The 72,089-nt window shown below is 38.7% G+C and overlaps 3 protein-coding genes across 3 annotated transcripts; 2 read left to right on the top strand and 1 right to left on the bottom strand.

The window, feature by feature from the left end:
- Nucleotides 1-29,716: 29,716 nt before the first annotated feature.
- Nucleotides 29,717-31,114, bottom strand: LOC142165724 (uncharacterized). The gene is made up of 2 exons (XM_075224084.1): nt 30,614-31,114; nt 29,717-30,268 (listed from the first exon to the last, which is right to left on the bottom strand). The coding sequence occupies exons 1-2, from the start codon at nt 31,112-31,114 to the stop codon at nt 29,717-29,719; spliced, it is 1,053 nt and encodes a 350-aa protein (XP_075080185.1).
- Nucleotides 31,115-38,381: 7,267 nt separating this feature from the next.
- On the top strand, nt 38,382-39,727 carry LOC107817887 (uncharacterized). Its single transcript, XM_016643779.2, has 4 exons — nt 38,382-38,588; nt 38,781-38,979; nt 39,024-39,427; nt 39,533-39,727. Exons 1-4 carry the CDS (start codon nt 38,382-38,384, stop codon nt 39,725-39,727), a joined length of 1,005 nt encoding a protein of 334 aa, XP_016499265.2.
- A 21,383-nt stretch (nt 39,728-61,110) lies between these two features.
- LOC142165723 (uncharacterized) lies at nt 61,111-66,634 on the top strand. Its single transcript, XM_075224083.1, has 3 exons — nt 61,111-61,389; nt 61,495-61,620; nt 66,341-66,634. Exons 1-3 carry the CDS (start codon nt 61,111-61,113, stop codon nt 66,632-66,634), a joined length of 699 nt encoding a protein of 232 aa, XP_075080184.1.
- Nucleotides 66,635-72,089: the final 5,455 nt, after the last annotated feature.

The raw sequence follows: 72,089 nt of genomic DNA, 5'->3' as shown, positions 1-72,089 counted from the left end.
CAATTATGTTATCAAGTCTGTTGGAATCATTAGAAACTCAAAGCAATTTCTTTTATATCAATTCATCACTATTCATCTTCTTCTCTGCCCAAAATATCATTTTCAAGACCCTCCCTTAGGGTTCATACAATATCCCATTACAACTTCAAATAAAACACATAAACATTCTACCCATACTCCAATATTACATATATATGAAGCTCAAGTGATGGGATTACCTCTTGGTGGAAAAATCTAACTTTTCCTCTTTTTGGTATTCTTGAAGATTCAACTCATTTCCTATGGATTTGATCCATAATAACGTTAGTGTTATCACTAAATGATGTTATATAATAATATTTGTACCAAAATAACTTACCTTGAAGTGTATCCATGGTGGAAGAGCTCCTTCTTATCTCTAAAAATCCATTCCAAGATGAAGAACTAACACATTCTCTCTCTAAAATGCTCTTACCTCTCTTTAAAACCCTTAGAAAATGTAACGATCAGGCCGGTCATTTTGAGAAATTAAGTCTTGTTCGGCGGCATTAGGTCTTGAGAAGCTTCGTATTGAGTGTATTGTCTTGCATGTGTGGTTGAATTCAGTTACCGGATGATTCAGAGTCAAATCGGAACAATGATTCAAGTGGTGGAAGTTTAAGCGGTAAGAGTTGACCGAAATTTGACTTTTGTATAAACGGCTCTGGAATGGGTTTTGGATGATTTCAATAGCTTCATATGGTTATTTTGGACTTAGGCGTGCATCCGGATTTGGATTTGGAGGTTCGTAGGGTGATTTGAAGCATTTCGGCGAAAGTTGAAACAAGTTGAAGTTTGGAAGGTGGATAGGTTTGACAAATAGTTGACTTTGGTGATATCAGGGTCAAAATATGATTCTGAGAGTTGGAACAGCTTTGTTATGTCATTTGGGACTTGCCTACAAAATTTTACGTTATTCCGGGTTGATTTGATAGGTTTCGGCACGAGTTTTAGAAGTTGGAAGATTTGAAAGTTCATAAGTTCGATTCTTGGTATGATTCATAGTTTTGACATTTTTTAATGTGGTTTGAGACCTCGAGTGAGTCCGTGTTAGGTTATGGGACTTGTTTGTATGTTTAGACGGGGTCCCCGGGGCCTTGGGTGAGTTTCAGATGGGCTACGGGCCATTTCCTTCTATTTTTGAACTGCTGTTTTCTGTCATCTGGTTTCTTTCATCGCGTTCGTGTCCGTGTCCTCGCATTCGCGTAGTGTTATTTTAGAGGATGATATATTTATTCTTCGCGTTCGCATTCACCCTCTCGCGTTCGCGAAGTTCTGCCTTTCCCTTCTTCTCGTTCGCAACTGCCTTCTTGCGTTCGCGTAGTAGAAACCAGGCACTGGTGATCATTTACACTTCGCATGTCCCCTTGCGCGTTCGCGTAGTTTCCTGTCCCTTGTTCTTCGCGTTCGCGTCACTTTGCTCGCGTTCGCTAAGGGTCTTCTGTCAGCCTTCACTTTTCTTCTTCACGAACGCAATCACCCTTCCGCGTTCGCGATGCTTTAAGACCAGGGCAGAATAAATAGTACTCTATTCCGAGTGTTTGCCATTTTCACCATTTTTAGAGTTCTAGAGCTCGGTTTTGAGCGATTCTTTGTGGGGTTTTCAAGCAAATCAATTGGGTAAGTGTTCTTCACCTAGAATTTACTATATTTCATGATTTTATCTTTATTTTTATCATTTAATTGTGTTTTGAGTTGAGGAAAATGGAGGTTTTTGAAGAAAATTTTCAAAATGAAAAATCATGATTTGGGGGACGAATTGGTATCGGAAATTGATAATTTTAGTATGGTTGAGCTCGTATCGGAATGGGTGATCAGGTTTGATGAAATATTTTGGGTTTCGAGATGTGGGCCCGAGGGTCGACTTTTGGGTCGATTTTTAGATTTTGATAAAGATTGAGGCTTTATGATCCGGAATAGTTTCTTATGAGTTTTATGTGTGCTTTAAAGTTATTTTGGTTATATTTGAGCCGTCCGGAGGCCATTTCACCGAGAAGTTCATTTTTGAGTATCGGTCTGTCTTCTTTGAGGTAAGTATCTTGCCCAACTTCGTGTGGAAGAACTACCCCTTAGGATTTGAGTCTCTATGCTAATTATAGTCCGTGTACGCGAGGTGACAAATACGTGCTCGGATTTATTTGTGGAAAGTTGGCCTTTTTGGGTTCTTAGGTTCTTGTATTTACTGATTATGCATTATTTTGTTATGAATACATTTCTTAATTACCGGTTTCACCTCTACTTGCTTTTATTAGAGTTAATTGCTTCATGATCCACTCTTGTTACTTATTTGATTCATCTGTGCCTTAACTAAAATTGTTATCTCTTCTATTGTCATGTTATCTTTCTCCTAACTGCTTATTTTTATTTGAAGTTATAATTATCTCTTTTGTAATTGTTCATCCTTAATTGAGACTATGATTATCTTTCTGTTGCTTATCCTTAATTGAATTTGTTATGTCTCTTTCGTAATTGCCCGACCTTAAAAGAAGTTTAGATATCCTATATCTTAGTTGACTTGTCCTTATTTTGAATCATTCGACTTGTGTTAGCTCACTCGTTGTCGAACTGTATATTGCGGACTGTTGTTACATAGTATTTCCTTTCTTGTTAAGATGTTCTTATTATGACTAACATTCTCTATTGTGGCTACTCCTTGTGAATTAGTTCCTCCGTTTCTTTGAGTTCTGGAATTTCTGAATTGACTTATTTGTCATACCCTTGTATTATTGTCATTGTTGTTGTTGTACTTGTTGTTGTGATGCACGAAGTTTCTGCCATGCGGTTGTTGTTATTGTGATGCACGAGGTTTTGTCGTGCGGTTGTTATTGGGTTGCACGAGGTTTCTACCGTGTTTTTATTAATATTAACATTTGTACATGCGGCGTGACAAGGCGGGCTATATATATGTGGGTTGCGCATGTGGCGAGACAAGGTGGGAACATTATTATGCATGTGTGGCGAGACAAGGCGGGCATTCACTTTACTATTGCACACGTGGCGAGATAAGGTGGGTTGTGTCAGGGATTGATTTGTGATGACTTGTGATAGCCTAGGGCATTCTTGTTGTTGATATTTGTGTAGTGGTGAACTTACCTGTGTGAGTTCTATCTTGTGGAAAATTATGGGAAAACATTCTACATGTTGTCCATTTCTTTTTCTATACTTACTAGCTGACATAAACTTTGTTAGAACACTTGTACAAGCATATACGTAGTTAAGCACTCTTATCGGTTAAAGAGGATTCTTGATATTATTGAGTATAGATGTACATCCTTGTTTAATTGCCTTCTATGTGAGAATGGCTCTATTTGGCACGTGAGTCGTCAGTGCGGTTATAAATTATAATGAGAGCACAAGATGCTAAGTGTTAGGGTTCAGGAATTGGGACCCGTAAGTTGTGAATATTCTGAGGTTCGGTACCTCGTGGAGGTTATTGGCTAAAACCCGGTGAGAAAGAGGTCGTTTTGTTGAGATGTTATTTGCCTTTTATTTATTTGTGATAACCGGATTTAGACCATGTTTCCGTACATCTAGTGTGTCATTATTATGGTATTCCTCTGATAGTTGTTGTTTTCCTTTCTTACTGAAATTAGCGTATTATTTGCCATTTCGCGTAGTATTTATGTAGATATCATACTCTGTTGTTCCTATACTTATACTTATTCGGGTTATTTAGTCCAGTAGGTGTCTTGACGTACCTCGTCACTATTCCACTAAGGTTAGTATTGATACTTGCCGGGTACCGCCGTGGTGTACTCATACTACACTTCTGCAAATTCTTGTGCAGATCCAGGTATTTCGAAGTCAGTTGATCATTAGCTAGTTGTGCGGATTGTTGCTGTGGAGACTCAAGGTAAACCTGCTGCTGCATTCGCAGGCTTTGGAGTCACCTTCTGATTTGCATTCACGCTGTTTACTTTACTTCAAACAGTTATATTTAGAAAATTGTAGCAAACTCTGTAGATCTTATGACTTGTAGTACCGGTTTTGGGAATTATACAATTTATAGCGGTTTCTATTTCATAAATTGCTAGATGTTATTTAATTATTGTTGTTATTTGGCTAATGTTAGGCTTACCTAGTCCCTAAGACTAGGTGCCATCACGACACCCAACGGAGGAAAAATTGGATCGTGACAGAAACATACCCCAAAATAAACCCCAAAGGCTATTTATCAAAATGGGGTCGGGTTATCAAAATAGGTAAATTAACCCTCTGAACTCACGTCTGCGGTCGCATAATGGACCGCACAGTTGGTATGCGGGTCGCACAATGCACCGCAAAACTGATGCCCAAAAATGGGCTTCACTAGACAGGTCTGCGACCATTCTGCGATCGCAGAATTGGCCGCATAATTGCATTCTGCCAGCCTATAGTCATTTGGTCATAACTTCTTGTAGGAGCGTCCAAATGAGGAACGGGTTGAAGCGTTAGAAACTAGACTCGAAGAGATTTAAATTTATAGGTCATACATCACATAACTACTTATATATATGTAGCTATTCTCATCTAAAGCGTGGTCTTATGCGTACCCACTTGAAACTTTAGTCTATCATGAAATTTTCAAATTGACTTAGCCTTAGGGCTCTTCTTAGACCATAAACCATTCTTAATGCACCTCATACATATATTATCATGATCCATTGATATAATTCAAATTATCAATCTTGTTCATATCCGAATTAATATAATTAGCATCCGCCAATCTTCTTAATGGTCTTAAAACTCTTCGAACTTTTCCGGGGTGTTACATTCTCCCCCACTTAAGAACATTCGTCCTCGAATGTTTTGCAAGTCATTATTAGGAACATCATTATCCTCCTTTCACCTTAACCATCATTCTCAATCATTTCTGACTTCATATGGGTCTTAGATATTCTTCCAAAATTTCGACTTCCTTAAGGCCCCAAAATTTGGCTAACTCTCAAAATTCTTAAAACTTTCGGTAGAGTATCCCCTGCAATTGAGACTATCCCAAAACTTCAACCTGTGCAGAACAAGCCCCCACACGGGCACCAATTTTAACATAATTCAACAACCACATATCTTTACATAATATGATGTCTAGGCCCCACACGACCGCACATATATGCTCAATGTATAACAACAAACTATTTAGGACCCGTACGACCACACATACGTCATCAACGTATAACAATAAAATATCTAAGTCTCACATAGTTGTGCATATACCAAAATTGCATCAAATAATTCTTTATTATTTTAAATAGTTCATATCTATACCTCTCTCATTCCAACACCAGTTACCCTATATTGCAATGCATATTACTACCATACATATATGTATTCTCTCTTTATTATGTGTACATCAAGTCACACGTGAAAGTGAATTTCTTGCCTATATAAAAATTCTATTTCTTCCATTCGAATACTTTCTCATAAATATAAAATTACTTCTAAGCATAGTTTGTACTCATAGGGCCCTTGATTCTCTAGTTGCCAACTCCTTCCATAATACTCTTTTATTGCATCCGAATACCAACAAGATATTTGTCTTACTTATATCCATTCACGTGGGTGATTTATGCCTCCACTTACAGTTGTAATTTTTGAGTTTCCTTTAGTTCTCTAATCATTTGATACGGTTGCTAACAATTTCGCTATATGATAAATGCTCAATCCACTTCCTTCCCTTTCATTGCACAAGTTTCCATTCATTCTCGAGCATCAGTGTACATATTTCTATTTTCTTAACCTTAACCAACTCTTAGATACCACCATGTCCTTTGTGATATTTATCCTCCATAGATTCATATTGTATTTGTTATTATGCCTACCATAGGTGTATTACCATGGATTATAGGCTTCCAACTCCCAAGTGACAATGCTATTAGGATAATACTTGCACCATTTAGTCTCTTTTTCTTTTTTGACCCCGTGCTTCTTACTAGAGCACATTATTTTGGTTTGAAAAAGTATTTCGTATTTGGGAATACGCATAATATAACCTTTTCTTGCCTAATTTCATGTCAAACCAATATAACTCAACCACAACTGCACAATCCGTGTACCCAAAAATGGAAAACGTCTCAAAGAAGAGAATCGTATTGTAAGTTCAACAAGCACCACCACAACTGCAATGCTATAAGCTCATCATATACAGTAGAACCAAGACACACGAATCTAACAACGGTAACCAGCTCTTCTAGAGATCACATTAACTTCAACCGCACAGACAACTCACGTGCTATAGTATCAATATCTGTACCCGCATGGACAACTCACGTGCCAATAACATAAATGTCTGGACCCGCACGGATAACTCACATGCTAATAATATCAATCCCCTAACATGGTCACAGGCCTCAAGTCCAAGTATATAATGCAACATCAATCAAATAAGTACACATGTATATGATAAATGAAATAAAATTCACATGCTCCTGGACTGGTATAAATGACACGCCATAGAGTAGGCATGTGCAAAGTGTGCTATCATAGCTGAAATCAGCAATTTAATGCTGAAATAGTAACTACCCAATTTATTCAGGGAATTAGCCTCTTTGTAACCTCAAGTGTAGCCCAGATAGTTCTCGACAAAGGTACGAATACGAGAAACATTATAACTTTACGCTTAACAGTCAACTCTAGGCATATCTTTGCCTAAGCATTCTTTCGAGTATGAATACTTGCCCCGATACCCGCACATGGCTCAAACCTCACATATGTACGCACTCGTAGTGTGCAGCTATCAGAAATAATTAACGCAATTAGTGCCTCCACCAATGAGTATCGCAATACCAATCAACATCTCTAAGTCAAAACACAATGTGCCTTCTGAAATGCGCACCCTTCTCAGGAAATATTGAGCAGTTATAACATTTATCTAAATATCTAAAACTGACCATGTTGTCCAAAATCTGAGACCTTCCCTTCAAGACTGAACTGCCACCTTGTACATGTAATGTTTTTTATCCCGCACAACACACCGCATCTATCATGCAATCATGTGAGAAGCACAAAAATCTCATTATCAACTCTGAGTCACCAGCAAATTACATACCCGGTTAGTTAGAAACCTTACATTTTCTCTCATCCAGGAGGAAATCATAATACCCAACATGTCCCCCACACCAGTAGAAAATATCTGGTGCGAACGATGGTAGAAACCATCAAGAACACTTTAAAATCTATTTGCACATAACCAAGCTATCAGAACTGAATTCCTCAAACTCGACCAAGCCACGCAGGTCACCATCCCAAGAATATTTCCACTAAAACATATGTAAAGCCTCACCACTTCATAGGTACCCAAAGAACCGATCATACCATACTAGTCCAGCCTACTACCTAGTTTTCCTATTTTCTCCGAGTTTCTTCTAAATTACCCTCAAGTTGACACTTCTCCTTGTTAGAACACTATGATCCTTACACATAGCTCACTATATGACATCCTAACATAAAGCGCACAATGCACCGCAAAATTGATGGCCAGAAATAGGCTTCACTAGACAGGTCTGCGGCCAATTTGCGGTCGCATAACTACTTCTGCGGCCCGCAGAATGATTCTGCGGTTGCAGAATTGGCCGCAGAATTGCATTCTGCCAGCCTATAATAGTTTGGTCAGAACTTCTTGTAGGAGTATCTAAATGACGAACGGGTTGAAGCGTTAGAAACTAGACTCAAAGAGATTTAAATTTATATGTCATACATCACATAACTACTTATACATATGTATATATTCTCATCTAAAGTTTGGTCTTGTGTGTACCCACTTGAAACTTTAGTGTATCATGAAATTTTCAACTTGACTTAGCCTTAGGGCTCTTCTTAGACCATAAACCATTCTTAATGCACCTCATACATATATTATTATTATCAATTGATATCATTCAACTTATCAGTATTGTTCATATCTGAATTAATATAATTAGCACCCGCCAATCTTCTTAATGGTCTTAAAACTCTTCAAAACTTTTCGGGGTGTTACAGATTTGCAACTGCTTTTATTTCTGCCAAGGCAATTGCATCTGTAATTAATATCAAACCCGAAATTCATAACAAATGTGTAATATATATGAAGAAATAATTTGAGGAGAATGTTAATAGTGAAATATCAAAATCTCTCGAAGAGTCCTTTAGAGTTGATTACTTTTTATACATACTCCCTCTGGTCCTGTCACGATCCAAAAACCAACCGTCGTGATGGCGCCTATTGTGGAACAAGGCAAGCCACTACTCAACTATCTCAACACAGTAAAAGCTTTAAAATATAGGCATAAGCAATTTAATATTTAAAAAAAACCTTTTTAAATACGAAATAAACCCGCAACATAATACAATTTATCCCAAAACTGGGGTGTCACCAAGTACATGAACATCTATGTCAAAATACAGTCTACTACAATGTCTAAAGAGTAAAGACGAAAGTACAGATAAAGATAATGAAGGAGAGTCAAGGACTGCGAATGCCATGCAGCTACCTCGATAGTCTCTGAGATCCTATCTCCTCAATCAATAGTCGTCGTAACCAGAAGTGCCTGGATCTGCACATAAGGTGCAGGGTGTAGCGTGAGTACAACCAACTCAGTAAGTAACAAACCCAAACTGTGGGCTGAAAGTAGTGACAAATTCAACCGGCACAGTTCAATACAGAAAATAACAGTGCAGAAACGTAGGCATGCTTTCAACTTAAATGGGCAACTCAAAATTTTAAGGTACAGCAGATCTGATCAGTGTAAAGAATATGACTCTACTATCTCTACATGTCAATGCACATGTTGTATGTGATGCTCCATGTTGTCAGTCTCATGTGCTCACACTCTCAAATGCTCAATCACTCGGTACTGTATATGGCCCATACGGCCCAGGGAAGATCCATCCCGAAACATATACATCACGGACTATAAGTCACCCAGTACTGAGGAAAGGCCAATCCAGCCCTATGGAGAAGATCCATCTCCAGGTTCACACTCTCAAATAATCAAGCACTCGGTATTGTATATGGCCCATACGGCCCAGGGATAATCTGTAGCACCCCAAAAAATTTCAAAGTACTTAAGTGTAAGGCCTGGTAAATATTGCAAAGAAAATAATGTTTCATGGTGCCGGACTAGGCTTACCTGTTTGAGGATTATAGAAATTCTTCGCGGCGAGCTTGTGTTTATATACATATCTATGCATTATGCGAGGATTATATACGTGTTTGTGCATTATGTGATTGCATAACAGTTATACGGATCGCATAGTGACCGCATACACAGACAGATTTTGGCCAACTTTGGACACCAATATGCGACCGATATGCAGTTCGCATAACCATTATGCGGTCGCATATGCGACCGCAGAACCTGTTCCGGAGCTTCATTTTTGAGTTTTTAAAACCCAACCCTATTTCATTAAATACACGCTTTGGGTCATTTTTGAGCTATTATCTGACATTTTAGAGTGAGAGAGGGTTCCATAGAGTGAGAAGGTGTTCTCCAATAATTGTTCTTCAATTCTTGCCCAAGTTTTGGAAGATTGAGAAGGGAAACTTACTAGGTCTTCATCCTAGAGGTAAGATTCTACACCCTAACCCTCAATTTCGAACTTTGTGTAGAAATGGATAATAAGCAAGATAATTTCTGGGCAAGAGGGTTGGTTATTTTACATGCATGTGTTATCAAGGGGTGTAGAATGATTGTTGAGCTAAAAATGGTAAATGTTGAGTTGTGGGATGATGGAATCCTCCATAAAAGGATCTTGAAACCTTAATGCATATCTAGTGTTTGATAAAATGCTCAAATGAGCTAGAACCATGATCATCTTCCTAATTTTGGTTTAATTTGTATATTTCTATAATAGATTGAAGTTGCTAAAAATTTCGGAACATTTAAAGTGTAAGGAAGCTCAAGTGAGGTATGTTGGCTAAACTCTCCTTTAAGAGTTGGAATTCTCATTATCCTTGTGAGTCCCAAGATGTTGATTATAAATCGAGTATTCCGATAAGTTTTGTGATGAAGATATATGTTCAATTTGTATTTCAAATGCTCTTATCATATTGCATTATAAATTGAGGATGTGTCCCAAACTATGGGTTACGTATCCACATGTTATAATTTCTAGTCGTAATTTATGTGAAAGGTATTATGCCAAGTTGTGTAGAGATTGTGATTGTGATACACCTCCACCCGCATACATTGGGGTGAGGCGGCATGACCGCTTTGTGTGGGGATTATGGTATAGAGATTGTGATTGTGATACACCTCCACCCGCATATATATTGGGGTGAGGCGGCATGACCACTTTGTGTAGGGATTATGATATTGTGGGACTGCACCTCCACCCGCTTACATTAGGGTGAGGTGGTACGACCGCTTTGTGTATAGTTTTGCTATTGTTGTGGCACCACCACCCGCATACATTGGGGTGAGGCGGCATAACCACTTTGTGTTGGTATTGGTATCATTGATGCATTTCCACCCGCATACATTGGGGTGAGGCGGCAGGGCCGCTTGATTAGAGTTGTGGTATTGTACGTACACCTCCACCTGCATACATCGGGTGAGGCAGCGGGGCCGCTTTGTGTGAAGATGGTTACATAGGATCTCATCTTAAATCCTATAAATGTTGTTGATAGCTTTTAATAAGCTTGCTATGATTGAGACAGTCATCTATATTATTCTAATGCCACACTAGTTCATCATAATTATCTTGTATTTCTAAATTATTAAATTGGTGTTTAGTTTTCATACTAGTACTATTCGACGGTACTAACGTCCCTTTTGCCGGGGGCGCTGCATCTTTAAATGGATGCAGGTGGTTCCACAGCAAGAGACATTGATTAGTGATAGCAGTACACCTTCTTCCCAGCTGACTTGGTGAGCCCCACTTCATCCCGGGGTCATGTATCTTTTGATCTTTATGTATTATGGTTGAGGTATAGCCGGGGCCTTGTTGCCGGCATTATCATTGTATTCTTCTTTATCTATAGAGGCTCCGTAGACATACTGTGGGTTGTGTATTGGTGTTGGAAAAAGACAAACTATGTTATGTTGTGGTTGTATTACTTGTCCATTTGACACTTTAAAAATGATGAAACTATTAGTAAGAAATTGGTAATTGCAGACATGACCATTTTATTGTTTAATTAAGGAAAACATATATTCTCTTTATTCATGAATGAGTTTGGGTAGAAGGAATCTAACAGGCTTGCTCGGCCGGGTTCACTCGGTTGAGCGCCGGTCGCGCTCCCCGATTTTGGGGCGTGACAAACTTGGTATCAGAGCCTAAGGTTTTAAAGTGTCCTAGGATGTCTCGGAGCCGTGTCTAGTAGAGTCCTTATTATCGGTATGGGTTCGACCACATCTATAATTAGGATGCTATATGGGAATTTAGGAATAATACCCTTCTTTCATGTTCTTGATCATGCGATAAAGCTGGTTGTAAGATTGTTCCTCCTTTAACTCTTGCGTTGCTCTAATTTTCAGTACATGGCACCTAAGAAGAAGGTAAGAACTGGCCAAAGAGCCAATGTCACCCCAAGAGTGACAGTTGACCCTATAATTGATGATGCAGGTGAGCACCCGAGGAGTGAGGATATTCCTCCAGTTACTACACTGCCTGACTCTACTACAACTGATCAGACCGCACCTGTCCCTATACCTATTGAAGGTGCAATAGTTCCTCTAACTGATATACTAGCTATACCTCCAGCTCCAGCTTCCGATTCTGGTGTGTCTGATATTGATATTAGGGGAGCCATACAAATGTTGACACAGTTAGTGGCTTCTCAGGCCCAGAGATCGAGTGTTGGGCCTACTTCTTCCAATCATCTAGGAGAATCTGCTAGTTCCAGGGTGAATAAGTTACTTCAGTTAGATCCTCCAGTGTTAACATGTGCTGATCCCGAGGAGAACCCCCAGGACTTCATTGATGAGATGCACAAAACTCTCTAGGTTATGCATGCTACAGAGACGGAGGGAGTAGAATTGGCCTCCTACCACCTGAAAGGGGTGGCCTACTCTTGGTTTGAGTTGTGGGAGGAATCCCGTGAGGAGGGAAGCCCTCCGGCAAGGTGGGGTGAGTTCACAGATGCCTTTATGGATCATTTCTTGCTTGCCGAAACTAAGGCAGCTCGTGCCACTGAGTTTGAAAGCCTGAAAAAGGACAGTATGAAAGTGTGGGAGTACCATATGGAGTTTGCGCGCCTGTCCAAGTATGCTATTCACTTGTTGCCCACTATGGAGGCTAGAGTGCGTCGGTTTGTACAGGGCCTTAGCCCCTTGGTTATCAATGAGGCCTCTACAGCTGTCTTGAATTTCGATATGAACTATGGTAAGATGGTAGCATTTTCTCAAGCCATAGAGACCCACAAATTGAAGAATAGAATGGAGCATCAGAATAGCAGCAAGGCTCAGTCCGTGGGCCACTTTGGTGGTTCTTCTGGTGGTGGTGGTGGTAGGTCGTCATTCAGAGGAGCATCATCAGGGCCTTCCCAATCATTCGCCCATTCTTCGATGGGTCCACAGTCATCTGGACCCAGTCAGGGCAATAGGGGACCCCACCAGCAGGGTCGGCCCGACAGAAGGTTTCAGCAGCGGAGGCTTCCATGCCCTAAGTGTGGGAGGATGCACTTTGGGTCCTGCTTCATGACCTACCAGTATGCTATGGGTGTGGTGTGGGGGGTCACATTCAGAGATATTGTCGCTCATCCTGCCAAAATATGGGCAGAGGTGCGGCACAACCAGCTAATTCTGCAACTACTACATCCACAGCACCTCCAGCTCGAGGTAGCCCAGCGCCCGCGGGGCGTGGTGCAGATAGGAGTGGTACACAGAATTTGGGAGAACCCAGCAGATTTTAGGCTATACGGAGACGTCGGGAATCAGAGGCTTCTCCAGATGTTGTCACAGGTATATTGTCTGTCCAATCTCATGATGTATATGCTCTTATTGATCCCGGTTCCACTTTGTCATATGTCACTCCTTATGTTGCTATGGAATTTGGGATAGAACCAGATCAACTTCATGAGCCGTTCTATGTATCTACTCCGGTTTTTGAGTCTATTTTGGCCGCGCGGGTTCATAGGGATTGTGTTGTCACGTTGCATGGTCGGGGCACCGTGGCCGATCTTATTGAATTGAGAATGGTCGATTTTGATATGATAATGGGGATGGATTGGATTTACTCTTGTTTTGACAAGATTGATTGCCGAACCAGAACTGTTAGGTTCAAATTTCCAAATGAGCCAGTTATTGAGTGGAAAGGTGATGATGTAGTTCCAAAGGGTAGGTTTATTTCTTACCTTAAGGCCACAAAGATGATCAACAAGGGATGTATTTACCATTTGGTCCGGGTTACGGACACTGATGCCGAAGCACTTACACTTGAGTCTGTGCCTGTTGTGAATGAATTTCCGGCAGTCTTTCCGGATGAACTCCTTGGGATCCTACCAGACAGGGAGATTGATTTTGGGATTGATATGATGCCAAACACGTATCTTATATCTATTCCACCCTACAGAATGGCACCAACAGAATTGAAGGAGCTAAAGGAACAATTAAGAGATTTGTTAGAAAATGGTTTTATCCGGCCAAGTGTGTCGCTTTGGGGCGCACCGGTGCTTTTTGTAAGAAAGAAAGATGGGTCACTGAGAATGTGTATTAACTATCGGTAGCTTAATAAGGTCACAATCAAGAATAAGCACCTGCTGCCAAGGATAGATGACTTATTTGATCAATTGCAAGGTGTCAGGTACTTCTCCAAAATTGATTTAAGATCCGGGTATCACCAATTGAAGATCAGGGAGCGGGATATTTCGAAAACAACTTTTAGGACTCGGTATGGGCATTTTGAATTTCTGGTGATGTCTTTTGGGCTAACAAATGCCCCAGCAGCTTTCATGGATCTTATGAATCGAGTTTTTAGGCCATTCCTCAACTCTTTTGTGATAGTGTTTATTGACGATATTCTTGTATATTCACAAAGTCGAGAAGACCATGCCGATCATCTCAGGGTAGTTCTACAAACCCTACATCAGCACCAGTTATATGCAAAGTTTTCAAAGTGTGAATTTTGGCTTGAATCAGTCATATTCTTGGGTCATGTAGTTTTTAGTGAGGGAATTAAGGTTGATCCTCAGAAAATTTCAGTTGTGAAGAATTGGCCGAGGCCTACAACTCCAACAGAGATTCGCAGTTTCTTAGGGTTAGCTGGGTATTACAGAAAGTTTGTGGAGGGGTTTTCTACTCTTGCCTCTCCATTGACTAAATTGACGCAGAAGGAAATTAAGTTCCAATGGTCGGATGCTTGTGAAAGGAGTTTCCAGGAATTGAAAGCAAGATTGACTACGGCGCCGGTGTTGAATCTACCAGAAGGTATAGAGGGATTTGTGGTATATTGTGATGCTTCAAGAATCGGGCTTGGGTGTGTGTTAATGCAACATGGGAAGGTGATAGCTTATGCTTCTAGGCAACTAAAGAATTATGAAAAGAACTATCCAACACATGATTTAGAACTTGTGGTGGTGGTATTTGCATTGAAAATTTGGCATCATTATTTATATGGGGGCCATGTGGATATATTCACGGACAATAAGAGCCTTCAATATATTTTCAAACAGAAGGAATTGAATCTGAGGCAGAGAAGATGGCTTGAATTACTCAAGGATTATGACATTGATATTTTATACCATCCAGGGAAGGCTAACGTTGTGGCGGATGCTCTTAGCCGAAAATCTATGGGTAGCTTAGCACACTTGGAGGCATATCAAATGCCATTGGCCAAAGAAGTTCACCGATTGGCTAGTTTGGTAGTTTCCCCCATGAAGGGTGTAATGCGATTTGGTAAGAAAGGGAAATTGGGTCCGATGTATGTCGGACCGTACAAAATCATTCAGAGGATCGGTGAGGTGGCGTACAAGCTTGAGCTACCACATGCGATGTCATTAGTACACCGGTGTTTCATGTGTCTATGTTAAAGAAAGTAGTTGGAGACCCGACACTCATTGTTCTGGTTGAGACTATTGAGGTAAATGAAGAATTGACTTATGAAGAGATTCCAGTTTCTATTATTGATCGACAAGTCCGAAAGTTGAGAAACAAAGAAATTGCATCCGTGAAAGTGCTATGGCGAAACCAACAGGTTGAAGAGGCTACTTGGGAGGCCGAAGAAGAAATGAAGAAAACGTATCCTTATATATTTGAATAACCATGTAATTATGAGTTGTGCCTTATGAAAATGCTAAGGGATATTCCTATGAAATATGTATGACTTGTACATTTGGTGTTAAGGGTGTTCCTTTTCTGAAAATATATTGCTTATGTGGCCACAATTGATGTTGTTTTGTATTATGTTATGTCTTTGGAATATGTATATGTTGTTCGGATGTGTTTTTGGGGCTCTCTGACATGTGGATAGGCCTAATTACAAAGGAAACTCTGGCGAAATATTTGGAAATTTAGGGAGTTAGTCAAATTTGGGGTTGCTGGTGCGCGGTACGAAAGACTGAGTTACATAAGATGCTAATAATAGAATTGGACCCTCATTCGAGGACGAATGATCCTAAGCGGGGGAGAATGTAGAACCCTGGAAAATTTCAAAGTACTTAAGTGTAAGGCCTGGTAAATTTTACAAAGAAAATAATATTTCATGGTGCCGGACTAGGCTTACGTGTGCGGCTCGGACTTTTTGGGTTGAACAATGCACGAGAATGAAAAGGAAAATTTTTGGCAGAAAAATGTAATTCTGTGGTCCATTATGCGACCGCAGAATCACTCTGCGGGCTGCATAATGGCCGCAGAAGTGAGCAGGAGAAGGGCCAGTCCGGGGAAATTATGCGGTCGATTATGTGACCGCATAACTGTTTTGCGGTCGATTATGCGATCGCATAACAGTTATGCGGACCGCATAGTGACCGCATACACAGACAGATTTTGGCCAACTTTGGACATCAATATGCGACCGATAGGCGGTCTGCATAACCATTATGCGGTCGCATATGCGACTGCAGAACCTGTTCCGGAGCTTCATTTTTGGGTTTTAAAAACACGACCCTATTTCATTAAATACACGCTTTTGGTCATTTTTGAGCTATTATCTGACATTTTAGAGTGAGAGAGGGTTCCCTAGAGTGAGAAGGTGTTCTCCAATAATTGTTTTTCAATTCTTGCCCAAGTTTTGGAAGATTGAGAAGGGAAACTTACTAGGTCTTCATCCTAGAGGTAAGATTCTATACCCTAACCCTCAATTTTGAACTTTGTGTAGAAATGGATAATAAGCAAGATAATTTCTGGGCAAGAGGGTTGGTTATTTTACATGCATGTGTTATCAAGGGGTGTAGAATGATTGTTGAGCTAAAAATGATAAAGGTTGGGTTGTGGGATGATAGAATCCTCCATAAAAGGATCTTGAAACCTTAATGCACATCTAGTGTTTGATAAAATGCTCAAATGATCTAGAACCATGATCATCTTCCTAATTTTGGTTTAACTTATATATTTCTATAATAGATTGAAGTTGTTAAAAATTTCGGAACATTTAAAGTGTAAGGAAGCTCAAGTGAGGTATGTTGGCTAAACTCTCCTTTAAGAGTTGGAATTCTCATTATCCTTGTGAGTCCCGAGATGTTGATTATAAATCGAGTATTCCGATAAGTTTTGTGATGAAGATATATGTTCGATTTGTATTTCAAATGCTCTTATCATATTGCATTATAAATTGAGGATGTGTCCCAAACTATGAATTACGTATCCACATGTTATAATTTCTAGTCGTGATTTATGTGAAAGGTATTATGCCAAGTTGTGTAGAGATTGTGATTGTGATATACCTCCACCCACATACATTGGGGTGAGGCGACATGGCCGCTTTGTGTGGGGATTATGGTATAGAGATTGTGATTGTGATACACCTCCACCCACATATATATTAGGGTGAGGCGGCATGAGCGCTTTGTGTAGGGATTATGATATTGTGGGACTGCACCTCCACCCGCTTACATTGGGGTGAGGCGATACGACCGCTTTGTGTATAGTTTTGGTATTTTTGTGGAACCACCACCCATATAGATTGGGGTGAGGTGGCATAGCCGCTTTGTGTAGGTTCTTGGTACTGTGGTTATACATCCACCCGCATACATTGGGGTGAGGCGGCAGGGCCGCTTGATTAGAGTTGTGGTATTGTACGTACACCTCCACCTGCATACATCGGGTGAGGCGGCGGGGCCGCTTTGTGTGAAGATGGTTACATAGGATCTCATCTTAAATCCTATAAATGTTGTTGATAGCTTTTAATAAGATTGCTATGATTGAGACGGTCATCTATATTATTCTATTGCCGCACTAGTTCATCATAATTATCTTGTATTTCTAAATTCTTAAATTGGTGTTTAGTTTTCATACTAGTACTATTCGACGGTACTAACGTCCCTTTTGCCGGGGGCGCTGCATCTTTAAATGGATGCAGGTGGTTCCACAGCAGGAGACATTGATCAGTAATAGTAGTACACCTTCTTCCCAGCTGACTTGGTGAGCCCCACTCATCCCGGGGTCATGTATCTTTTGATCTTTATGTATTATGGTTGAGATATAGCCGGGGCCTTGTTGCCGGCATTATCATTGTACTCTTTTTTATCTATAGAGGATTCGTAGACGTAGTGTGGGTTGTGTATTAGTGTTGGGGAAAGACAAACTATGTTATGTTGTGGTTGTATTACTTGTCCATTTGAGACTTTAAAAATGATGAAACTATTGGTAAGAAATTGGTAATTGCAGACATGACCATTTTATTATTTAATTAAGGAAAACATATATTCTCTTTATTCATGAATGAGTTTGGGTAGAAGGAATCTAACAGGCTTGCTCGGTCGGGTTCACTCGGTTGAGCGCCGGTCGCGCTCCCCGATTTTGGGGCGTGACATAATCCATCCCGAAACATATACATCATGGACTATAAGTCACCTAGTACCGAGGAAAGGCTAATCCATCCCGGAGGGGCTCCTTCAGCCCAAGCACTATCAAATATCAGTATAACCACTGCGGCGTGCAGCCCGATCCCATAAATATCACTTATATCAGGCACTCGGCAGTCTCTCTCTCACGGGCTAACAATGTCATGATACTAGCCCGAAAACAATAATATGACGTATCAATAAATAACAACAGAGACTGCGATGAGATATAAAATGAATAAATATGACTGAGTATGAAATATCAATGAAATCAGTAGGACAACAACAAAAAACGACCACTATGGGTCCCAACAATACCGACATAAAGCCTAGACATGATATCTAGCATGAGTGACAGTTCAATTACTTTATCACATGATGAAAACACAGATGTCAACAAGATAAAACCACTATACGGTGTCAGGGAGTCAACCAGGTCACAATTCTCACGGTGCACGCCTGCACGCCCGTCACTTGGAATGTGCGTCACCTCAATACCAATCACATAACACATAATTCGGGGTTTCGAACCCTTAGAACCAAGTTTGAAAGTGGTACTTACCTCAATCCAGGCTAAATTCTACTCCAAAATGCCCTTGCCTCTCAAATCCGTCTCCAAACATCCCGGATCTAGCCACAAGTAGTTCAATACAATCAATATAGGCTAAAGGAATTAATTCCACAAGAAAAATATGAAACTATATCCAAAATCCGAAATCGGCCCAAACTCGCCCCCCGGGCCCACATCTCGAAATTCGACAACAGTCACAAAATCTGAAAGCTCATTCACTCACGAGCCCAACCATACTAAATGCATCAAAATCCGACACCAATTGGTCATTCAAATCCTCAAAACCAACTCTCCAAATTCCTAGCCTCAAACCCCCAATTTAGACCTCAAAACACACCATCTAGGTGGGAAATCAGTGTGGAAACATAATTATTGAAGAAAAATGAAGACAAGGAACTTACCTCAAGAATTCCACTTGAAAAGCCCTCTCAAAATCTCTAAATTCCGAGCTTAAAATGATGAAATGAAGTCAAAAATCTCGGACCCCGCTGATATAGGTTCTGCCCAGGCACTTCCGCACCTGCGGAGCCTGGGCTCGCACCTGCATGCCCGCTGGTGCAAAAAATCTGGGCGCACCTGCAAAAATGACTAACCCGACTGCCTCCGCTCCTGCGACCCATGGTTCGCTTCTGCGCTATCGTAGGTGCGGAGAAACCATCGCACCTGCGATCCCTGTTGGTCTTCATCCTTTCCACACCTGCGCTCAACCTGTCGCACCTGTGGCATCACATCTGCGGTCCTCTCTCCACAGGTGCGGTCACACCAGCAGCTCTCAGACTTTAGCAACTTCTCAAATCATATTCCAAGTCCATTAACCACCCGAAATCATCCCGAGGCCCCCCATAACCTCAACCAAACATACCAACAAGTCTTATAACATCATACAAACTTAGCCAAATCTTCAAATCACCTCCAACAACATCGAAAACATGAATTACACACGGATTCAAGCCTAAGAAACTTCGAAATTTCAACATTCTCCGAATGATGCTGAAACCTATCAAATCACGTCCGATTGACCTTAAATTTTGCATACAAGTCATAAATGACCCCACGAACCTACTACAACTTTTAGAATTGGAATCCGGTCCCGATATCACAAAGTCAACCCTCAGTCAAACTTCCCAAAAATTCGACTTTCGCCATTTCAAGCCTAATCCCACTACGGACCTCCAAATAGTTTTTCGGACACGCTCCTAAGACCAAAATCACCATACGGAGCTACTGGAATCATCAGAATTTGAATTCGGGGTCGTTTACATATAGATCAATATTCGATCAACTTTTCCAATTTAAGCTTTCCATTTAAGAGAATAAGTGTCTCATTTCACACTGAATTCACTACGGACCCAAACCAATTAACCCGATAAGTCATATAGCTATCTATAAAGCATAAATGGATCAGTAAATGGGATAATGGGGCTAAAACTCTCAAAACGACCGGCCGGCTCGTTACATCCTCCCCCTCTTAAAGAAGCGTTCGTCCTCGAACAAGTCTAGAAACATACCTGGAGTCTCAAATAGGCGTGGATAATTGCTTCGCATCTCCCGCTCGGTCTCCCAAGTAGCCTCCTCTACAGGCTGACCTCTCCACTGCACCTTCACTGAAGCTATATCCTTTGACCTTAACTTCCGAACCTGTCGATCCAAAATGGCCACCGGCTCCACATCATAAATCAAATCACCATCCAACTGAACCATACTGAAATCCAAAATATGAGACGAATCGCCGATATATTTCCGAAGCATAGAAACATAAAATACTGGATGCATACTCGACAAGCTAGGTGGCAAGGCAAGCTTGTAAGCCACTTCCCCAATCCTCTGAAGCACCTCAAAAGGCCCAATGAACCGAGGGCTCAACTTGCCCTTCTTCCCGAACCTCAAAACACCCTTCATGGGTGAAACCTTTAGTAGAAACTTCTCCCCAACCATATAAGACACATCACTGACTTTCCTATCGGCATAACTCTTATGTCTTGACTCCGTCGTGCGATGCCGCTCTTGAATCAATTTAACATTGTCCAATGCATCCTGAACCAAGTCTGTACCCAAATTTCTAGCATCATCAGGCTCAAACCAACCTACCAAAGATCTACACCGCCTCCCATACAAAGCCTCATACGGGGCCATCTGGATGCTCGACTGATAACTGTTGTTGTAAGCAAACTCCGCGAGTGGCAGAAACTGATCCCAAGAACCCCCAAAATCAATGACACAAGTGCGTAGCATGTCCTCCAAAATTTGAATAGTGCGCTCGGACTGTCCGTCCGTCTGAGGGTGAAATGTTGTGCTCAACTCAACCTGGGTGCCCAACTCTCACTGCACGGCTCTCTAAAACTGTGATGTAAACTGCGTGCCTCTATCTGAAATGATGGAAACTGGTACACCGTAAAGGAGAATAATCTCTCGAATGTAAATCTCAGCCAATCGCTCCGAAGAATAGGTAGCACTAACTGGAATGAAGTGCGCGGACTTAGTTAGCCGATCCACAATCACCCAAATAGCATCGAACTTCCTCGAAGACCGTGGGAGTCCAACTACATAATCCATAGTGATCCGTTCCTATTTCCACTCTGGAATCTCTAACCTCTGAAGCAATCCACCTGGTCTCTGATGATCATACTTCACCTGTTGACAGTTAAGGCACCGAGATACAAACCCTACTACATCCTTCTTCATTCTCCTCCACCAATAGTGTTGCCTCAAGTCCTGATACATCTTCGCGGCACCCGGATGAATGGAATACCGCGAACTGTGGGCCTCCTCAAGAATCAACTCACGTAGCCCATCCACATTGGGCACACATATCCGACCATGCATCCTCAATACTCCATCATCTCCAATAGTCACATCTCTAACATCAACGTGCTGAACCGTGTCTTTAAGGACAAGAAAATGGGGATCATCATACTGGCACTCTCTAATGCGATCATATAAGGAAGACCGAGAAACCACACAAGCTAGAACCTAGATAAGATCCTTAATATCCAATCTTAAGAACTAGTTGGCCAACGCATGAACATCAACTGCAAGAGGTCTCTCCCCAGCGAGAATGAATGCAAGACTACCCATACTTACTACTTTTCTACTCAAGGCATCAGCCACCACATTAACCTTCCCCGGATGTTACAAAATGGTGATATCATAGTCTTTTAGCAGCTCCAACCATCTCTGCTGTCTCAAATTTAGATCCTTTTGTTTGAACAAGTGTTGGAGGCTATGATGATCAGTAAATACCTCACAAGACACACCATAGAGATAATGCCTCCAAATCTTCAACACATGAACAATGGAAGCCGACTCCAAATCATGAACATGGTAGTTCTTCTTATGAGGCTTCAACTTGCGCGAAGCATAAGCAATTACTCTACCCTCCTGCATCAACACACACCCAATGTCGATCTGAGAAGCATCACAATATACTATATAGGAGCTTGAAGCCGACGGCAAAACTAGAATTGGAGTTGTGGTCAAGGCAGTCTTGAGCTTCTGAAATCTCTCCTCACACATCCGACCACCTTAAAGGAGCACCCTTTTGGATCAATTTGGTCAAGGGCGATGCAATAGATGAGAAACCTTCCACAAAGCGACGATAATAACTGGCCAAGCCGAGAAAGCTCTGAATCTCCTTAGCTTAGGACGGTCTGGGCCAACTCTGAACCGCCTCTATCTTCTTCGGATCCACCCGAATACCCTCACTGGACACCATGTGTCCAAAGAATTCCACTAAACTGAGCCAAAATTCACACTTGGAGAACTTGGCATAAAGCTTCTCCTCCCTCAGCCGTTGTAACACAATCCTCAAATGATGGGCATGATCCTCCTGGCTACGAGAGTACACCAGGATGTCATCAATGAATACAATAACAAACGAGTCGAGATATGGCTGAAACACACTGTTCATCAGATGCTTGAATGATGTTGGGGTGTTGGTCAGCCCAAAAGATATCACAAGAAACTCATAATGAACATAACGGATCCTGAATGCTGTCTTTAGAATATCCGAGTCCCGAATCATCAACTGGTGATACCCAGACCTTAAATCAATCTTGGAGAACACCCTCTCTCATTGAAGCTGGTCAAACAGATCATCAATATGCAGCAAAGAATACTTGTTTTTGATTGTAACTTTGTTCAACTGCCTATAATCAATGCACATTTTCATGGTACCGTCCTTCTTTTTCACAAACAACACTGGCGCACCCTAAGGTGACACACTAGGCCTAATAAACATTTTATCAAGGAGTTCCTGAAGCTGTTCCTTCAATTCCTTCAACTCAGCTGGAGCCATGCGATATGGTGGAATAGAAATGGGCTGAGTTCCTGGCACCAAGTCAATACCGAAGTCAATATCCCTGTCACGCGGCATGCCCCGCAAGTCTGCAGGAAACACATTCGGAAATTCTTGCACTATCGGAATCGAATCAATAGTAGGAGCATCAGCACTAACATCCCTCACAAAGGCCAAATAAGATAAATAACCCTTCCCAACCATCCGCTGGGCCTTCAAATATGAAATCACTCTACTGGGAACATAGTCCGGAGAACCTCTCTACTCAATCCTCGGCAACCCCGGCATCGCCAATGTCATAGTCTTAGCATGATAATCTAGAACATCATGACATAGAGACAACCAATCCATACCCAAGATCACGTCAAAATCAAACATGCTAAGCAACAAGAGATCAACTCTAGTATCCAGACTCCCAATGATCACTATACACAACCGATATACATGGCCCACAATAATAGTATTGCCCACCGGCATAGAGACATGAACAGATGAAACAAAGGACTCACGGGGCATATCCAAATGATTAGTGAAGTACGATGATACTTATGAATAATTGGCACCAGGGTCAAACGGTACAGAGGCCTCTCTGTGAAAAACTGAGACAATACATGTGATCACTAAAATCTGAAGCAACATCATTTGGTTTAGCAGGAATAGCATAGAATCGAGCCTGACCACCGCCTGATCGGCCTCCCCCTCTAGGGAAACCCCTAACTGACTGAGCTTCACCCTGATCTAGCTAAGTGGGTGGTGAAATAACGGGAGCTGAAGTCGTAGGCTGACTCCTCTGCTGAGCTGGACCTCCCATAAGGTGGGGACAATACCTCTTGATGTGACCCATATCTCCACACTCGAAACAACCCCTCCCTGTGAATGGCGGTGAGGCCTGGAGAGAGCCCCGAGTACTAGAATACCTGCTAGATGAACCTGGTGCAGATGATCCCTGAAATGAAGGTGCATGGGATGAACTCTAAGCTGGTAGGGCACTGAAAGATGACTGGCCCTGATGATAACTATATGAACCATGGCTGGATGATGCACCACGATGAACTGGATGACCCGTCTGAGCGTGCCTGTAAGGTCGACCCCTACCGTGGTAAAACTGACCCCCTGAAGAAACACCGCTGAAATCCCCTGATCCACGAGGCCTTTTGGCCTTCCTCTCACCCCGCTACTGACTGCATACCATCTCTATCTGCTGAGCAATGTCGACAACCTCATCAAAAGTAGCATCAGATACCCTCTCCCTAGTCATAAGCAACTGTAACTGATATGTGAGGCCATCGGTGAACCTACGAATCCTCTCCCTATTAGTGGGAACTAGCCAAACTGTGTGACGAGCCAACTCAGAAAACCTCATCTCGTATTGTGTCACAGACATACCATCCTAACGAATCTGCTCAAACTGCCGACGTAGCTCCTCTCTGCGAGACTGTGGTACAAACTTCTCCAAGAAGAGAACGGAGAACTCCAGCCATATAAGTGGTGCTGCACCGACCGGCCTGTGCCTCTCTTAAGACTCCCACTATCTGAAAGCAGTCCAAGAAAACTGAAAAGTAGTGAACGAGACCCCACTGGTCTCCAGAATACCCGTCGTCCGAAGCATCCACTCACACCTATCCAGAAAACCCTGAGCATCCTTTAACTCAGCACCACTAAATGATGGAGATTGAAGCTTCCCAATTCTCTCAAGCCTCATCTGCTTATCGTTTGCCATAGCGGGGACTACCGGGGACTGAGCAGCTGCAGCCGGCTGGGCTGGTAATATCCCCGGTATCTAAAGTCCCTGCACTACCTGGTCCAGAGTACGAGCAACGGGGGTGTGAGTACCTCCCCCGGTCTGAGAAGTGGCAGGTGCGGCCTAAGCCGAAACCACCTGAGCAAGGCCAGTGCAAACTGTCAATATCTGGGCCAAAGGCTACTGAAGGCCTCGAATCACAATGAGCATAACTGGTGCTTGAGCTGGAGCAACTGGTGGGTCTGCAGGTGCTGCCTAGCTGTACCTCTTCCCCTACCGTGTCCTCTATCGCGGCCTCGGCCTCTCGCGGCCCTAGCTGGTGGTACTGGTGGATGTCCATCCTGCTCAGTAGTACGCGTCCTCACTATCTATGAGAGAATAGAACCACAAAAATTCAGTTTTTGGATTAACAAATTTGCATGACAGAGTACAAGAAATTGAAATTTTCCTAAGGGTTCGGCAGCCTCTCGAAGATAAGTATAGACGTCTCCATACCAATCCATAAGACTCTACTAAACCTGCTCATGACTCATGATACCTATGTAACCTAGGCTCTGATACTAACTTGTCATGACCCAAAAACTAATCGTCGTGATGGCGCCTATCGTGGAACTAGGCAAGCTGCTACTCAACTATCTCAACATAGTAAAAGCTTTGAAATATAGGCAGAAGCAATTTAATATTTAAGAATACCCTTTTTAAAATCGAAATAAACCCGCAACACAATACAATTTATCCCAAAATCGGGGTTTCACCGAGTACATGAGCATCTATGTCAGAATAAAGTCAACTACAATGTCTAAAGAGTAAAAATGGAAGTACATATAAAGATAATGAAAGAGAGTCAAGTCCTACGAACGCCATGCAGCTACCTCGATAGTCTCCGAGATCCTATCTCCTCAATCAGCAGCCGCCGTAACCAGAAGTACCTAAATCTGCACACGAGGTGTAGGGTGTAGCGTGAGTATAACCAACTCAATAAGTAACAAACCCAAACTATGGGCTGAAAGTAGTGACGAACTCAACCGGCACAATTCAATACAGAAAATAACAGTGCAGAAACGTAGGCATGCTTTCAAATTAAATAGGCAACTCAAAACAGTAAAGTACAGAAAATCCGAACAAGGTAAAGAATATAACTCTGCTATATCCACATGCCAATGCACATGTTGTATGTGATGCACCATGATGTCAGTCTCATGTGCTCACACTCTCAAATGCTCAACCATTCGGTACTGTATATGGCCTATACGGCCCATGGAAGATCCATCCCGGAACAATATACATCACTGACTATAAGTCACCCAGTACCGAGGAAAGGTCAATCTATCCCTATGGAGAAGATCCATCTCCGTATAATATCAACCGCGCTCACTGGGTGTGTGTGCAGACTCCGGAGGGGCTTCTTCAGCCCAAGCGCTATCAAATATCAGTATAACCACTGCGGCGTGCTGCCCGATCCCATAAATATCACTTATATCAGGCACTCGGCCTCACTCACTCATCAATCTCTCTAGTCTCTTTCTAGTACCCTAGTATTATTGTCATGGTTGTTGTTGTACTTGTTGTTATGATGTACGAGATTTCTGCCGTGTGAGTGTTATTGGGTTGCACGAGGTTTCTGTCGTGCTATTGTTAATATTGATATTTGCACATGCGGCATGTTAAGGCGGGCTATATATATGTGGGTTGCGCATGTGGCGAGATAATGTGAGAATATTATTATGCATGTGTGGCGAGCCAAGGCGGGCATTTACTTTATTATTGCCACGTGGCGAGACAAGATGGGTTATGTCAGGGATTGATCTGTAATGACTTGTGATGGCCTGGGGGAATTCTTGTTATTGATGTTTATGTAGTAGTACACTTACTTGTATGAGTTTTATCTTGTGGAAAGTTGTGAGAAAATATTCTACGTTCTGTCCATTTCCTTTCCTATAGTTATTAGCTGGCATGAACCATGTTAGGACACTTGCACAAGCATACACGTAGTTGAGCACTCTTATCGGTTAAGAGGTTTTCTTGATATTGCTGAGTATAGATGCACACCCTTTATTACTTATCTTCTATGTGAGAATGGCTCTATTTAGCACGTGAGTCGTCAGCGCGGTTATGAAGTATAATGAGGGCACATGATACCCAGTGTTAGGGTTCAGGTATTGGGACCAGTGAGTTATGAATAGTATGAGGTTCGGTACCTCGTGGAGTTTATTTACTAAAACCTGGTGTGAAAGTGGTTGTTTTTATCTAGCTGCTACCTGGCCTTCTTTTAATTATGTTCATCGAATTTAGGTTGTGTTTCCGTTCGTTCTTCTATGTCATTACTATGGTGTTTCCGCTGATAGTTGTTGTTTTCCTTCCCTATCGCAATTAACGTATTAATTGTCACTTCGCGTAGTCTTTATGTAGATATCATACTATGTTGGTTCTATACTTATACTTGTTCAGGTTATTTAGTCCAGTAGGTGTCTTGATTATTCCTCTCCACTACTCCACTGAGGTTAGTCTTGATACTTGTTGGGTACCGCCATGGTGTACTCATACTATACTTCTGCATATTTTTGTGTAGATCCGGGTATTTCGAAGTCAGTTGATCATTAGCTAGTTGTGCGGACTGTTGCTGTGGAGACTCAAGGTAAACCCGCTGCTTCGTTTGCATGCTTCGGAGTCATCTTCTGATTTGTATTCACACTGTTTACTTTATTTCAAACAGTTGTATTTAGAAAATTGTAACAAACTCTGTAGAGCTTATGACTTGTACTACAGGTTTTGGGAATTGTAAATTTTATAGAGATTTCCATTTAAAAAATTATTAAATATTATTTAATTATTGTTGTTATTTAGTAAATGTTAGGCTTACCTAGTCCCAAAAATTAGGTACCATCACGATACCCAACGGAGGAAAAATTAGATCGTGACAGCAGTCGAGTCGGGAGGGGTCCTTTTTTCTCTTTTTTGGGCTCATATATTTGAGGCTTAATAGGCCCTTCCGAGACTGCGCCTTAATAGTCCCTCCCAAACTATAAATACACCCAATTATTTCTCTCCCCCCAAAATCAAAAAATCATGTCTTTTGTTTGTGACTTTTGCTCCAAGTATTTGGAGACCACTATTTGTACGGGAGACTGAGCCAATTTTATGCCTGGTGTTTTTCCAAAAACATAGTGAAATCTAATTTTTCTCAATTTGTCTTGATCGTATTTCTACTTTTATCAAAAAATATTAAACATTCCAGTTTTTAACATATGCTTCTATATAAATTAATTAGACAACTAGGTCGTGATGGTAATTGTTTGCTGAGACTGGAAGACTTTGGTAATAGAATGGTTGTTATGGTTGAAATGGAGCAACCTTTGATTATGCCATGTTGAAAATAAAATTGTTGTTCGTGTTGATCGTTTTATTATTTTGACACAGAGAGCTATCTTAGCTTATGTATAAGACAATTGGGAGTGGTTGGGAAGTGGATTGCAGATTTCACGGGTTGGGCTATCGAATTTAAGAAATGGTGGGCTGCATGGCGTCATCTTTAGTGGTGTTGTTTTGCTTAGTCAAATCTTTTTTTCTTTGTTTAAATCCTAGCATATTGAGTAAATTATTTCTTTGCTCTCTTCTTTAATCCCTGGAAAAGGATGAATCATCAAATGCATTCACTTAGTAATATTATTTTATATTATCAAGGGTTAATTCATATTGATAAGATATTAATCTGTTTGTAATATATTGCCTTAGATCTTGTTGTAAGAAACTTTATTTGCTAATATGAAAATTTGATTAGTTTCATTTAAAGTTCTAAATACTTCTACTATTAAAAAGTAGATATTCTTTGTTTTTTCTTTCTTGCACATATTTTATACTTTTTTTCTGCAAACTTTAATACTGTCTAAGTGAAAAAATTATTATTTATTCTGACATTAATCCTTTTTGGGGCCTCAAAATTTTGGGGCCCTAGAACAAAAGTTTTACTAGTCTTACCTTTGCACAACCGATATTTATAATCATTGCTTTTAGTTTTATGGCTTCTTTAGAAGAGATTTTCATTTCAGTTTTACACACCAGAGATCTGAAATTATAAGATCTAAAAAATCATTTGCTTGTTTTCAAATTATAGATGATTCTCCCACTTTTAAATGTTAGATTTGCCTCATCAAAGTTATGGATTTTTTTTTGGTAACTAACTTATTTTATTAATCACCAAATAGCTATTACAAAATTATAGCATATCTAACACGGCTTGCTATCATTCTATGGATATTTCGTGCCCTACTATCTAGAAACATAAGCCATACACAAAAGACTTGTTTCTAGGAGTAACTCGAACACTAACAACATAAGCTATTTTCTTTGCAATCTGCTCCCATACTTTATTTTTTTTATTCAAAAATACGCCTGTTCCTTTCAATCCAAATTTGATAAGCAACTTCTGCATAGACCACTTTAAAGACCTGCGCATTCTGAGATTTTCCTTTAGCACACATTACTGCCTATTGTAGGAACTGGTGCCAATCAATAAATCCCAAGTACTGCTTTTGCATTCAGTTGCATTAGTTCTCTGGTTTCCACTTATTTTCTGCCAATCAATAAATCCCAGGCATTGTACGAATAGATGATCTCTGGTTTTCACTTGTTTTCTGCACATTACACACTGAGTATCAACAATAATCTTCCAGCTGCTCAATCTGTCACATGTCATCAATCTTCTATGCATTATAAGCCACATTATGAATTTTGCTTTTGGTCTTGCTGCATTATTAAACATCAAGCTTTTCCATTCCACCTTGTTGTAATCACCAAGCAAGTGCAAGTAGATTTGTTTGATCAAGCTTTTGTTGTGAAGTTGTACAAAGTGTCTAGCTTCCAGTATCTCATTTGCCTCAATCACTTTCCTCACCATCCAACAAGCTTATTGTGGTATTGACATTGTGTTCATCTGTTGATTTTTAATGTAATATATATGAACCCATCGGATCCATAGCTTGTCTTGCTTATGTGCTAAGTCCCAGCAGGTCTTAGCAATGGCTGCTTTGTTCCATAACTTCAAATTGGTAATATTAAGGCCACCTCCAGCTTTAGGTAGACATACTCTGTCCCAGGCTATCAGAGCCTTCTTTGTGATTTCATTTGCTCCGGGCCATATATAAGATTTACATAGCCCCTCCACAATCTTGATCACTTTTTGGGGAATATAAACAACTGTGCCTAGAAAGCCTGGATACCAAACAATATACTTTGAACTAACTGTACTCTTCCTGCATATGACAAGGTCTTTGCAGTAATTTTATCAATGAGGGGTTGCCATTGAAGTACACTCAATTTCTTAGTAGATAGAGACACACATAGGTATTTGAAGGGTAGTTCTCCAGTAGAAAGGCCCAAAAGCTGAAGGATTTGTTGTCTATCTTCTGTAGGAACTCCTCCAAAATATGCTTCACTCTTGTTGAGGTTTGCTTGGAGCCTACAAACTTGAGTGAACTGATAAAATTTCTGTTGCACTGCTTGAACTGACTTCAGATCTCCTCCGGCAAATAACAACAAGTCATCAGTAAAGCTTAGGTGAGTGATCCCTAGCTTGGCACACCTAGGGTGATATTTAAACTCATTTACCATCTTAAGGTTAGCCAGGTTCCTACTCAAATACTCCATTGCTATGAAAATCAAAAAAGGTGACATAGGATCACCCTGTTTCAATCCCTTAGCAGTATTGAATGATTTTGTTGGCTCACCATTAACAACAATAGAATAGTTAACTGTCTGTATACATTCCATAACCCAAGATGTAAATAGCTGAGGAAATCACAACTCTTCCATAACTTGCTTCATGTATGGCCATTCAATAGAATCATAAGCTTTCTGTAAGTCTATATTTATCATACACCTAGGAGAAATGTTCTTCCTAGAATAAGCCTTCACCAACTCATGTGCCAGTAGTATATTATCTGCAATCTTTCTCCCAGGTATAAACCTTGCTTAAGCTTCATTGATGATTGTACTAATGATGCCTTATATCTTTGCTGCCAGAATCTTGGATATTATTTTGTATAGCACAGTACAACATGCAATAGGTCTGAACTCTTTTACAGTTTTAGTCTTAGGAACCTTAGGAACCAAGGTGATGGCTGTGCAATTTATAGCCCTATACAATTTTCCAGTGGTAAAAAATTCCAGTACAACTTCAGTGACTTTGTCTTTGATAATGGGCCATGCTTTCTTAAAGAAGCATGCATTGTACCTATCAACACCAGGTGCCTTATCATCACCAATAGAATACAGACCCTCATAAATTTCTTCTGGAGTTACATCTTTACACAATTTAATCCTTTGCTGTTGATTAAATTTAGGACACTTGTGAAAAACCATTTTATCTATAGCAGGAAATGATTGAGCAGCAGCGCCCATCAGTGACTTATAGAATTCTACTATCTCCCTTTTGATGCCTTTTGAGTCAGTTATTCTGTTACCAGTGATAGAATGCAACTCTAATATTTGCTTCCTTTGGCTCCTTTCTTTCATGACAGTTGAGAAATATTTAGTATTGGAATCACCTAGCTGTATCCACTTTGCTCTGGCTTTTTTTTCCAGAGCTCCTTCTTCAATCATATTTCATTTTTCCAGATTTTGAACCAGCTCCTTTTCCTTTAGCAACATCTCAACAAAGCAGTTTGTATCAATGCTTCTTTGTACCTTTTCAAGTTCAATTCTGGCTATCTCTATCTTCTGTATAATGAACTTAAACTCTTCAACATTAAGGTTACTCAGTACTGGCCTTAATGCTTTGAGTTTCATCCACATATCTTGGATCTTCTGTTTGTGAAATTTTTGTTGCCAAATTTGCTGAACATCAGTTAAGAACCTCTCATGGTCTGCCCAGACATTGAAGAATTTAAATGGAGTTTTCCTGTTTCTTTGGTAATCATTGAAAATTAAGCTCATAGGTGCATGATCATAAATGAAAGGCATCTCATATACAGTAGAAATATGCCCCCATTGCATCATCCATTCATAATTGTCAAAAATCCTATCAATTCTTCTCCATATCCTGTCACAACCATCTTGTTTATTAGACCATGTGTAGTACTCACCTTCCCAAGTCAGTTCACTAAGTCTTAGGTCTTGTATACACTTGCTGAAGTCTTGAGTTTCAGCCATAGTAAATGGATTTCCATGCATCCTATCTTGCAATTGTAGGACACCATTAAAATCCCCCACAATCACCCATGGAATGGATGTCATTTGATCTATCTCTATCAGGTTTTCCCATAATTGCTTCCTTTTTTCTACTGTGTTAAATCCATAGGCTATTGATACTGCATACTCTTGGTCCTTCCTGATATCTTTAACAACACAATGGATAACATGTGCTTCTGCCTTGATTAACTTGACTAAGTAGTAACCAGTATCCCATATCACTCATATTCTTCCATTTACTGCAGCATTGTAATTGTGTAGCATCTCCCAGCCAGGGGCAATATGGTGGCTGACTCCTTTAGCTTTGTGCTCCTTTACTCTAGTTTCAATGATACCTACAAATTTGATGTTTTTGGTCTTCAAGTAGTTTTTCAGCTCCTTCCTCTTATACCACTTATTAATACCCCTGAAATTCTATAGTAACCACTTCATTGATTGAGTTTAGTTCCCCCACCCCTATTATGAGGCAAGGTAAAGCTCCCACTAGGACCTGTTATTCCAATTTTAGATCCATTTCTACTAGACAAAGGTGTTAGCGTAGGAAAAGTTTCAAGGCTAAAATCTAACACTTGCTTCTTGCCTTTGTCTATTGCAGCTGCTCCATTGTTCTCTATACCTCATTCACTTTGATTATGATTGGATTGTCTTGTCTCCACTGGTAAACTGTGTTGAGTTTTCTCTTAGACAATCCCATTTTGCTTATCAGTTACTCCATCTGTCTTAGAGATCTCTATACCACTTGCTTCTTTCTGCACATTTTCTGTATTACCTGCTGCATTAGTGATAGGACCTTTAGTCCTCCATTCATATGTTACTTTCTTTGTTTCTCTTATTCTCTTTAGTTTCTCTTCCTTCTGTTCTCTTGGCCCTTGTTGAGTACGACACACATGACCAATAACCTGCCATTTGTCACAGTATACTGGCTTCCACTCATACACCAAGTCCTGTTGAAATACCCTTTCTCTAGGATCCATCACCATAATCTCAGTAGGCATTGCTTTTGTAACATTCACTTCAATCAATATCCTTGCATAGAAAATTCGTGTTTCTTTAGTGGTGCACTCATAAGCAAATAGGGATTTTCCAATAGCACTAGCAATTTTGCTCAAGGCATCACTACCCCAGCAACTCATTGACAATTTAGGAAAAATCACCCACAGTGGTATATCAGATAGGAGCTCTTTACTTAGATCAAAATCTGGAGACCATGGCTTAAGGATTATTGGTCTATTTTTTATAGTGTGAGGCCCAGCATAAAACACTCGATGCATATCAGTTAGGTTTTGAAATTTTATCACATAATATCCATCCTCATGAAGAAATAGATCTGGCTCAGCTACATCAAGCCAATGTTGAGTAATATACCTCCTCATAGCATTATATCCAGGATTATCACCTACAATATAGGCTATCAACGCAGCACTCCATCTCTCTTCTACTTCTTTCACATCTTGCAAATCTAGTTTCAGCACAGTTTGACCTTCTATAATCTGAGGAGGAATATACCTGAGAGCCTTTCTATGAGTAGCTACTCGATTTTGCTGAAATAATTTTGTCCATGTTTTTTGCTCTGTTTTTCCATCTACAAGATTCACCACCTTAAAGTCTAGAGCCACCTGCTCAATAGCTCCCATAGTAGCTTTAATTTGATATGCCGTAGCCTCTTTGCCTAGATCCCCCTGCATGTCCTTAGTGTTCAGCTCAGTTACTGTTCCATTGGAGCTTCCGTCAACCATAGGATTAACACTCGCTCCACTTTCATCAATTTGAGCTGGTGTACTTATAGTCAATTTTCTGTTAACCTCCGAGCTAATCAAAGGAGTGATCTCATCACTTCCAGTCATAACTAATCCTTGTTGTTCTGGCGTTTTCAGCTCATGACCTTGCCCTTGAATTGCCTTTCCAGCTTTAGAATTGTTACTAATTGAGCTTCCATTTATTGAGATCGGCGTTTTAGGAACTTTTTTTGGCGGACGCAACCAACGCACGTTTAGCTAACGTGAGCTGAGAGCATGATAGAAGACGAGCTTGATCACACCCATGCTTGTTTTCATTATGGATTTTCTTATTAATCTTTGCATTTTATTTTGTGCAAAGATTATCTTTGATGAAAATTCTAATCTTTATTTCTTTGATGATGATCGCTTTGCCTATTGTACTTATTAATCTTGCTCAATTACTATTGTTGTGCAAATTTATAAAAGAAAAAGAAAAGAGATGTGTGTAGTCAAGGTTACATTAGCCTCATCGAAGATTATTTAATCATCGAAAAATGGTCAGAAATGTCCTTAACGTATTAGAAATGGCTCAAAAATGCCCTCCTTCCACCTATGGGTTCAAATTTACCCTCAATATTATTTTTAGTCTTAAAAATACCCCTCTCTTAACGGAAAGATGGCATGGCATTGATGTGCATTTTAATTAAACATGTAGCATTTATTTAGTCTGGAAAAAAGTGAATTGTTTTTTTACTAAAAATTGAAAAAAATGAAAATATTTTTTTTTCCATTTTTACAAAAAAATTGCTTTAAAAAAAGCTAAAAAATATTTTCTAAAATAATATTTTTGTAAAAACTGAAAAAAAAATTGAAAAGCAATTTTCTAAAGCAATGTTTTTGTAAAAGCTGAAAAAATATATTTCCTCTTCTTCTTCCTTCCTTGTTTGTCCATATGCTTTCTAAGTTTATTTTTTCATATATTTTAGTTCTTCTAATGAGTTAGTATATCAAAGCTTAAATATTTTCGTTTTTTTTAGTTTTTAGTAAAAAAAAATTTATTAGTCTCGAAAAATGTAGCATTTATTTAGTTAAACATGTAGTATTTATTTAGGAATAGATTGGCTTTCTGAGTTCTGGAAAAATGATATTTTAATTAAACATGTAACATTTATTTAGTTTGAAAAAAGTAAATTTTTTTTACTAAAAACTGAAAAAAAACGAAAATATTTCAGTTTTGATGTACTAACTCATTAGAAGAACTAAAATATATAAAAAAATGAACTCAGAAAGCATATGGACAAACAAAGAAGGAAGAAGAAGAGTAAATGTTTTTTTTTCAGCTTTTACAAAAACACTGCTTTAGAAAATTACTTTTCAGTTTTTTTTCCAGTTTTTACAAAAATATTATTTTAGAAAATATTTTTCATCTTTTTTTAAAGTAGTTTTTTTGTAAAAACTGGAAAAAAATATTTTTATTTTTTTCAGTTTTTAGTAAAAACAAATTCACTTTTTTCCAGACTAAATAAATGCTACATGTTTAATTAAAACGGAAAAGGGTCAGAAATGCCCTTAACGTATTAGAATTGGCTCAAAAATATCCTCCTTCCACCTATGGGTTCAAATTTGCCCTTAATGTTAAAATGTCCATCAATGCCATGTCATCTTTCCATTAAGAGAGGGGTATTTTTAAGCCTAAAAATAATATTAAGGGCAAATTTAAACCCATAAATGAAAAGAGGGTATTTTTGAGCCATGTCTAATACGTTAAGGGCATTTCAGACCCTTTTTCCGTTTAATCTATCTAAGAACACTCATCCCAGTTGAATACAGTTTAATCGCAATGCTAACTCCAATTGGGCTGACATATTACCTTAGGCCCATGGCAGTCGAGTCGGGAAGGTTAACTTAGTAGTTTCCTTTTTAAAAGGAAATACAATAATTAATAATGAACTAGACTAGTAGAAGGGGTAAGGATGCTAGACCGCTACTCAATACCGGATAATCCACGTTCACGGGTCTCTGGCTCTCTATCAATAAAGCAGTAACAAGAATATTAACAACAACAAGATAATAAAGTAATCGAAATCAAAGAAATAACTGATAGATTATTTGACCATGCTATAAAAATCAGTTTATTTTGAAAAGTATTTTAAAAAAAAATATTTTTGGTGAAAAACAGTTTGTGTTTGGCTAATTTACTTGAAAAGCACTTCTGAGCATCAATTAGTGTTTGGCCAAACTCTCAAAAGTGCTTTTCAAAAAAAGTGTTTTGGGAGAGAAACTATTTTTTCTATTTCTCCAAAACTGCTTCTGCTTCTGCTTGTATTCAAAAGTACAATAATGAAAAATAAGCAATAACAAGAAACATTAATAACAGCAAGATAATAAGATAATGAAGCAAGAAAAATAATGAAATACTAGAAATTTAAGTATAAGAAAGTACGAAAATAATATTAATACTATAGGTAAGCATCTTCTTAGACAAATAAAAAGAAAAAGTAATTTGTGCTGAATTTAATTAATATTTAACAATGAAGGGTAACTATGTTTTTGTCCAAAAATACGATACTAGCAATAATCCACTCAATATCCACAACGTTAAAACCATTTTCTTGAAACCAAGTGTTCAAAAAAAGTAACCAAGGTGTAGTTGGCTACCCATGGACTGTAGTGTGCTGTAGTGGTAAGCCCAAGTCATCTATCCTTGTGACACCTTGTAATAAAGATTTATAACCGTTGGATTTTTAGTTCTATACCTGAATCTTAAGCCTCTCTTCTCCTTCAGAAAAGAATATTCTTTGTCCTGCTTTATTTTATTTCTTTGTGGATAAGCTCTGTATTCACAAAATTATTTTACTGTGCTTTTGAAGCTGACACTCTCCTCTCTCTCTCCATCTCTTTGTGGGGACATCTTAAAACTCTCTCTCTCTTGCAAGTTTCAATGGCTACTGAACTTGTCAACAAGACTCAAACACATCTTTGACTCCATAATTCAACTTTGACCCCTTCTTTTTCCTTCCATTTCCGGCCTTCATTTTCTTGTTTTTTTGTTACCAAATCATGTTTTACTGTTCTATCTTTTCTCAAAATTTTGACCCTTTTTCACATATTTCAGAAAGATTTAAACTTTGGAGAATTTGAAGGGAAAAGAAAACCTTTTGTGTTTTAATATATACACTCTTTGTAGTGTTATGTCTGTGTAGTTCAGTTGTCTTCTGTGGTTTTTAAGCAAATTTTGATCTCTTTTTATCTTATTTCACATGGGCTCTTTCTTAGTTTTAGAATAAACATGCATGTGTTGGAGAAACATTAGGGTCTGTTTGGAAAGTCACCCGGTAATTGGAATTGGTGTGTTATTACACAGTCTAGTAATTACACAATATAATAATTACGACGACATGTTTGTTTGTCATAAAGTAATTACAATGAAATTACAAGTGTAATTACTCAATTAGATTAAATTATAAATAAAGTAATTATCAAATCTTAAAAGTTAATATAAATAAATATATGCATATAAATATTTTTTTATAAGTATAAATGATATTAGATTTGGTATTTAAGATGCATATTGTTTCTTGAGTATACATTAATTAGTAATCTTATATTTATAACTTATATTATAAAAATAATTGATATATTTTTTTAAAATTAATAATATTTAGTGTAATTAATTATAAAACAAAAAAACATACGCTTTGTAAGAACATCATGGAAAACATGTTTCATAAAATAAATTAATATTTATAAATATAACGTCTTAACATTATTCAAATGTTTGACAAAACTAATCTATCAATTCTAACTAAAAAATAAACAATATGCTATATGAAATAACAAGCTGATATACTACTAAAACAAGTAAATTGGGACCATAAATATAACACAATTTCAAAACAAAAAAAAGTTTAACATATATCAAATTCCAACAACTTAGGATTAGCAAACATAATAAGTTTAACCTCATTCAACAACTACTCTAGTGAGGATGAAAGGCAAGGCACTTGAAAAAGCTCACTTCTCATGCTCTCGGCGCAAGTTAGTTAACCAGCGCCGGTGTGGATAGCCATGGTAGGAGGGCGAGGGCGAGGCCGCGGTGGAAGGACCAAGAAAGTTCCCCTAGTTACCTTTGGAAGTTCTGTCGGAGCACGCATGCAACATGAAACAACAAGGGAGGAAACATAGCTAATTACACCAATTCATCTGAGTGAAATTGAGAAACCCTAACGAGACTGGGCCATCTTCGAAACCAACTGGAGTAGCTAAGAAACTTCAATTAAGTCCAGATCCAGCAATTGAAAAGCGGAATGATGTCGTAGAAGAAGCAATTGCACGCAATTGCACACAATAGTTTAACGATTGAGGATGTGGTGTAGGAAACAAATGGAACAGTACTGAAGCAAAAATTTGAGATCGTTGAACCAGCACAACAACAACTAGCACAATAATGGGCGAAATTGTTTGCTAAGAACAGAGCAGTAGAAAATAGTATGGATCTCTTCTATATCGAACCTTAAATAGTTAATGGCAAAACAGTGATTCAACTGGAAAAGGAGGAAGTGGAATGTGAGACTGAAAAATGGAGGGGAGCCCTAATTGCCTATGTAATTAGGGATTGCCCAGGTTACAATGCTATGCGTCGTTATATTGATCAGAAATGGAACAACATTGCAAGTCTTGATTTTTTTATGCATGATGAAGGATATTATATCATCAAATTCCAAACCACAACTAACATGCACGAAATCATATATTTTGGCCCTTATACTATCAATAATCGACCGATCATTTTGAAGCCTTGAACAACATATTTCGACTTTGATAAGGAATTCCCAACTGAAATACCTTTGTGGGTGAAATTCCAAAAATTACCAATGAATTGTTGAGGGAGTAACTCCTTGAATAGGATTGCCAGTGTTATAGGTAATCCTATCTATGCGGACGAATGCATAGCTAAACAGATGCGAATCTCTTTTGCTCGAATGCTAGTAGAAGTTAATGTGACAAAACCTTTGCCAGAGGAAATAGAAGTCATCGACCCTAAAGGGAGATCCTTTCAACAAGTAGTGAGGTACGATTGGAAGCCATTATTTTGCAACAAATGCCAAGTAATTGGCCATGTTTGTCCACCTGCACAAAGAAGAAATGATGCACAACAAGCAGATCAGGTAAAACAGCAAGGGGGAGAAAGGAAAACTACCCAGAACTAGGTAACCAAAGATCAAGCAATTGGACAACAAAGAGCCTCTAATAAAGATACATAATAGAATATAGAACAAGAGGTGTCCCAGTACAAAGAAACAAATGACAAATATATTGAAGGTGGTGGACAAGTATAGAAGGAAAATGCATTGCTACAGAAACAACACTCCATTATGCCATCCTCAAGTGGAATAAAGGTTGTAGAAACCACTCATAACAAAGGGAAAGTAGTATACGATATACCGGAACTAAGCTTGCAAGACTTTCCTGTCATATGTTCAGTACCAACCAAGAATGGGTTTGAATCGTTACATAGAGGTTATAGAGGATCAAAATCAGCACCTCCTGACAAAGAAGGTGGGCTCAACCTTACTCTATGAATTGGCTTGTCTGGAATGTAGGGGGTGCAAATAAGAGGTATAAACAGAAGGAACTGAGGAAGTATCTAAGGGAAAAATACATTACACTAGCAGGCCTGACTGAAACTAGAGTGAAAGAGCATAAAGCTCATAATGGTTCTAATGTAGTTGCTCCAAATTGGGGACTTCAAAACAACTATCATAGTGCTAGTAATGGCAGAATCTGGATGTTGTGGGATACTAGCATCTATATTGTTGATAAACTGAGAGAGGATACACAACTTTTACACTATCAGATTACTATGAAATCAACTGGTATAACATGTGTTCTAACTGTTATCTATGGTTATAACACATGTGAACAAATGAGAACCTTATGGGATGCACTGAAAGAAATAGCACAAGGCGTAACTATACCATGGTTGATTTGTGAGTATTTTAATGTGGTATTATATCCACGTGATAGACTTTTTGAGAATCATGTCCAATATGCAACAACACGAGACTTTACTAAATGTATGCTTGACCTATTACTAAATGAAGTTTGCTAGAAAGGGGAATACTACACATGGACAAACAAACAACAGAGTAGTGATAGAATATGTAGCAGGCTTGATAGAGCATTTGGCAATCATGATTGGATGATGCAATGGGGTCATGTAGTAATGGAGTATGATGTACCTTTAATCTCAGACCATACCCCTATCGCGCCCCTTTTTCTCGCAAAATCGGGCTTCGACAAGTGACAATTCTTTTAAGGAAGGGTGTTAAAAGAGAGAGAGTCACCACCTAACGAATTAAGGTGCGTTAGGGTACCTATTATGCAGATAACTCTGGATTAACCAGTTGTGTCACCAAAAATCGGGTAAGAGCTCAAATTACCTCGATGAGAGGTGCTAGCACTCTTCGAGGTCCACAACGGTGGGTCCCAACCGAACTCGAATTATATTAATTAGTCTAAACAAGAAGAGACAAAAATTGGTCAAATAAAAATGATTGACTTTTAAACAAAAGTGGGGGAGGGGGGTCCTAAGTGTTTTAGCCTAAAGGATCACCCCCCTGCAACATAAATAATACTTCGTAACTCCCTCGAGGTGGGGTGTTACTCGTATTATTCAGCGGGCAAAGACTATTATCTCCTGCTACCCGATTACTATCTTTAAGTTGTTTACCTAAAACACACTAGTTGATTCTGAATCGTGCCCTATGCGTGCACTACTCTTCCCATGCCTATGGTCCAGGAGACATTTGGACCTCTATCGCAAAGTGGTTCTAGACTTTAACTTAGGTTGCTCAAAAGGAGAAAAGACTAGACGACATGCAAAACAATTTGGACTTTCACGTATAAGCATATAAGGGCTCAAGTTATCCTCCGCACTTAAACAACAGACGCACGCAAACTGATTCATATTGACAGTTACAGATTTTAATAAGTTTGTAGAATCCTATAGGCAAGATCTCTATGTGATTCCAGATTTCATAAGCAAGCAGTTTTACAAGCCTTTTCCTTTTAATACAATTTTTTACAGCATACGTAGTTGCCTACTGATTACAAGCATAAGAGATTAAATCTATAGTCATAATGCCTAAGTGATTCTCGCAGCAACTGACAATGACAATCATAAGAATATGTTCAGAACTGCTTAATCAAGTCCTATAGACATGGTATCTAATAGTGATGATTAGCACAGTGTTGAAGAAATGAGCAAGGCGGTAATTAAGACTGATTCAAACCCGATAGACATGATTTCTATAGTTAAAACTAATTTTTAGATCCTATAGGCATGGCTTCTAAATCTATAGATTAAGCCGCATGTAAACAGAGTCCTATGCGCACATTGAGACATTCATCATTCAATATCCTATAGGCATGGTTTCTAGCAAGTAGAAGTAGAACACATTTGAACCAAATGAAGAACTTATAGGCAAGATTGCTAACACATAATAATAGAACATGTTTGAGCATAATAGGATACCTATAGGCAAGATTTCTATAATAATTGAAAAGTAACATGTTTTGAGCAAAATAGAATACCTATAGGCATGATTTATAACACATGACAACTGAACATGTTTGAGCATAATAACACATTTTAGCTAAGTAACGAACTTATAGGAAGGATTTTTACCAGCTTTAATGTAAGTGTAAGATAAACCCCCTTTCCCACTTTTACTAATACCCCAAAATGTCATTACAAGAATTATTATAGACCCAAAATGAATAGAATAAATTATAAAGTAGAATAGCTATAGGGAGCCTACAGCAAGCCCAAAGATACACCTGGCCAGGCCGGGCCTTCATTCTCATAGTTCATAACAATCCAAAATTACATCTTCATGGACATAAGGCAGCCAGGAATTGAGTGATTCACCTAGTGGGCACAAAACAGAGTTGAGCATATAGAACCAAGGCCCTAGTGTGTCAGAGTTCCCAAGGGCTTCAAGAACCCAGGGCAGTGCTCACACTAAATGGTTTAACAGAGAAAGTTCAGAGGAAAGATTAGGGACCAAATCCTATTATGTCAGAGTTCACAAGGGTCTCAAATAAACCCTGAGCAGTGCTCATACTAGGGAGGTTAGTGGCAAGAGCCTTGATAGCCTTGGCTTTCAGCAGGCTAGGAATAGGGAGTTCAGAATAACATAAGTGATAATGAGGGAGAGTGGACAATAGCTGAGGGACAAAACTGAAGGGTACAAAAATAGTCAAGTTGGGCACATAAAGCAAATAATCAAACAGGCTTCAGGTTTTAAGAACACATTTAGCAAGATTTAGAAGAACAACACCTAGTGCATAAGTAGTTACACATTAACAAAAAAGTTTGCAGGATTGGAGTACACAGACTCATAACAGGGAACAGGTCCGAATTATATTAAATACAGATGCTAGTGTCACAAAATAGCCATGTTAAGTTCACATCAGGTAGAAGAACAGTATTTAGACATAGTAAGGAAGCACAAATTATGACAACATACTGGTGGATCAAGTGAGCCAAAACGTGCTAAGGGGTATATTAATTGAGAACTAGTCATGATTGATAGAACATGATCTTGACATAGAATTAAAACATACTACCTATGCAAGATTGCCATTATAGAGATTCAGAACAGAAAGGGAAGATAAACTCATGTCAGTAAGCGTAAGCATTCAAATCTGACCTAATAGACTAGTTAATCTAAAGGAAGTTCAAATTATGCATATGGAGCATATTCGAATAACAGAATGGACAACCTTAAGAAGGATTAAACACCAAAGAGATGTCAAGCAATAACATATTGGCTAAACAAAATTAAGAGAATCTTGATTACTCGAATTAGGCTTAGGCACATTTCAAATTACCAATATAATGAAGTGAAGATTAGAGAGACCAAAAATTAAAGTAAAGCAATCAGGATCGCATACAGGAATAGCCCAGAAAACACATTATACTATAATCTTCAGAATCAAAAACATATGCAAATAACAGGTAAATAAGAATGGAGTGACAAAAGTTCAGCAACTCAGCAGTTAAGCGAAAACCAAGAAAGAACAAAGTCCACAGTAGCAAGAACCCAAAATTTCTGGCCTTGGCTTTCAGCCGGCCAGGAACCAGAATATAGAACAAGATTATTTAGAGAACAAAGAGCGATAAATTCAATTTTAAGTAAACATTCACGATTCCAGTCTGTCTCAAAAGGGAATGGGGAGGAGTTTATATAGTGTAGGAATTGAACACATAAACATGGAAAATCTTCAGTCAAACACTATAAAGGAAAGCAGTCAAAATCAGTAGGGAAAGGAGAAAATTTAAAACCCTAATTTTAGGTAAAGTACACAAATCGGCAGAAATAAAATCACATGCTGCATAGAATAAGATGAACATAGACATGAATACTATTCAAAATCCAAGAATCGAACCAGATTTGGTTCGATTTAAAAGAATCTAAAACCCTAATTTTAGGGTAAGTAAAAAAGAATCGGCAGAGACAAACAAATTTACACATAATAGGTCGAATATAGACTAGATAACACTTAAAATCAAAGGCTTGAACCAATTTTGGTTCGAATCAAAGAAAATCTATAAACCTTAGCTTTAGGGTTAAATACGAATCAACAAAATATGAACAAATCAGACTCACACGGTGTAGAATAAACGTGTGTGGACGGAATATCATCCAGATTCAAGAGGTGGAAGTCAATCGGACAGAATCAAAGTAAGAGTACTTGCCATGTTTAGGCAAGTACTAGGTAATACCATAGAGAATCACCCGGTAATGGAAATATATGGATATGGTAAGTGAATGGGAAGAAAATCCCATAAGAAGAGGGATTAGGAGAGGGGTTTATGCGAGGAGATGGGTTAGGGTTCTTCAGGGGGGGGAGTGGAGAGGCAGCGGTTTTTCAGGGAATGGGGTTAGGGTTTGGGGTCGAGTGATATAAGGAAAGGGGGAAGGCATTGTGAGCCGTTATTATTTTTGATCAACGGCTGAGATTTGAGAAGGGTTGGGTCGGGTTAATTAATTGGTTGGGCTGGGGAGTCATTTGGTTTGGGCTCAGGTATTATTGGGCTGAGGCTGTGGTAGTTTAGGTCCAAAATTAGGATGAAATTAGGGACAGCTTTTAAATACCCAATTTTAACAAAAAACTACTTTATAAAAAATAATAAATAAATAACAAAAATATCATTTGTGCATGAAAATGATTAAAAACAATTATTTAACATTATAAAAATATAAAAAAAATTATTTTTTGCATAAATAATGTAATTATACATGCATATGGGCTATTATTGCAAAATGTGCAATTTAGCCCTGAAAAATGCAAATGTAATTATAAGAAATGCCCTGAAAATATTTAAAACCTCATATTGGTATAAATGATAAGTTTAGATGATTAAATCATCATAAAAATAATTTGGAGGGTAATTATTAGATATTTATATAATAAAAATACAGAAATAAATTGATTTAAAGTCTTTAAAAATTATGAAAAATACTCGTGTATGCTTGTAAATCAAATGATGATGCATATGCACTATTTGGAAGGATGATCAATTTTGACTGAACAAGGTGATTTTGAAAGAAACTGGTTTCTGAGATGCCTACATATCCCTGGTTTTACAGGAATCGGGCCATGTGTAGTTCTAGATTCAACGGTGGAATAAACCGATGGAGTTATTGTAAGAACGGACAAGCTATTCTGGATAAGACGATATCGGGATTGTAAACGGATGTATCTGGTAATGGTTATGGATAATTGAATGGTTATCAGATGGAAATGGGTAACAGACGGTGGTTGGTTACCTTTGAAATAATTGCTGGACATGAACGTTGAATGGAAACCGGAGCGAAGATTGCTCCAGTTAAGAGAACGGTTACTTCTTGGATCACCTGCAAACTCAAAATATGATGCATACAAATACATATAGATTATTGCATAAATTTAAGCATGATGCAAATTCCCTCTGGACTATGGAGATCGTCTTTGGACGGTGAGGATGATGTCCTTAGATCGTGATGTCCCGGGCCATGAATTATGAGATAGGGGATTCGCAGGCCATGAAATGATGTTCTCGGGCTATGAAGATGGTGCCTCCGAATTATGATTCCTTTGAATAATAATGTACGATATTGAGAGATCCTCAGGCCACGACATGGTGTCTTCCGGGTATGAGGATGATGCCTTCGGACTATGACGCCTTCGGAAACTTTGGCTATGCTTCAGCCCATGAGATGCAAAGACATGATGCTTGCGATGAAATAAGATAGAGCTTAGTCTTGTGTAGAACCGGGGGCAGAGCTTAGCCCCGAGAGAAGAGAATGATGCAAGGTTTTGGACAGCGCAACATTTGTGGTTATGCAAGGAGAGACAAGGCTTAGTCTTGTGCAATATTGGAGACAATGCTTAGTCTTATACAAGGTTGGAGACAATGCTTAGTCTCATGCAGGATTGGAGACAATGCTTAGTCTCGTGCAATAAGAAAGGTAGGTCTTAGCATTATGCAATTAAGGAGGCATGGCTTAGCCTCATGCAAGATGGAGACAATGATTAGTCTAGTGCAATAGGAAAGGCAGAGCTACAATTAAGGAGGTAGGGCTTAGCCTCATGGAAGATGGGAGACAATGCTTAGTCTCATGCAATAGGAAAGGCAGATCTTAGCCTTATGCAATTAAGGAGGCAGGGCTTAGCCTCATGCAAAATGGGAGACAATGCTTAGTCTCATGCAATAGGAAAGGCATAGCTTAGCCTTGTGCAATTGAGGAGGCAGGGCCTGGCCTCATGCAAGATGGGAAACAATTCTTAGTCTCAGGCAATAGGAAAGGCAGAGATTAGCCTTGTGAAATTGAGGAGGCAGAGCTTAGCCTCATGCAAAATGGAGACAATGCTTAGTCTCATGCAATGAATAGATAATAAGTGATAGCATAGTATTTCTTAGCTGGAGATATGTTTGCATTTGGTAGCTTTGTTGTTATGAAGATAGTGATTCTAAGGTGAGCACGTACTCGCGGCTATTCCTTGTTCCTGTATCCAAAGGAAAATTGTGAGTTTTACAGGGAGGTCAGTTTGGCCTCCGCCTTCTTGCTTTGCTTTGCTCTGCATTGAAATCCTGCTCGAGTTACCATGGGTAGCATCTGGCTAAAAATAAAACTTTCTGTAAAATATGTATGCATAGTTATTTACAACACAGTAATATTAAATAAATTAGACGAACCGGTAACTATGACATTATCAGAGACATTGCAACCTTCTTGCCATAGAATTTTGAGGGTCCTCTCAAAATTTTGCCCCAGTTATTCAGACTATTTTCTAGATATTCCGCACACGGTGACGTTGGCTGAGCTTACCCCAGAATTTTGAGGGTCCTCCTCAAAGTTCTGCCCCAGTTTTTGATTGTGGAAAAAATGAGAATTTTATTGAATTGTGACCGAACCCACATGGCTGCCTACGTATCCCCTCTTAAACGGGAATCAGGTCAAGTGTAGTTCAGTTACATCAATTTCATAAATGCAAACAACTTTAAACATAGTATCTTTTGATTACATCTGAGTTGATAGGCTTTGGCCAAATCTCTCCATCCATTTCTGCGAGTATGAGTTCTCCTCCTGTTAGTACTCTGTGAACCATATAGGGTCCTTTCCAGTTGGGTGAGAATTTTCTTTTGGCTTCATCCTGATGTGAAAAGATTCATTTCAGCACCATCTACCCCGATGCGAACTATCTAGGTTTGACCCTTTTGTTGAAAGCTCTAGACATTCTGTTATGATAAAGTTGACCATGACACACTGCATTCATCCTTTTCCCGTCAATGAGAGCTAATTGTTCATAGCGACTTCTTACCCACTCAGCATCACTGAGTTCAACTTCCAGTATAATTCTCAGGGAGGGAATTTCTACCTCGGCGGGAATGACGCCTTCAGTACCGTAGACCAATAGGTAAGGAATTGCCCCGGTTGACATGCGGACTGTGGTCCGGTACCCCAATAAGGAAAATGGTAACCTCTCGTGCCATTGCTTGTGGTTGTCTACCATCTTCCTCAGTATTTCCTTGATATTCTTGTTTGCGGCCTCCACGACTCCATTCATTTGAGGCATGTATGTTGTGAAATTCTTGTGCTTCATTTTTAAGGTCTCACACATAGATTTCATTAGGTCACTGTTGAGATTGGCGGCGTTATCGGTGATGATGGACTCTGGAACCCCGAATCGGCAAACAATACGATCTCTGACAAAATCTGCGACGACTTTCTTGGTTACAGCTTTGTAGGATGCAACTTCGACCATTTTTGTGAAGTATTCTATGGCCACTAAAATGAACCTATGCCCGTTTGAAGCGGCGGGCTCGATTGGTACAATGACGTCCATTTCCCAAGCGGCAAAAGGCCAAGGTGCACTCGTTACATTGAGTTCATTTGGCGGCACCCGTATCATATATGCATGTATTTGGCACTGATGACATTTCTGGACATACCTGATGCAGTCTGTTTCCATAGTCATCCAAAAATAACCTGCCCTCAGTATCTTCTTGGCTAAAACAAAACCATTCATGTGTAGTCCGCAAGTTTCAGAGTGAATATCTTCGAGCAGCTTGGAAGCTTCCTTGGCGTCAACACCCCGTAATAATCCTAAGTCTGGAGTCCTTCTGTACATAATTCCTCCACTTTGGAAGAAATGGTCGGACAATCTTCGGAGCGTGCGTTTTTAGTATGATTTGCATGCTCCAGGTACTCTCCTTTTGCCAAGTACTCTTTGATATCATGGAACTATGGATTCCCGTCTGCTTCTTCTTCAACATGAGCACAGTAAGCTGGCTGATTATGAATCCTTACCGGAATGGGGTCGATGAAATTCTTGTCCGGATGCTGTATCATGGAGGACAAAGTGGCCAATGCGTATGCGAACTCATTCTGGATTCTTGGGACATGCCTAAACTCTATCTTCGTGAACCTCATCATCATCTCTTGCACATGATATAGATATGCTAATATCTTGGTATTCTTTGTAGCCCATTCTTCCTGCACCTGATGTACCAGAAGATCTGAATCACCAATTACTAGTAATTCCTAGATATTCATGTCAACAACCAAATTGAGCCCCAATATGCAAGCCTCATATTCTGCCATATTATTGGTGCACGAAAATCTGAGTTTTGCGGATATCGGATAATGTTGACCTATTTCTGACATCAAAACAGCTCCAATACCCACTCCTTTGAAGTTTGCGGCTCCATCGAAAAACATTCTCCACCCGTCGTAGGCTTCGGTGATATCTTCTCCTACGAATGATACTTCTTCATCAAGAAAATACATTTTTAGTGGTTCATATTCTCCTCCTACAGTATTTTTCGCAAGATGATCCGCTAATGCTTGTCCCTTAACCGCCTTCTGAGTCACATAGATGATGTCGAATTCACTCAACAATATATGCCATTTTGCCAACTTCCCTGTATGCATGGGTTTCTAGAAGATGTACTTCAGAGGATCCATCCTTGATATGAGATATGTGGTATAGGCACAAAAGTAGTGCCTCAGTTTCTGGGCTATCCAGCTCAAAGCACAATAGGTGTGTTCCAACAAAGAATATCGTGCTTCGTAGGGTGTGAACTTCTTACTGAAATAGTATATGGCTTGTTCTTTCCTTCCCGTCTCGTCATGTTGTCCCAAGACACAACCGAAAACCCCATCTAATACGGAGAGATAGATTAGCGGTGGTCTACCAGGTTCTGGCGGGACCTGGACTGGCGGTGTGGACAAATATTCTTTGATTCTAACAAAAGCGTTCTGGCAGTCTTTAGTCCAATTAGTTGCGGCATCCTTCTTTAACATTTTGAAAATCGGCTCATAGATCACGGTTGATTGTGCTATGAAGCGGCTGATATAATTAAGATGTCCCAAGAAAATCATCACGTCTTTCTTGTTCTTTGGAGGTGGAAAATCCTGGATAGCCTTGACTTTGATGGGTCTAGCTCAATTCCTCGGCAACTGACGATGAGTCCTAATAATTTTCCTGCGGGGACCCTGAAGGCACATTTTGCGGGATTCAATTTCAAATACCTTCAAAACCGATCAAAGAATTTCCTCAAGTCTGCTATGTGATATGTACTTTTCTTGGATTTGATGATGACGTCATCCACATATACCTCTATCTCCTTGTGTATCATGTCGTGAAAAATAGTTGTCATGGCCCTCATCATATAAGTGGCCCCAGCATTCTTCAGACCAAACGACATCATTTTATAGTAGTACACCCCCCTTGGTGTGATAAAAGTTGTCTTTTCGGCATCCTCTTCATCCATCCAGATCTGATGATATCCTGCGAAGCAATCCACAAAGGATTGGAGTTCATGCTTGGCGCAGTTGTCGATCAGTATGTGTATGTTGGGTAACGGGAAATTATCTTTGGGGCTTGCTTTGTTTAGGTCACGATAATCGACACATACTCTGACTTTCCCATCCTTCTTCGGAACTAGCACGATGTTAGCCAACCAAGTTGGATATTCAACCACTCTGAGAACCTTAGCTTTGATCTGCTTGGTGACTTCTTCTTTGATCTTCAAACTCATATCTGGCTTGAACTTTCTGAGCTTCTGCTTTAACGGCGGACACATTGGGTTGAATTTTCTTAACTGTTTCGAAGTCTCCTAAATTAACTGTTTCAGTCTCATCTAAATTGGACTTAGTCTTGTTTTCAAAGTTTTCCACTTCTTTGACAATTTCCCCGGGCATTATATCCTCTTCCAGATCCTCTAAATCATTATCCTTATATTGCATTGTCTCATTACATGTCACATTCGTAAGTTCATCAGGATAGGTAATAATAATAATGTTGTAGCGAAAAAAGAACGTAAAGAATAATAATAAATATTAAAAACAACAATGCATTTAGATAAATCTTGAAAATGTCAAACAGGTACGGCTCGATGACCCGAGCAATTATTGCAAAACAAAACATGCTTAAAACAAAATACTAAAAATGTCTTAAATGCTCATAAAAATTGCTTTTAAAATAAATGATGCTAATTGCCAGGCTACCCAGGAGCTCGATGGGCCCTTGATGGTGCAGCAGTCCAGTTCTTGAGAACAGCTCCCTTCTCCACGGTCTAAATAATGAGGTTGTAGGTGGAAAATATGTCCAACACTTGAAATTCAACATCAAACCAGGTTGGACCCATCTGCAGGTTGAGGTTGGTTTCCCCAATTGTGGCCCTTTGAGACCCATCAAATGCTTTCACATTCATACTTCCTGCTCGTATCTCGTACATGCCTTTACCCATTCTTTTCAGAGTAGTTAATGGACATATGTTAAGACTCGAACCCCCTTCTATCAGGACTTTGGCAATGAACTTTTCCTCAAACTGCAGTGTAATATGTAGTACCCTATTGTGACCTAGTCCTTCTGGTGGTAGCTTGTCTTTATGAAAAGTGATCTTGTGGCTTTCCAATACTTGTCCTATCATATTGGCCATCGCTCCACTGGTAATGTTGTTGGGTACATAAGCCTCATTCAACACTTTCATCAACGCATTCCTGTGTGCCTCAGAATTCTGCAGTAGTGATAGAATAGATATCTAAGAAGGGGTTTTGTTCAAATGATCAACCACATAATACTCTCTTGCTTGCACCTTTCTCCAAAGATCATCCGGGCCGGTTTCAATGATGGGCTGCCTGGAAGCGGCTTCTTTACTTGTTCCCCCCAAATGCTCGGGCATGTAAACCCTACCAGTTCTGGTCATACCTTGCGTTGCACCAGTTTCTTCCATTTCCCCCTTTCCTTTCCTTCTTGATTATGCAACATAATCCCATGGTATAGCATTAGACTTATAAGACGGTGTAGGTGCTACCATCATGGTGAAGGGTGTTGTTACTTCAACCTCAAACGGAGTTGGTGCAACTACCTCAACTTTAATTGGTGCCTGAGTTTGTGCCATGATAGGTGTGAAAGTGACTGGAGATGTTTCAGGATTACCCCTTTCTCGAATGAGCCCAATTGACCCCTCTGAGTCCATTCTTCATCGGTCTCTATCATGTTTACCCCTCCTCCCCTGTGATCCAGGAGAGGATTGTTACGAATATTGGGTGCAGCCTCCTTTGCCTGTATGACTTTGGTGTCGATTAATATCTGAATCTTATCCTTCAAAGTGCGAGACTCATCAATAGTATGACCTTTCATGCCTGAGTGATAGGCACATGTCTTATTTGGATTGACCCATTGAGAGGAATTTTCCATGGCGACAGCGGGAATGGGAGTTATATAACCTGCAACCTTCAGTTTCTTGTACAATTGGTCTATAAGTTCAGTAATTGGGGTGTATTGTTTGGGTGGTCTGCGGTCGAAATTCGGTCTAGGTTTTTGGTAGTTTTGGCGGGCTGGTGGTGAGTGGTAGTATGCGGGTTGGGTGTTATAGGTATGGTAAGTGGTGGTAGGTTGTTGGTATTTGGGAGGTGAAGGCTGATATAAGGGTGGAGGTGTTTGGTATGTGAGAGGAGGCTTCGGACCATGGGCTACCATTACTGCACCTACTTCTTTATTCTTGGAGATACCTCCTGACTACAGGGCCTTATTTGTGGCTTGGAGTGCTTCAAAATTTGTCACCATTCCGCTTTTGATCCCTTCTTCTATTCTCTCTCCCAATTTGATGATATCAGAAAATTTATGGTTTTCAATAACCATCAATCTTTCGTAGTATTGCAGATCCTGAGCTCTGACGAACAACTTATTCATCTATACTTCTTCCAGTGCTGGCCTTACTTTTGCAGCTTCAGACCTCTACCGAGTAGCATACTCGCGGAAAGTTTCCGTTGGCTTCTTCTTGAGATTTTGAATGTAGAAAACGTCTGGTGCATTTTCTATGTTAAACCTGAACCGATTCATGAAATCTGATGACATGCTTACCCAATTGACCCATTTCTTTGGGTTCTGACTGATGTACCAAGACAAGGAATCTCCGGTGATCTTCTCATGAACAGCTTCATACGGATTCTTTCATCCCTGCTAACTCCTACAAGCTTGTGACAATATGTTCTCAAGTGCACCTTCGGATCACCTATTCCGTAGAACATTTCGAACTTGGGAGGTTTATAACCCTCTAGCAGTTCTACGTTCGTATGAATAGACAAATCTTCATAATTCAAACCCTCAACGCCTTTGCCCTCTTCGATATTTTGAACCCTGCCGGTAAGTTTCTTGAGTTCCTCTACCATGTTCTTGATGAGCAGGTCCTTCTCGGCGGATTCGGGTATGTATATGGTCTGTTGTGGGGTGTGGGTTAGGTTTCCACATATATGGGATTGATTTGGTGGACTCCGGGAATCTGGGCGTCATGGTGGTCATTGGTTGAGTTTTGCAGGTCAGGAGTAGGCTGTGGTGCATTCTGAGGGGTGTGGTATGTGGTAGTTTGTGGGTACTGGGTCGGATGATGATGATGTTGTGGAGGAGTTGGTGCTGGTGGAGGATTAGGATTTTGGGGAGGCGTGGCATATTGATGAGGTACGGGAGGATTTTGCAGGTGATGGTTTTGTGTGTTTTGAGGAGGTGTTGAGTTTTGGTTATTTTGTTGGTTGATGTTGGGTACATTCAGGGTAAGGGAAAGGTTTGCCAAGTTACGAACCTGCTCAAGTTCCCTTTGTAACTCCAGTATCTTTTGCTCTAATCGCAAAACCAAGTCGTTCTGTGCCGGAGCACCCCGACCATCCGAAGTCTTAACATTCTCTGCATGTGTAGCGTTGTCTTTCCTGATACTGCTCAGATCATCCATCTTAGCCTTTCCTTTGATCTTAGTATCACTTGGAGGAGGAGGAGGAGGAGGAGGAGGACCTCTAGATCTGGTATGATATGCCTATGATGCCAGTATGCACAGACCAATCTTAGGGGATGGGAATACATAAAGAAAAGAAGAAAAACAAAAGGTAAACAAGTCAGTAAAGAGTATTAAAAGGATATTTACGATATTTACACACGTATTGTGGAATTCGTGTCCTGATTTGGGGACCTCATTGTGCTCGAGGTAGGCCTAGCGACATATAGCTTTGGAGAAAACTCAATGCTGATAACTGCATCATTTCAATAATATGATAAATAGACCAAATCTCTACTAAAACGACAATAATTATAAAGCGTCACTAGTGGCATTTGCCTTACTACAATCAAATTCTTAAATGAATCTAGAAAACATCACCCCTAATCTACTTGGTCCCAGAGGGACCTTCTTCAAGCTTGGCCTTCTTAGCCCTGTCAATCAGATTCCCTAGGTCGCGCATGTCCAATAGCAGATCCGCCCTTGCTAGATGTACTCCTTCATTGTCCTCTGCGTTCTGACAATCCGAGACCCTTTTCCTCATCTTTCCCTCAAGTTCCATCAATCCCTTCTCCAAATAGTCCAACCTTTCTGTTGATTTAGTAGCGATTCCCCTCCATTCATTGATTGCTTCCATGTCCACTTTATGTTATTCCAAATTCCTGGACTCAGATTCAAAGACCCTTTTGCACAACCTCCTGTATTTGAATTGTGCTTTAGCAGCGTCGTCTATGACCCTATTCCTTAAATCAACCTCTGGCTTGACCTCTACTGCTATGTCATCGACCAACCATGATGGGTAGAAGTACACATGGCCGGCATGATACCTATCTGGCTCGATAGTATCTTTCTCCACAATAATCTTTTGATGCCACATGTGCTGTGTCTTGAACTTGCATGGAATGACATTCCCTTGGGAATCTGCTTTGTAGTGAGCCATTTTGGAAATTCGTGGTATAACCTGTTTTCTCCCAGCTTGCCTCATGACTCTGATAGGAGCATAAGGATAGATACCCCTTAATCCGATTAGCACTAGATGGGGAACATCTCTTGACCTGATGATGAATTCGCTAGTAGGGAACCACTCGAACATCCAATGGACTTTGTCATCAGTCAAATTGCTAAAGAAGTGTACCCAGCCCACAACGTTTCCTGGTTGTGCAACCCTATCCGGGATAAAAGTCATTCTTTTCGGATGGTGAAAAGTTATGTGGGTGATTCCATGGTTGCCGCAAAAATTCTTGATGGTATTGTCCCCTTTGAAGATGTTCCAACAGCCATATTTGCAGTAACAGATTGCAACACTCAAAATGCATATATCCTTTCTTGCAACGGTCCAAGGCTCGGTATATCTCCGCTACTATCATTGGGATAATAGTGTAAGTCTATCCCTCAATTCCTTCCATTAGGGTCTTAGTAACCATAGATAAGCGAGTGTGAATCTTTTCTCCTCGTATTGGGAATACTAGCATCCCCAGAAAACAGACAATGAACACAAAAACCCGGCGATGAGTCTAACCCAGAGAGGTGATATCAAATTCATCGTGATAAAGATGGTAGGACTTGCTGTGCCCATAACGCTCATAAAGGAAGTTGAATAGTATGTAATACTTCTTCAGGTAGACTAACTCATCATTCCTTCTAAAACCCATCCTTTTCAGAAAACCTCGAGAAGTGTGATTTTTCGGTACCAACAGACCAGGGCTGTCCCACGGAAGCCCAGCAAAGCCTCATATTTCCTCTAGAAGGGGAGTCATTTCTATGTCACCGAAACAAAAAATAACCCTCTTCTCATCCCAGAACATTACAGCGGCCTCAATCAGTACATTGTTTGGCTGAATGTCTAGCAAAGAAGGTAAATTCTTGAGAACTCTTTTCACATGGTTTTTGTTGCTTGGCGAGAGATTTTCCCACCAATCTAGCAACAAAGGAGGGATACTTAGAACCATGCCGAACATGGGCACTTCGTGCCTCATTTCTGCAAAACAGATAAAGTTAGCCCTTTACCTCTCCGGATTCGACTATTTACGCATTAATGATTAGCATATTGGCACGTTTTCTCCAAATAATGCACATATCATGATTGTTCCCATTGGAATTATGGAAATCCCGATGGGCTTTGGACAAGGTTTGCCTTAGATGGTTATCACGCGGATAACGTTTTAACCCATACTAGGTTTAGACATGATGCATGCACAGTTAATATCAGAGCGGGGGATTCTAGAAGAGTCTAGATCGGTACTCTCAAGTGGTAAACTTGAGAGAGAAAGGAACGGAATCATCGATTGCACCGCTGATCGACTAATTTTACCGCAAATAAGCCTTTCCAAATTTAAAATAATGATTTTAGGAAGAACGCGGACACTCATCAAGTGCCGCTATGGTATTAAGTACGCACAAGTGGAATATGATGCGGAGCATGCTTTGTGCAAAGATAAAACAACACGTTGTCAAGTATTTTTCATGATGAAAGCAGTAAATGCAATATTAAATAAACGTAAATACATAAAAGAAAGAAAAACAGGGAAGAAGTTAGTTCGCATAATGTGAAAGAATTGTAATAAAGCAAATAAAGGGGTAAGGATTGGGGAAAAATGATATAGCAAATTTAAAAAGTTTGGATCGAGTGAACATGATTAGGAAATAAAAGGGAAATGCACATTGTAACCAAATTAAGTGAAGAGTTACATATGAGCTCATATAAAGGGAGAATAGGGAAGAGGGTGTGCATGTAGCAATAAAAGGGAAAAATGGGAGCGGGATATTCAAGTAACAACAAAATAATAAAGACACGCTTATCGGAAGAGACTAATTCATATAGACCAAGTTCTCAATGGTAAGAGCCTAAAATATATTCCCTAGCAGAGTCGCCAATCTGTCGCGCCCTTTTTCTCGCAAAATCGGGCTTCGACACGTGACAACTCTTTTAAGGAAGGGTGTTAAAAGAGAGAGTCGCCACCTAACGGATTAAGGTGCGTTAGGGCACCTATTATGCAGGTAACTCCGGATTAAGCAGCTGCGTCACCAAAGATCGGGTAAGGGATTAAATTACATCGAAGAGAAGGTGTTAGACACTCCTCGAGGTCCACAACGGTGGGTCCCGACCGAACTCGAATTATATGAATTAGTCTAAACAAGAAGAGACAAAAATTGGACAAATAAAAATGATTGACTTTTAAACAAAGGTGGGGGGCGGGGTCCTAAGTGTTTTAGCCTAAAGAATCACCCCGTACAACATAAATAATACTTCGTAACTCCCTCGAGGTAGGGTGTTACTCGTATTATTCAGCGGGCACAGACTATCATCTCCTACTACCCGATTACTATCTTTAAGTTGTTTACCTAAAGCGCACTAGTTGATTCTAAATCGTGCCCTATGCGTGCATTACTGTTTGAACCAGCACAATAATGGGCGAAATTGTTTGCTAAGAACAGAGCAGTAGAAAATGGTATGGATCTCTCCTATATCGCACCTCAAATAGTTAATGGCAAAACAGTGATTCAACTGGAAAAGGGGGAAGTGGAACGTGTGACTAAAAAATGGAGGGGAGCCCTAATTGCCTATGTAATTGGGGATTTCCCAGGTTACAATGCTATGCGTCGTTATATTGATCAGAAATGGAACAGCATTGCAAGTCTTGATTTTTTTATGCATGATGAAGGATATTATATCATCAAATTCCAAACCATAACTGACATGCACGAAATCATGTATTCTGGCCCTTATACTATCAATAATCGACCTATCAGTTTGAAGCCTTGAACAACATATTTCGACTTTGATAAGGAATTCCCAACTGAAATACCTTTGTGGGTGAAATTTCAAAAATTACCAATGAATTGTTGAGGGAGTAACTCCTTGAGTAGGATTGCCAGTGTTATAGGTAATCCTATCTATGCGGACGAATGCATAGCTAAACAGATGCGAGTCTCTTTTGCTCGAATGCTAGTAGAAGTTAATGTGACAAAACCTTTGCCAGAGGAAATAGAAGTCATTGACCCTAAAGGGAGATCCTTTCAACAAGTAGTGAGGTACGGTTGGAAGCCATTATTTTGCAACAAATGCCAAGTAATTGGCCATGTTTGTCCACCTGCACAAAGAAGAAATGATGCACAACAAGCAGATCAGGTAAAACAGCAAGGGGGAGAAAGGAAAACTACCCAGAACTGGGTAACCAAATATCAAGCAATTGGACAACAAAGAGCCTCTAATAAAGATACATAATAGAATATAGAACAAGAGGTGTCCCAGTACAAAGAAACAAATGACAAATATATTGAAGGTGGTGGACAAGTATTGAAGGAAAATGCATTGCTACAGAAACAACACTCCATTATGCCATCCTCAAGTGGAATAAAGGTTGTAGAAACCACTCATAACAAAGGGAAAGTAGTAAACGATATACCGGAACTAAGCTTGCAAGACTTTCCTGTCATATGTTCAGTACCAACCAAGAATGGGTTTGAATCGTTACATAGAGGTTATAGAGGATCAAAATCAGCACCTCCTGACAAAGAAGGTGGGCTCAACCTTACTCTATGAATTGGCTTGTCTGGAATGTAGGGGGTGCAAATAAGAGGTATAAACAGAAGGAACTGAGGAAGTATCTAAGGGAAAAACACATTACACTAGCAGGCCTGACTGAAACTAGAGTGAAAGAGCATAAAGCTCATAATGTTGCTAATGTAGTTGCTCCAAATTGGGGACTTCAAAACAACTATCATAGTGCTAGTAATGGCAGAATCTGGATGTTGTGGGATACTAGCATCTATATTGTTGATAAACTGAGAGAGGATACGCAACTTTTACACTATTAGATTACTATGAAATCAACTGGTATAACATGTGTTCTAACTGTTATCTATGGTTATAACACATGTGAACAAAGGAAAACCTTATGGGATGCACTGAAGGAAATAGCACTAGGCGTAACTATACCATGGTTGATTTGTGGGTATTTTAATGTTGTATCATATCCACAAGATAGACTTTTTGAGAATCCTGTCCAATATGCAACAACACGAGACTTTACTGAATGTATGCATGACCTGTTACTAAATGAAGTTAGATAGAAAGAGGAATACTATACATGGACAAACAAACAATAGAGTAGTGACAGAATATGTAGCAGGCTAGATAGAGCATTCAGCAATCATGATTGGATGATGCAATGTGGTCATGTAGTAATGGAGTATGACGTACCTTTAATCTCAGACCATGCCCCTGTCGCGCCCCTTTTTCTCGTGAAATCGGGCTTCGACACGTGACAACTCTTTTAAGGAAGGGTGTTAATAGAGAGAATCGCCACCTAACAGATTAAGGTGTGTTAGGACACCTATTATGCAGATAACTCTGGATTAACCAGTTGCGTCACCAAAGATCGGGTAAGTGCTCAAATTACCTCGAGGAGAAGGTGTTAGGCACTCTTCGAGGTCCACAACGGTGGGTCCCGGCCAAACTCAAATTATATGAATTAATCTAAACAAGAAGAGACAAAAATTGGGAAAATAAAAATAATTGACTTTTAAACAAAGGTGGGAGGTAGGGGCCCTAAGTGTTTTAGCCTAAAGGATCACCCCGTGCAACATAAATAATACTTCGTAACTCCCTCGAGGTGGGGTGTTACTCGTATTATTCAGCGGGCACAGACTATTATCTCCTGCTACCCAATTACTATCTTTAAGTTGTTTACCTAAAGCGCATTAGTTGATTCTAAATCGTGCCCTATGCGTGCATTACTCGTCCCATGCCTATGGTCCAGGAGACATTTGGACCTCTATCTCAGAGTGGTTCTAGACTTTAACTTAGGTTGCTCAAAAGGAGAAAAGACTAGACGACATGCAAAACAATTTGGACTTTCACGTATAAGCATATAAGGGCTCAAGTTAGCCTCCGCACTTAAACAACAGACGCTCGCAAACTGATTTATATTGACAGTTGCAGATTTTAATAAGTTTGTAGAATCCTATAGGCAAGATTTCCATGTGATTTCGGATTTTATAAGCAAGCAGTTTTACAAGCCTTTTCCTTTTAATACAATTTTTTACAGCATACGTAGTTGCCTACTGATTACAAGCATAAGAGATTAAATCTATAGTCATAATGCCTAAGTGATTCTCGCAATAACTGACAATGACAATCACAAGAATATGTTCAGAACCGCTTAATCGAGTCCTATATGCATGGTATGTAATAGTGATGATTAGCATAGTGTTCAAGAAACGAACAAGGCAGTAATTAAGACTGATTCAGACCCGATAGACATGATTTCTATAATTAAAACTAATTTTTAGATCCTATAGGCATGACATCTAAATCTGTAGATTAAGCCGCATGTAAAGAGAGTCCTATGCGCACATTGAGACATTCATCATTCAATATCCTATAGGCATGGTTTCTAACAAACAGAAGTAGAACACATTTGAACCAAATGAAGAACCTATAGGCAAGATTGCTAACACATAATAATAGAACATGTTTGAGCATAATAGGATACCTATAGGCAATATTTCTATAATAATTAAAAAGTAACATGTTTTGAGCAAAATAGAATACCTATAGGCATGATTTATAACACATGACAACTGAACATGTTTGAGCATAATAACACATTTTAGCTAAGTAACGAACCTATAGGCAGGATTTTTACCTGCTTTAATGTAAGTGTAAGATAAAACCCCTTTCCCACATTTACTAATACCCCAAAATGTCATTACAAGAATTATTACAGACCTAGAATGAATAGAATAAATTACAAAGTAGAATAGCTATAGGGAGCCTACAGCAAGCCCAAAGATACACCTGGCCAGGCCGGGCCTTCATTCTCATAGTTCATAACAACCCAAAATTACATCTTCATGGACATAAGGCAGCCAGGAATTGAGTGATTCACCTAGTGGGCACAAAACAGAGTTGAGCATATAGAACCAAGGCCCTAGTTTTTCAGAGTTCCCAAGGGCTTCAAGAACCCAGGGCAGTCCTCACACTAAATGGTTTAACAGAGACAGTTCAGAGGAAAGATTAGTGACCAAATCCTAGTATGTCAGAGTTCACAAGGGTCTCAAATAAACCCTGAGCAGTGCTCATACTAGGGAGGTTAGTGGAAACAACCTTGATAGCCTTGGCATTCAGCCGGCTAGGAATAGGGAGTTCAGAATAACATAAGTGATAATAAGGGAGTTCAAAAATAGTCAAGTTGAGCACATAAAGAAAATAATCAGACAGGCTTCAGGTTTTAAGAACACATTTAGCAAGATTTAGATGAACAAGTTCAACACTTAGTGCATAAGTAGTTACACATTAACAAACAAGTTTGCAGGATTAGAGTACACAGACTCATAACAGGGAAAAGGTCCAAATTATATTAAATATAGATGCTAGTGTCACAAGATAGCCATGTTAACTTAACATCAGGTAGCAGAACATCATTTAGACATAGTAGGGAAGCACAAATTATGACAACATATTGGTGGATCAAGTGATCCAAAATGCGCTAAGGGTTATATTAACTGAGAACTAGTCATGATTGATAGAACATGATCTTGATACAGAATTAAAACATACTACCTATGCAAGATTGCCATTATAAAGATTCAGAACAGAAAGGGAAGATAAACTCATGTCATACAGTAAGCGTAAGCATTCAAATCTGACCTAATAGACCAGTTAATCTAAAGGAAGTTCAAATTATGCATATGGAGCATATTCGAATAACAGAATGGACAAACTTAAGCAGGATTAAACACCAAAGAGATGTCAAACAGTAACACATTGGCTAAACGAAATTAAGAGAATCTTGATTACTAGAATTAGGCTTAGGCATGTTTCAGATTACCAATATAATGAAGTGAAGATTAGAGAGACCAAAAATTAAAGTAAAGCAATCAGGATCGCATACGGGAATAGCCCAGAAAACACATTAAACTACAATCTTTAGAAGCGAAAACATATGCAAATGACAGGTAAATAGGAATGAAGTGACAAAAGTTCAGCAACTCACCAGTTAAGCGAAAATCAAGAAAGAACAAAGTAAACTACAATCTTTAGAAGCGAAAACATATGCAAATGACAGGTAAATAGGAATGAAGTGACAAAAGTTCAGCAACTCACCAGTTAAGCGAAAATCAAGAAAGAACAAAGTCCATAGTAGCAAGAACCCAGAATTTCTGGCCTTGGCTTTCAGCCGGCCAGGAACCAGAATATAGAACAAGAGTATTTAGAGAACAAAGAGCGATAAATTCAGTTTTTTAGTAAACATTCACGATTCCAGTCTGTCTCAAAGGGGAATGGGGTGGGGTTTATATAGTGTAGGAATTGAACACATAAACATGGAAAATCTTCAGTCAAACACTAGAAAGGAAAGCACTCAAAATCAGAAAAGAAATGAGAAAATTTAAAACCCTAATTTTAGGTAAAGTACACAAATCGGCAGAAATAAAATCACATGCTGCATAGAGTAAGATGAACATATACAGGAATACTATTCAAAATCCAAGAATCGAACCAGATTTGGTTCGATTTAAAAGAATCTGAAACCCTAATTTTAGGGTAAGTAAAAACAAATCGGTAGAGATAAACAAATTTACACATAATAGGGCGAATATAGACGAGATAACACTTAAAATCAAAGGCTTGAACCAATTTTGGTTCGAATCAAAGAAAATCAGTAAACCCTAGCTTTAGGATTAAATACGAATCAGCAAAATACGAACAAATCAAACTCACACGGTGTAGAATAAACGTGTGATAGACGGAATATTGTCCTGATTTAAGAAGTGGAAATCAATCGGGCCGAATCAAAGTAAGAGTACTTGCCATGTTTAGATAAGTACTAGGTAATACCGTAGAGAATCACCCAGTAATGTCTCCAAATTGGGGACTTCAAAACAACTATCATAGTGCTAGTAATGGTAGAATCTGGATGTTGTGGGATACTAGCATCTATATTCTTGATAAACTTAGAGAGGATACACAACTTTTACACTATCAGATTACTATGAAATCAACTGGTATAACATGTGTTCTAACTGTTATCTATGGTTATAACACATGTGAACAAATGAGAACCTTATGGGATGCACTGAAAGAAATAGCACAAGGTGTAACTATACCATGGTTGATTTGTGGATATTTTAATGTGGTATTATATCCACGGGATAGACTTTTTGAGAATCATGTCCAATATGCAACAACACGAGACTTTACTAAATGTATGCTTGACCTATTACTAAATGAAGTTTGCTAGAAAGGGGAATGCTACACATGGACAAACAAACAACAAAGTAGTGACAGAATATGTAGCAGGCTAGATAGAGCATTTGGTAATCATGATTGGATGATGCAATGGGGTCATGTAGTAATGGAGTATGATGTACCTTTAATCTCAGACCATACCCCTGTCGCGCCCATTTTTCTCGTAAAATCGGGCTTTGACACGTGACAATTCTTTTAAGGAAGGGTGTTAAAAGAGAGAGTCACCACCTAACGGATTAAGGTGCGTTAGGGCACCTATTATGCAGATAACTCTGGATTAACCAGTTGCGTCTCCAAAAATCGGGTAAGAGCTCAAATTACCTCGATGAGAGGTGTTAGGCACTCCTCGAGGTCCACAACGGTGGGTCCCGACCGAACTCAAATTATATGAATTAGTCTAAACAAGAAGAGACAAAAATTGGGCAAATAAAAATGATTGACTTTTAAACAAAGGTGGGGGAGGGGGGTCCTATGTTTTTTAGCCTAAAGGATCGCCCCGTGCAACATAAATAATACTTCGTAACTCCCTCGAGGTGGGGTGTTACTCGTATTATTCAGCGGGCACAGACTATTATCTCCTGCTACCCAATTACTATCTTTAAGTTGTTTACCTAAAGCGCATTAGTTGATTCTAAATCGTGCCCTATGCGTGCATTACTCGTCCCATGCCTATGGTCCAGGAGACATTTGGACCTCTATCTCAGAGTGGTTCTAGACTTTAACTTAGGTTGCTCAAAAGGAGAAAAGACTTGACGACATGCAAAACAATTTGGACTTTCACGTATAAGCATATAAGGGCTCAAGTTAGCCTCCGCACTTAAACAACAGACGCTCGCAAACTGATTTATATTGACAGTTGCAGATTTTAATAAGTTTGTAGAATCCTATAGGCAAGATCTCTATGTGATTCCGGATTTTATAAGCAAGCAGTTTTACAAGCCTTTTCCTTTTAATACAATTTTTTTACAGCATACGTAGTTGCCTACTGATTACAAGCATAAGAGATTAAATCTATAGTCATAATGCCTAAGTGATTCTCGCAGCAACTGACAATGACAATCATAAGAATATGTTCAGAACTGCTTAATCGAGTCCTATAGGCATGATATCTAATAGTGATGATTAGCACAGTGTTGAAGAAACGAGCAAAGCATAATTAAGACTGATTTAGACCCGATAGGCATGATTTCTATAGTTAAAACTAATTTTTAGATCCTATAGGCATGGCTTCTAAATCTATAGATTAAGCCGCATGTAAACAGAGTCCTATGCGCACATTGAGACATTCATCATTCAATATCCTATAGGCATGGTTTCTAGCAAGTAGAAGTAGAACACATTTGAACCAAATGAAGAACTTATAGGCAAGATTGCTAACACATAATAATAGAACATGTTTGAGCATAATAGGATACCTATAGGCAAGATTTCTATAATAATTGAAAAGTAACATGTTTTGAGCAAAATAGAATACCTATAGGCATGATTTATAACACATGACAACTGAACATGTTTGAGCATAATAACACATTTTAGCTAAGTAACGAACCTATATGCAGGATTTTTACCCGCTTTACTGTAAGTGTAAGATAAAGTCCCTTTCCCACTTTTTCTAATACCCCAAAATGTCATTACAAGAATTATTACACACCCAGAATGAATAGAATAAATTACAAAGTAGAATAGCTATAGGGAGCCTACAGCAGGCCCAAAGATACACCTGGCCAGGCCGGGCCTTCATTCTCATAGTTCATAACAACCCAAAATTACATCTTCATGGACATAAGGCAGCCAAGAATTGAGTGATTCACATAGTGGGCACAAAACAGAGTTGAGCATATAGAACCAAGGCCCTAGTTTTTCAGAGTTCCCAAGGGCTTCAAGAACCCAGGGCAGTGCTCACACTAAATGGTTTAATAGAGACAGTTCAGAGGAAAGATTAGGGACCAAATCCTAGTATGTTAGAGTTTACAAGAGTCTGAAATAAACCCTGAGCAATGCACATACTAGGGAGGTTAGTGGCAAGAGCCTTGATAGCCTTGGCTTTCAGCCGGCTAGGAATAGGGAGTTCAGAATAACATAAGTGATAATGAGGGAGAGTGGACAATAGCTGAGGGACAGAACTGAAGGGTACAAAAATAGTCAAGTTGGGCACATAAAGCAAATAATCAAATAGTCTTCATGTTTTAAGAGCACATTTAGCAAGATTTAGAAGAACAAGTTCAACACCTAGTGCATAAGTAGTTACACATTAGCAAAAACGTTTGCAGGATTGGAGTACACAGACTCATAATAGGGAAAAGGTTCAAATTATATTAAATACAGATGCTAGTGTCACAAAATAGCCATGTTAACTTCACATCAGGTAGAAGAACATTATTTAGATATAGTAGGGAAGCACAAATTATGACAACATACTGGTGGATCAAGTGAGCCAAAATGTGCTAAGGGGTATATCAATTGAAAACTAGTCATGATTGATAGAACATGATCTTGACACAGAATTAAAACATACTACCTATGCAAGATTGCCATTATAGAGATTCAGAACAGAAAGGGAAGATAAACTCAAGTCAGTAAGCGTAAGCATTCAAATCTGACCTAATAGACTAGTTAATCTAAAGAAAGTTCAAATTATGCATATGGAGCATATTCGAATAACAGAATGGATAACCTTAAGCAGGATTAAGCACCAAAGAGATGTCGAGCAATAACATATTGGCTAAACGAAATTAAGAGAATCTTGATTACTCGAATTAGGCTTAGGCATGTTTCAAATTACCAATTTAATGAAGTGAAGATTAGAGAGACCAAAAATTAAAGTAAAGCAATCAGGATCGCATACGGGAATAGCCCAGAAAACACATTATACTACAATATTCAGAATCGAAAACATATGCAAATGACAGGTAAATAAGAATGGAGTGACAAAAGTTCAACAACTCAGCAGTTAAGCGAAAACCAAGAAAGAACAAAGTGCACAGTAGCAAGAACCCAAAATTTCTGGCTTTGGCTTTCAGCCGGCCAGGAATCAGAATATAGAACAAGATTATTTAGAGAACAAAGAGCGATAAATTCAATTTTTAAGTAAACATTCACGATTTCAGTCTGTCTCAAAGGGGAATGGGGAGGAGTTTATATAGTGTAGGAATTGAACACAGAAACATGGAAAATCTTCAGTCAAACACTAGAAAGGAAAGCACTCAAAATCAGTAAGGAAAAGAGAAAATTTAAAACCCTAATTTTAGGTAAAGTACACAAATCGGCAGAAATAAAATCACATACTGCATAGAATAAGATGAACATAGACAGGAATACTATTCAAAATCCAAGAATCGAACCAGATTTGGTTCGATTTAAAAGAATCTAAAACCCTAATTTTAGGGTAAGTAAAAAAGAATTGGCAGAGACAAACAAATTTACACATAATAGGGCGAATATAGACGAGATAACACTTAAAATCAAAGGCTTGAACCAATTTTGGTTCGAATCAAAGAAAATCTGTAAACCTTAGCTTTAGGGTTAAATATGAATTAGCAAAATATGAACAAATCAGACTCACACGGTGTAGAATAAACATGTGTGGACGGAATATCGTCCAAATTCAAGAGGTGGAAGTCAATCGGACAAAATCAAAGTAAGAGTACTTGCCATGTTTAGGCAAGTACTAGGTAATACCATAGAGAATCACCCAGTAATGGAAATATACGAATATGGTAAGTGAATGGGAAGAAAATCCTATAAGAAGAGGGATTAGGAGAGGGGTTTACAAGAGGCGGCGGGTTAGGATTCTTCAGAGGGGAGAGAGTGGAGAGGCGGCGGGGTTTGAGGGAATGGGGTTAGGGTTTGGGGTCGAGTAATATAAGGAAAGGGGGAAGGCATTGTAAGCCGTTGATCATTTTTTATCAACGGCTGGGATTTGAGAAGGGTTGGATTGGGTTAATTAATTGGTTAGGATGGGGAGTCATTTGGTTTGGGCTCAGGTATTATTGGGCTGTGGATGGGGTAGTTTAGGTCCGAAATTAGGGGCAGATTTTAAATACCCAATTTTAACAAATAAATACTTTATAAAAAATAATAAATAAACAACAAAAATATCATTTGTGCATGAAAGTGATTAAAAATAATTATTTAATATTATAAAAATATAAAAAGTTATTTTCTGCATAAAGAATGTAATTATACATGCATATGGGCTATTATTACAAAATATGCAATTTAGCCCTGCAAAATGCAAATGTAATTATAAGAAATGCCCTGAAAATATTTAAAATCTCATATTGGTATAAATGATAAGTTTAGATGATTAAATCATCATAAAAATAATTTGGAGGGTAATTATTAGATATTTATATAATAAAAATGTAGAAATAAATTGATTTAAAGTTTTTTTAAAATTATGAAAAATTATGAAAAATACTCGTGTATGCTTGTAAATCAACTGATGATGCATATGTACTATTTTGAAAGTGTATATATATTTGAAAAATATGAGAAAAAAATTGGGTATCAACAATTGTCTATGCTATTTTCTCTGGAGGCAAACCAAAACACAGTCAAAGTGCCTTTCAGATTTTTCAATACCTGGGATGAGCATGACAAATTCCTGCCCATAGTTGAAAGAGTTTGGCAACAGAACTTCACCAACTGGAAGATGAAAAATATATGGATAAAACTGAAAGCCCTTAAACCATTACTAGATAACTGAATAATGAGGAGTTCAGCTCCATTTTTCAAAAAGTAGATAAAACAAGAAATGACTTGGTAGCAATCTAAAAGCAGCTAAATGGACAATGGTGTGATAATCTGACAGAGTAAGAAAGAATTACTTTACATAGCTTGAAAAATGGTCTTTGATTGAAGAGAGTATCATGAGACATAAATTAAGGGTCAAATGGATTCAATTGGGTGACTCGAAAACAAAATACTTCTCTGTTGTGGTCAAGGAGAGAAACCAGAAAAAACACATTAGGGAGATTACCTCCTTAAATGGTGTAAAACTTATAGAACCAAAGGACATTCAAGATGAGATCGTGAAGTTCTATAAGTCACTGATGGGTTCAATTTTTCAGAGACTACCAGCAATTAACAGGCTCAACATGAAGAGAGGGCCAACTCTCTCTCAGCAATAGAAACTGGTTCTAATTGCATCAGTAACTGAGAAGGAAATACAAGATGGGTTGGAATCTATAGGTGAGGATAAAGCTCCATGAATTTATGGATATAATGCCATTTTTTCAAAAAAGAAAACATGGGCCATCATTAAAAAGAAAGTGATAGAAGCAGTGCAGGAATTATTTACTACAGGAAAAATGTACAGAGCCATCAACTGTACAGCTATAACTCTACTTCCAAAGAATGATAATCCTACAACAGTTACAGAATACAGGCCAATAGCCCGCTGCATAATTCTATATAAATTGATCTCTAAGGTCATAGCAACAAGAATACAGAAGGTCAATGCATCCATTATCAATAAAGCACAAGCATGCTTTATAACTAGGAAAAGAATTGGGGATAATATCATCTTATCACATGAACTGGTGAAGGCTTACACAAGAAAATATGTATCCCCAAGGTGCATGATTAAGATAGATTTGCAGAAAGCTTATGATTAAATGGAGTGGATTTACTTGGAGCAGGTAATGGTGGAACTAGGATTTCCCTCACAGTTCATTGCATGGGTCCTAGAATGTATGAATACAGTCAATTATTCTATCTTGATCAATGGGGAACCATCAGAACCTTTCAATGTTGCTAAATGGTCCAGACAAGGAGATCTCATGTCTCCTTTCCTCTTTGCCATTGCAATGGAATACTTGAGTAGGATCCTAAGAGGATTGACAGATGTGGAAGAATTTCATTACCATCCGAGATACTCAAAACTAGCAATCACACACTTGTGTTTTGTAGATGATTTTTTGCTCTTTTCCAGACGTGACATCTCATCAGTGACTGCATTACACCAATACTTTAACCAATTTTCTGAAGCCTCGGGTCCAGGGGCGGATTTATTTAATAAAATTAGGTTCACGTGAACCCATGGTCTTCCCAAAAAATCACATATTCCATGTATATAATTCACACAAAGTGTCTACTATTATCTTCTGACACCCATGCTCTAAAAGGGCTAAGTGTTTCACCGGTTGGGTGGTTGGTTTTATGTCCCTAAGGTCAAGGGATTGAATCCCACTTGTACTTTGGTCTTGCACTATTTTCTTTTATTTCTTCCTTTCATTTGTTTTCCAACACACATGCTACTCAATAATCCTTATTTCTCTCTTTCAGATTTTTCTAATATCTATTATCTCCTCATCCCAGTTTATGCCAACCTCAATCCCAATTGCTATTTCTCAAAGTAATTTTCTCTTTATCCTTTTTGCTTCTTAGTTTTTTATTGCTTTTACCTCAATTTTTTTTGAACTGTTAGCATAGTTTCTTAATGAATATCTTAGTTGTGGCAAATTGTTGACTGAACAATAAATTATACAATGAACATGCTTAAACATTTTGGTTACAATCAAATTATTGAACTTTTGTCTATAATTATTTTATTATAGCATATAGTTTATTTTTGTAAGCAATTCCTATATAAATAATTAGTCATATATTAATATTTTTTTGATATTTTCCGTTCTTCTTTTTGCACAAGTTTCAATTTTTATTGTATCAAATTGTCATTAGCAGTCTATTTTACCTCTTTGTTTTAAATATCAATGGTAAGAATTGAATTGTTTAAGAAATAAATTGTATATCTCTTTGAATGATATTCAAATTAATAATAAGCTATAAATCACCAAATATTTTCATATCGATTGTCATTATTGACAAGCACCACATTTACGTTAAAGTAGGTAGTGCACCCATGGTTTCAAAATTCTGGATCTGCCTCTGCTCGGGTCTAAAAGTAAATTTAGAGAAAAGTTCAATATATTTTGGTGTAGTGAGAAGAGATGACAGAGAGAGAATTCAACATGAACTTGGGTTCTCTACTAGAGAACTGCCATTTAGATACCTTAGGGTTCCATTGTCGACCAAGAAACTTTCCTTACTACAATAGTAACCTCTTATAGAGAAGACAGTAGCAAAGATGTCATCATGGACAAGAAGAAATTATCCTATGCAGGAAGAAGAACTCAGTTGGTCCAAGTCTATTGGGCCCAAATGTTTGTACTACCTGCTAAAGTCTTAAAGATTATTGACGCCTACTATAGAAGTTACATATGGTCAGGCTGCAACACCATTACCAGGAAAGACTTGGTTTCCTCGGATAAAATATGTGCTCCAAAGAGTGTTGGAGGTCTTAACTTGACAAATTTACATCTTTGGAGTAAAGCTGCTATAGCAAAGACATGCTGGGATCTAGCACATAAATAGGATAAACTGTGGATCAAATGGATTCACAAAAATTATATCAAAGGCCAATCAATAAACTCTGTGGCTATTAGGGGTGTTCGTCGGTCGGTACGGTACGATATTTAAATATTTCGATTCGGTATTTTCAGTATTCGGTTTCCTAAAATACTATACCAATATCGTACCTAATTAAATTCGGTATGGTTCGATTTTTCTCCTTTCGGTTTATTCGGTTCGGTAACTTCGGTTTATTCGGTTTGAATACTAACTAGTGCATAGAATCATAGACGGTAATATTCTTAATTAAAGTACTCAAAAGTACAAAACTAAAAATGTTTGTTGACAAAAGTTTTGTCCAAAACCAATATATACCAACCTAGAGGGAGAAAACTTACAGAAATGTCTTGTTACTTGCTTAAAGTTAATTGATAAACTTAGAGAATAAAGGAAAGTAAATTTTTAGATTTCTTATACTTATGTTATAATTAATAAAATATGTATTGTGTAATATAATATATATTTCGGTACGATATCGGTATTTCGGTATTTTATTTTAAAATACCAAATACCATACCTAATACCAATTATTTTTAAAACTTAAACCAAATACCATACCGAATACCAAAATATCAAAACTAAATACCAAAATTTTTGATTTCGGTACGGCAATTCGGTATTTACCAAATTAGCACAACCCTAATGATTATACCTCAACATGCATGTTGGATGATCAGGAAGATTATGGAAGCAAGGTCTACTTTGGAGGAAGTGCAATGCAATTTTAAATCTGGAAAGAGCATCACAAGACAAATATACATACAACTGATCGGAAATGAAGATAGAGTGCCATGTAAATACATGATTTTCTCTAATTCCGCTCGGCCAAAAGCTACATTTACCCTGTGGCTGCAGCTACAAGGTAGACTTCTAATTGCTGACATATTAACCAAATGGGGATTAGAGATAAATACTCAATGTCTGATGTGCCAAAGTTCTGATGAAACTAATGAACACTTCTTCCTGGAATGTGAATACTCTAAAAGAGTATGGCATATACTACTTCAATGGGCTCAAGAGCGACCAATGAATACAGTGGGAGGGCAACAACACCAACAAGAGATTATTAGCAGATCAAAGGGGAAATCACCAGTTGCACAACATTTCAAGATGATGTACGCAGAGTATGTCTATAGCATTTGGATAGAAAGAAACATGAGAATCTTTGAGAAGGTGTATAGAGCTAGTGAGTCATTAACAAGAGATATTGCTTGTGTTTGTAGTGCGCGAGCTCCAGTTAGAATTAGACGGGATGTACTTATGTTTAGATTCTAGTAAATCTCTCTATGATCATGTAGAAGTGGACGAATTCTCGGATAGCTAACTGTGTTAGTTAGCTGCGGTTTGTACAGTATCTTTGGTGATAAATAAAAATATTTAGTTACCAAAAAAAAAAATTACTCTAATTACATCACTCATTATATGCCAAGTTTGTTAATGACTCATTAGTTCTAATATTAGGTATAGTTTTAAAAACTAGAATAATAACGCAGTTAGACTAAATGAAAAAAATAAAATAAACAAGAAATAAAATGTATGAACAATTACATGGAATCACAAGAAGTAAAGGTAGAGAAATAAAAGATAAATAATGTAAAAAAAATTAAAATTAAAAAAGAAATTAAAAGGTAAAAATAAAATAAAAAATAAAAAATGAAAATAATATAAACTTATAAAGAAAATAATTTAAAAAAATAAAATAAAATTACCACCAATTCTCATCTATACCCTTGAGAACTGGAGAGTATAATTATATATCTTCAATTACACCCAAATTTAATTCATATGTGGCTCCTTAGGTTTTAGAAGAAAGATTTAATCGTTAAACATTCACACTATTGATTGTATCTTCATTAATATTGCCTGAATCAATTTGGCCTTTTATTCAAGGTTGTTGGATTGCGTGTTGCTGCCTATAGGGTTTTAAATTTGTATGTGGGTTTCGATCATCAAGTTTTGATTTTTCTACCAAAACTTACGCTGCACAGTTCTCGATCTTCGCGTTTCAGTTTCATTCCCTCCAGGATTAGGCATATAGGGAAAAATTATCTAGTTTTGTCTTTTAAATTTTTGTCGCGTAAGCGGATCCAAGATTTAAATCATGTGTGTTCAACTTTTAATGTTTTAGCATTAAACCCATTATATTTTTAAAGTTATGGGTTCATATCCACTATTTTTGCAATTTTAATAAACTTTTACGTATAAATTTTTACTCCGCATCGAAAGTTATAGAGTTGAACCCATCTTTGGAACACTACATCCGCCTCTGAGTCCAAACCCATGAGTGCTTTATTTCTGGTGTGAAGCTAAGTTGAACCAAAGAATTGACAACAACTTAGCTTTACCTCAGGAGAAACAAAAGACAATCAGTGCTTAGCTTATTTCAGGAGGGAAAGGCGTCATAGCATAGCTTGCAGTGTGTAGCATTACTGAGTTAGGTTGTGTTTTGTCAAAGGCTCGCCTTTAAACCGAAGCGAGGCCCAAAGCATGATGCATGCTTCCTTGTTTAGGCATCACACAGTGTCATTACTTCTACTTATCAATGAGTTAACCAGAAGATCTTAATTTTTTTTAATTTCTTTGTCCATATATTTGTTATTTATGCTTATAATTATTAGTCTTAGCTATACATAATTTTGTATTTTTTCTTCAGCTTCTTCATTAAAGCCCAGGGGCGGATCCACTCCTTTACAATGGGGTGACATGACACCCGCTAAGATGATAAAAAATTTATATACCTATGTTGAAATTTTCTTAAATTAGGTTAAATATCTTATCCTACCACCCACAGCCGTAATTTAGACAAATGTGTCATGCCTGGTAGATCTTTTTGAAAGCTTTTCTCATGTGTAAAATTCAAGTTGGAAATTATCTTGAACCTTGTCCGACTTTTCCTTTTCGTATGTTTTTATTTCTTTTTGTCCCAGTCATTTTCCTTTTCGACTACCTCCCAATTTTCTATTTATCGTTTCATTATTTTTTGTATTTGTTTTTCTTTATTCTATTATATATATGTGGTCTCTAACAAGAACACTCAAAAAGAGACTCCAAAATTATAAAATTCTATAAAATAAACATTCCTCTTAATCTCAAATTTATGAGTTTTCTTTTTTCATATCCGAAAAAGTTTAGTCTTAATGGGAATTTTCGATTGAGATCAAATTTTTTTCATCT

This window comes from Nicotiana tabacum, chromosome 11 (assembly GCF_000715075.1).
Source record: "Nicotiana tabacum cultivar K326 chromosome 11, ASM71507v2, whole genome shotgun sequence".
NCBI lineage: Eukaryota > Viridiplantae > Streptophyta > Magnoliopsida > Solanales > Solanaceae > Nicotiana > Nicotiana tabacum.
Note: the sequence above shows the minus strand (reverse complement) of the source record. Positions and strands in the feature narration are given on the sequence as shown.

Bases quoted from the DNA above. Each gene is read 5' to 3' on its own strand.
- LOC142165724 (XM_075224084.1), bottom strand. From the start codon at position 31,114: ATGATTGAAGAAGGAGCTCTGGAAAAAAAAGCCAGAGCAAAGTGGATA. The intron at 30,269-30,613 runs GTTCCTAAGACT...GAATGTATACAG, and splicing joins CCATCACCTTGGTTCCTAAG to ACAGTTAACTATTCTATTGT.
- LOC107817887 (XM_016643779.2), top strand. From the start codon at position 38,382: ATGCGAATCTCTTTTGCTCGAATGCTAGTAGAAGTTAATGTGACAAAA. The intron at 38,980-39,023 runs GTGGGCTCAACC...TCTGGAATGTAG, and splicing joins AGCACCTCCTGACAAAGAAG to GGGGTGCAAATAAGAGGTAT. The intron at 39,428-39,532 runs GTATTATATCCA...GAAGTTTGCTAG, and splicing joins TTTGTGAGTATTTTAATGTG to AAAGGGGAATACTACACATG.
- LOC142165723 (XM_075224083.1), top strand. From the start codon at position 61,111: ATGTCTCCAAATTGGGGACTTCAAAACAACTATCATAGTGCTAGTAAT. The intron at 61,390-61,494 runs GTATTATATCCA...GAAGTTTGCTAG, and splicing joins TTTGTGGATATTTTAATGTG to AAAGGGGAATGCTACACATG. The intron at 61,621-66,340 runs GTACCTTTAATC...TACTTTACATAG, and splicing joins ATGTAGTAATGGAGTATGAT to CTTGAAAAATGGTCTTTGAT.